The sequence below is a fragment of the Apostichopus japonicus genome, chromosome 2 (genome assembly GCF_037975245.1).
Source record: "Apostichopus japonicus isolate 1M-3 chromosome 2, ASM3797524v1, whole genome shotgun sequence".
NCBI lineage: Eukaryota > Metazoa > Echinodermata > Holothuroidea > Aspidochirotida > Stichopodidae > Apostichopus > Apostichopus japonicus.
Genome location: NC_092562.1, coordinates 1,953,152 through 2,019,206, shown reverse-complemented (window position 1 = coordinate 2,019,206; position 66,055 = coordinate 1,953,152). Strand labels below are relative to the sequence as shown.

The 66,055-nt window shown below is 37.0% G+C and overlaps 4 protein-coding genes across 11 annotated transcripts; 2 read left to right on the top strand and 2 right to left on the bottom strand.

Moving 5' to 3' along the window:
• Positions 1-6,291: 6,291 nt before the first annotated feature.
• LOC139973571 (uncharacterized) lies at positions 6,292-29,048 on the bottom strand. Of its 5 annotated transcripts, XM_071980362.1 has the most exons (4): positions 28,868-29,048; positions 24,902-27,107; positions 24,299-24,333; positions 6,292-8,464 (listed from the first exon to the last, which is right to left on the bottom strand). In XM_071980362.1, exons 2-3 carry the CDS (start codon positions 27,086-27,088, stop codon positions 24,322-24,324), a joined length of 2,199 nt encoding a protein of 732 aa, XP_071836463.1. In that variant the 5' UTR covers positions 27,089-27,107; positions 28,868-29,048; the 3' UTR covers positions 6,292-8,464; positions 24,299-24,321. The 5 variants fall into 5 exon arrangements, with proteins under 5 accessions (XP_071836463.1, XP_071836459.1, XP_071836471.1 ...); XM_071980358.1 differs by lacking the exon at positions 6,292-8,464 and having other exon boundaries at positions 21,989-24,333; XM_071980370.1 differs by lacking the exons at positions 6,292-8,464; positions 28,868-29,048 and adding an exon at positions 28,690-28,851 and having other exon boundaries at positions 21,989-24,333.
• LOC139973563 (uncharacterized) lies at positions 8,362-11,891 on the bottom strand. The gene is made up of 3 exons (XM_071980345.1): positions 11,872-11,891; positions 9,053-11,262; positions 8,362-8,500 (listed from the first exon to the last, which is right to left on the bottom strand). Exons 2-3 carry the CDS (start codon positions 11,240-11,242, stop codon positions 8,489-8,491), a joined length of 2,202 nt encoding a protein of 733 aa, XP_071836446.1. The 5' UTR covers positions 11,243-11,262; positions 11,872-11,891; the 3' UTR covers positions 8,362-8,488.
• A 6,333-nt stretch (positions 29,049-35,381) lies between the features above and the next one.
• On the top strand, positions 35,382-59,166 carry LOC139973531 (hydroxymethylglutaryl-CoA synthase 1-like). 4 transcript variants are annotated; one of them, XM_071980275.1, is made up of 12 exons: positions 35,382-35,899; positions 37,515-37,584; positions 44,794-44,960; positions 46,677-46,976; positions 47,776-47,901; positions 48,793-48,957; positions 49,953-50,124; positions 50,803-50,973; positions 51,665-51,771; positions 52,458-52,583; positions 53,594-53,748; positions 54,522-59,166. In XM_071980275.1, the coding sequence occupies exons 2-12, from the start codon at positions 37,544-37,546 to the stop codon at positions 54,591-54,593; spliced, it is 1,602 nt and encodes a 533-aa protein (XP_071836376.1). In that variant the 5' UTR covers positions 35,382-35,899; positions 37,515-37,543; the 3' UTR covers positions 54,594-59,166. The 4 variants fall into 4 exon arrangements, with proteins under 4 accessions (XP_071836376.1, XP_071836392.1, XP_071836400.1 ...); XM_071980291.1 differs by lacking the exon at positions 37,515-37,584 and having other exon boundaries at positions 35,383-35,899; XM_071980299.1 differs by lacking the exon at positions 37,515-37,584 and having other exon boundaries at positions 35,383-35,904.
• A 151-nt stretch (positions 59,167-59,317) lies between these two features.
• Positions 59,318-62,254, top strand: LOC139973548 (uncharacterized). The gene has a single exon (XM_071980313.1). It carries the CDS (start codon positions 60,731-60,733, stop codon positions 61,991-61,993), a length of 1,263 nt encoding a protein of 420 aa, XP_071836414.1. The 5' UTR covers positions 59,318-60,730; the 3' UTR covers positions 61,994-62,254.
• Positions 62,255-66,055: the final 3,801 nt, after the last annotated feature.

Genomic DNA, 66,055 nt, shown 5'->3' with positions numbered 1-66,055 from the left:
CATGCATGAAAAGTATTCATGATTTCAAGTATAAGAAATCTTGTTTTAAAGGTTGTCAGTGCCTCGACACTGAAATATTTTAAAGTACTAGCTATTTGGCGACCGCAACTAAAAATGCGCCCGCCAAAACGCAAAATTCACTCTCCACTATGACTGCTGTTCAAATCTCCATAGTACGTATCTACAACATCAATACTTTCTATGAACAAAATGTTACGCACTTAGGCAAATACACGGTGCCACGCAATTGCACAATGGAAACTTATGTTCCTGTGCAGTATGAACTTTAACCCTTTTTTTTCACCGAAAGTAAGTGATGAACAAAGTAAAACATGTCGCAGAATCATACATAAGCAACAAGGCCTACTGAAGTGTCTCAAACAATTATAAATCAAACATCTGCAAAAATACCTACGAAGATAGCTTGGCTTCTGTTACATAAGGGCTCCTCTAGTACATAGGCATACACTATCCAGTAGCTTTAGGTGTGCGCGAGTCCTTAACCTATATACAGTACATCAGTCCTACTTTGAACCGCTACTCGATTAGCGCAATTTCGTACATTTTCCCAATTATCTATCTTGTCTTGTCTTTTAGCTGCAGATGAGTACGCAACAAAATATCGCTTTTACTCTATTACACTGCCTAAATCAAAGCGACTTTTTCTCTCAGTTTAAATGTTTTTAGACTGCACCTTAACCGTTGTAGAAGTCAGAGATCAATTTCTGGAAGCTTTACCCGTAATTCCGGACAATTTGGTAAAATTGAATATTTTGAGTCAAATTAACACTTTTGAAAGGCTATGCATAATACTGTGATATTATTCATTTTTCTAAAGATATAGCCTTGCGGTTTTAGCCATTTCGATGTAAATTAACAACATATTCAAATTTGGGACAACTACAAATGTACGTGTAAAGTGATGTTGTAAAACATCAATGAATGAGTCATTTTCATAACATAGGTTCTACCTCAAAACACGCTATCATTATAACAAAGATCAGACCTGACTTTTTCTCACAGTTTAAATGTTTTTAGACTCCACCGTAGACGTCTAGAAGTCAGAAATCAGAGGATGGAAGCTTATATGTAGTTCTAAACAATTTGGTAAAACTGAATATTGTGGCTAAAATTAACACCTTTGAAAGGCTATGGTATTGTGGTATTATTGATTTTTCGATGTAAATTAAAAACTATTCAGATTCGAGAAAACTAAAAATGTACGTGTAAAATGATGTTGTAAAACATCAATGAATAAGATATTTCATAGCATAGGTCCCAACTCATAACAAGCTATTATTATTACAAAGATCAGACCTGACCTTTTCTCACCGTTTAAAAGTTTTTCGACTCCACCGTAGCCGTCTAGAAGTCAGAAATCAAGGTATGGAAGCTTATATGTAGTTCTAAACAATTTAGTAAAACTGAATATTGTGGCTAAAATTAACACCTTTGAAAGGCTATAGTATTGTGGTTTTATTGAATTCTTCGATGGAAATTAAAAACTATTCAAATTCGAGAAAACTACAAATGTAGGTATCAAGTGATGCTGTAAATACATCAATAGATAATGTATTGTCATAACATAGGTTCCTTCTTGAAACAAGCTATTTTCATTAAAAAGATCACACTTTACCTTTTTCTCTCAATTTAATTGTTTGTAGAATCCATCGTAGTCGTTTAGAAGTTAGAGATAAACGTCTGGAACCCTTATTTGTAATCAGGAACAATTTCGTGAAACTGAATCTTTTGTCTCAAATGAACAATTTTGTGTTTTATTCATTTTCCATGAAAATTATTAACATTTTCAAATTAGTTTAAAAATACAAATCTAGGGTAAAGTGATGTTGTTAATACATCAACGAGTAATTTATTTTCATGTCATTTTTTCCTCCTCAAAACAAGATTTCATTATTACAACGATCAGATCTAAATTTTTCTGTCAGTTTTTAAGTATTTTATGCTACACCGTAGTCGCTTATTAAGTCAGCGATAAACGTCGGAAAGCTCTATTTGAAATCCGGAACAATGTGGTAAAACTTAATATTTTGCCTCAAATTAGCAAACTTGATAGGCTATATATAGCCATGTGGTTTTATTGATTTCAATGTAAATTACCAAAATTGTGAAATCGCAATAAACATTACAAATCAAGGGTAAGGTGATGTTGTAAATACATCCATGATAGGAAAATTGTCCTAACGGTTCCTTCCTATGAAACGAGGTATTTTTTACAAAGTATTCAGTGTTTTTGACCAACTGATCGGCGAGTCGTCCGCTGTTGTCCATAACATGGCTATTTAATCGACAGCCCGATACCTACGTAACTAGGCTACATCTTATTTTAGATATCCAAAGCGTTTCCCCTGCTATTTATGTGTGGTGACGAACATGCACTTATATATCAGACATGAGTCATTTCAATAGATACAGTTAGGTGGCGAGATATACAGCTCATACCAGTCAACATTATGGGTGAGTTAATTTACGTAGTAAATTCACCCTCCCGGGAATATGATGGTGAGGAACTAACATTTGTTTTGACTTCTTACACCAACATATTTGAACCTATTTCAAATAATCTCATAGAGATTTTTAGAATACTGAGGAACGGTATGATTGTAGCTGAAAGTTGCACAATTCTTTTCACTAGTGATTTCTTTTGACTGAGAGAGTAAGGGTTACCAAAAGTAAGAAAAAGATAAGGATGAGGGGCGTACATTCGATGATGTGATTGCCCCCACCACCTTTCCTCCACCCCCATAGTGGTTGAAGGTGGAGGGGCGATTTACATTGCGTGCTGTTTGGACTTTTGGTTTGAGAAAATGGATAATATGTCGTTCAATGTTGTCAAATGTCGAGCATTGGCGTCCAATCGTACACAGAACTAAGAAGGAATGACTTTTGTTCTTAGTATTATGATAACAAATGATTTAATTGGAAGCAAACAATTTGTGATAGAAATAAATTGTTCACTTGAGATTAACTCCTTTTATAAATGGAGCATCTCTTCTTGCAATTTAAAATCCTTCGTGTCTTGCAAGAATCAATAATGACATCCTAGGTTAAGCCTGTTCTTCATCTAATCTATTAAGAATCTCGCATTATCTGATCACTTAGGACGAACTTAAATGCTTTCTGCTTTCATTGCAACCAGTAAGGTATTTGTACCGTATCTTTCCAAGCTCAATATCAGTTGGATAATGTTTCAGTGTCGTCCGTTATCTCAGTGGGTTGAGCAGAAGACTAAGAAGCTGATATCTCGAGTAAGTTCGAAACCCACCAAAAGTCTATTTTGAATTTTCCCTCTTTTTTTCACTCTCATCTTTAAGTATTAGTTCTGAAGTTAGTTTTCTAGCTGATGTGTTGGTTAGCGCGACGGTGTAAGCGAAAGACCTTGCATTGCTAATCGAGTAAACCGTGGCTAGGGTTCGAGACATGCTGGAGGCGATAATACCTCCGGCTGTAGGTATGGTGCTTTTTGTGGCCTAGGATCCCGTGTCATGTCTCCTTTGTTGTCGTAAACGAACCAGGGAGGATGCGAGGAGGGTCGGTTAGTCAGAGGTCGACCAGAAGTGTCCTATATGTGGCATTGGTGAATCCTTGCTTTTGGCCAGAGGGCGAGACACTCTCTGCGACCGGCATGTGTGCAGCCCATGTTCCCTGAATACGTGGCCCAAAAAGGCACTATCCTCCAAATAATGTACCTACGGAAGCTTACAAAAGCCATCTTAATATTTAATATATTGGCAAAACTATAACTTAACTAGCGTCATCTCTTTAACCCACTCAAAGAAAGAAAAATCTGTTAAAATCTTGATTGGTAATATCATTTTCTTTCCCAAACAGTGAAGAGTGCATATAGGTATTATGTCGTAATATTACATACCTTTCTCAAGTTATAATTCGCAAAACTGATCAGTAGTAATATTTTGTGTATTTTTCGTGGTTGGAAAGTCTTTCTTTAGGTTACATTGACGTGCGTGTATGTTATTGCGCAGTGTTGATAAACGATAATTACATCTGGCTTTGTTTCAACTGAACTGCATAAACACTGTTTATTGTAACAAATATTTACGAAACTATTACTTAACTATCGTCATCTCTTTCACTTATATAAATATTTATATATATATATATATATATATATATATATATATATATATATATACATATATATATATAAACTATTGTTTACTGTTGTATATATATATATATATATATATATATATATATATATAAATATTTATAGGTATTTATAAGTAAAAGAGATGACGATAGTTAAGTAATAGTTTCGTAAATATTTGTTACAATAAACAGTGTTTATGCAGTTCATATATATATATATAAATATATATAAATATATATATATATATATATATATATATATATATATATATATATACATATTCATATACATATATACATACACACATATTATATATATATATATATATATATATATATATATATATATATATATATATATACAGTGTTCGATTTTTCCGGTATCGCATCGCAAAATGCGATCCAAAACGACAAACTTGCGAGACGTTTTCAAATCAGCATCGCACTTTCTGCCGATTTGTGCGATACAAATTCCTAGTCAGATTTGGGAGCAAACACTCAAACCTTAACTTACGAACTGTCGATCACAATGTAGAAGTTATAATTTATTGAGTTTATACTCAATGTACAACTTATTGACTTGACCGTATAGCGAAAAAAAACCTGAAAAAATAATATCCTACCATACTTAAGTGTAAAGCAAATAGCCTAACCACCTCGGCGGTTACGGATCTCACGTAACTAAAAGGTTCCCTGGCAACGTGCCAAAAAATGTTAACAAACAGGTGTTATACAGGGGATGAGCTCACAGTTGTTGGGAAGGTACCTGGGCAAATTCGCAGCACATGTACCGTGGTACAGTAGTTGGGTATAGGGTTAAACACTGCAGTTGTAAAAATGTACGCATAGTGCACGCTATTCATTGTTAGGCAGTCTAGAAACGGGGCTTTGCTGAACGTTGTTTGTTTCATAATATCGGAAGTTTTGTAAGTTGCACTTTTTAAAGATTGAAAGACAGATTAAATCTCTTTTCATTTTATAACATAATACAGCTACTTTAACTTGTCATTTTAAAATTTTCATCAGTTTCGTGACAATTTAAATAAAAAAAGTTGTCAGTATTTTGCATCCTCAACTGCGAATTTTTTCATCGCCAGTCATCCCAAAAAATGACAACAATTTTCGGGTGCTTTCGCCCCAAGGATCCCCACGAGGGGTTCTACCCCGCGACCCCACCATAGCCCTAAGACGGGCCCCTGGACACCACGCCTTTATGCTCGCACGTTACGCGTGCTAGGCAGGCGAACACCGGCGGGAAATCGGCAGTGTGTTCGCGGGAAATTGAACAAGGTTTTCCAACACTGCTGAACTGTGCAGTTACTGTATGCATCATGTTCAAGGTTTTCACGGAGGCCTTTGAGGAAATGAATGGTTAGTACAGTGTATATATGCTACACTAATGCTGTGTGTAGGCCAAGGTTCACGAAGGTCAATGGTTATATTCGCGCGCCGTAGACGTGTATTTAGATGTTACGGAGAGTCAGGTTTCCATGGATATTAATCGAAAATGAATCTGAGTTTAACAGACGCTAAAGAAATGGATCGTCTTGGGCAGATTAACAAATCATTGCAAGTATAAATAAGTACAGGTAGCTCTGCTGTTATCGGCAATTAGGCAAAATTTTACCGATACCGATATGCTGCCGATATTGCAAATATCGGCCGATACCGATATTGAAAACGATTATCGTAGCAACACTAGTATAAATAATAATAATAATAAACAAACATTTTCTAGTTAATACATTGATCGCCAACATTTGGTCCGTTTTGTGGTAATTTCAAAACTGCTATTCAATATTGGGGAACTGCTATGCAACAAAAATATTGTATAGCAATTGTCAAAATTTGTTGCTATGCAATTTTTTGGCCATAAGTCGAACACTGTATATATATATATATATATATATATATGACGAAACCAACGAAATGAGTAACGAGATTGAAACATATAGGCTATAGCATATGCTCTGTATACGTAATGCGTGTTATACAATATGGTGATAGAATTTCGCAGAAAATATAACAACATTGCTGCTGCTTGTTGTCAACTTCTAACTCGTTCATTGTTGCATGCATGCATCGTCGCAAACAAACTGTATGCTATCTTGAAGTATAGACCTAAATTCTCTGAACAAACAACAACAACAAAAAAAGAGATAGAAGAGAAGCTTATTCATAAAAGAAAAATCTGATTTATATTCATAATCGCTGTGTACTTTATTTACCTGCATTTCACCTAGCTTCACTTGTCGTCACGTTTTATCATAATTTTCACCCAGTACGTCCTCTTTCAAAGAACAAATATATTCAATCGACACCAAAACAACCATCAAGTATATTACCATATATAATATCGAGGTTATTGCTCCCTGAAATCTCTCCACGGCTAAAGCAGTTTTATTTACCTTCGTGAGATTATGACACATGTTGTACGAAAATCGATGAGATTTCAAGCATTTTAAAGAATTGTTGACTTCCGTGTTGAATTTGAATAAGTATGTTAACGAAGAGCAGAAAATGTTCGTTATTCCATTATAATTATCTACATTAAAAATAGTAATACCCGTCCATTGTTGCAGATACCGAGAGATATATGAACTTTGTACAAAAGTGGATTACAAAATTCCAAAACATGTTACAAGAAGAAATAAACACTTATATGAAGGAAATGAAACAATTTACAAGAAGAGAACTTTGTTTTTCGTTTTCAACTTCAACCCTAATACATATATTTGTTTGAAAAATAAATAAATATTGAACAGACCTACTTCCCAGTTATTGAACAGATGAACAGATGTGACGTTAATCATTATAAGCCTATAAGCTCTAAACAAAACCGTTCCTTGAAAAAAGAAAAGTAAAATCTTTTAATGCACGGATGATCGTAATTCTATATGTTTTTGATCAGTGCCGGTAATATTTGAACTCGGCTCCTTTTTGGCAAGTTACATGGGGTCGTTGAATAAAACGGATGAATTGTGTAGTATAGTATAAAACGAGGAGTATAGTGTACAAAGGAAGCATAACACAATTTCAGAGTAATTAATACATTCATTTTAAAAGTAGTTACCAGTGTCTTGAAAGGGAGCACCTGACCCGGGCGGGGAGTTGCTAGGGTTCCTGCTTCCAGCCGATACTCATAGCTAGTACAGTAACTACTGGTGTCACCTGTAAAACGTGTTACGAACTCAGAGTAGTAATTACTAATGCACGGTTGTGGGGAAATGAACGGTATTCCCTAAAACGACAAAATACGACTTCATTTAGAAATCGCGTATTATAAAGAACTCGCACTAAATGGTTGGTACAGCAGCTATACTGTAAATGTCATACAACCGTGCATCAGTTATTACTGCGTTTTGTTCGTAACACGTGTAACATGTGTTACAGGACATAAACAATAGTTACTGTACGAGCCATGAGTATCGGGTGCTCCGGCTTCACAAGGTTTGTGAGCTCTTCATCTCCTCCCTATAACAACTGTCTGATCTGACTCAGTATATTCTTTTCACGAAATATGAGATTGTTCCCTACTTGAGATATCGTGTTTACAAGGTTTCACAATTTGACCCCTAGTGACCCCAACGAACTTTGACCGCCACTCTGAACAATAGGCGGCTTCTAATCAATGTGGTACTCCTGCACTCTATATATGAGTATGTACAAGCTTTTCTTCTTGAGATATCGTGTTTACAGGGTCTCACTATTTGACCCCTAGTGACCCCAAATGACCTTTGACGTCCACAACAAACAAAAGGCTTCTTCTACTGATTGCGGTTCTCCTATACACGAAATATGAGATTGTCCAAGCTTCCCTTCTTGAGATATCGTATTTACAAGCAAGGCGTCGCACACACACACGTGCGCACCACACGCACAAATACAAAATAAACATGGTTTTGCAAAGAAAATAATAATAATTGTGATACTTTCAAGAAATTCAGTTTCCAATTTTGGATATAATCATTAACTTTTATGGGATTGATCTCCGATGAGAGTACTACAGTCCTAATATTTACATATACATTTATTGAATAAATAAAATTACAATAACATGAAGAACGTCACTTTGTAGTGGCATTATGACATCACAATTGGTTATAGTGGAATTATGACATCAGAAAATCACAATATGACCACCATCTGACATAAGCAGACTTATTTCTTCTTACTATTGTTGGCCGGGGCTGTTGATAATCATCAGGAACTGTATCGTCATTTCATAAGATAAAGATAAAGGATCCACTTCATCTTAAAGTTTCTCTAGTTGTACCTCATCGGCTGCCCTTGATATTCGATTAAGTGTGGTGTATGCTCTGGATATTCGTTTCTTTCATGTATGTTTTCACGGTTGACTTTATTCTGGCATCTGTTGGACAGAACATTTATAAAGTTAAAAACGCTAAACCAGTTCTCTAAACGTTTGAAGTACATTTATAATAATCAAACAAATCATGTTAGATATAGATTGTTAGTGTTATGTTTTTCTGCAAACAAATACCTTTTTTTCTTGTATTTTCTTTTGCCTATTCTGTACACTTTTCTGCTTTTTGTTCTGGTTTTATTACTTTTAAATCAAGTTGGCATTGCGATGTCTTGTCAATAACAATACCATGATCTCATTTTATAAGTCTTTAATCTTTCTTTTACGATTCCCTATAGGAAATAGTGAACAACTTGTGCTCTTTAGTTTCATGAACTTTGCCAGGGGTTTGGGAAATAACTTCTACAATTACTTGAGCTAAATCTAATCGAAAACTATCTTTAAAGTTATTGATATAACATACTATTTGGTCATACAAAAAGTCAGTACATTAAGATAATATCCTTGGCGATATTGTCCCAGTTTAATGTACCGTTACATCAGAGTATCCTGTAATATCTATTAATATTAAAATAAGAAACACTGAGATAAACTCACCAGACCATAACAAAGCATCTTTCCTGACCGTGATGTAGCTACCAATAGCTTCTCTCCCTCCTCTGTCATCATTGTTGTCATACACCCTGGTGTATCTTCTGTACGTTTGGTTGTCAACAACTGCTGACCATCTTGACTGTACTGTGTGATGATAGCTTTTCCAGCACTACGCCACAAGATGTATACAAAACCTGCACTGTCTTTACATATACTCAAAGGATACCAAGTCAGTCCGTCAATATCTGGTTTCGGAAACTCGTATAGTAACTCTGCTTCTGTTTTAGATGTATCCATGGTTACAGCGTATGCACATCTACTCTCTGACTCGCATATCAGCAGAACGCCTTCATGATAAAGGATATCTCTTGACCATTTTATAACCTCTGGCAGCTTCAGAGCTCGAATGAAATTCAATTCTTCATCAAATATAAATAGCAATCCAATCTTTCGTGATGTACCTACAATGATGTGGCCACGTATAGTATCAGTAGTTATAGAACTCGCATGCTTCTTATCCACCGTTTTGATGTCATCAAAGAGGAACGTGATGTTATTTTGAGTCAAGGACCCATCATGAATATTATAAACACCAATCTGATTGGATGTACAAACCGAAGCTATCTTATCACGTGATAAAGCAGCGCAGTAACGACTATGAGAAAGAGGGCCCCCTTTGACTGTATCTATCTTGTTATGACGAATCTGACGTTCTTGTCTATTTATGACAGTGATAAATGAATGGTCATGTGATGTTCTCCCAGAGACGATGATGTAACCAGAGGCAGTAGTTGTTATACTACTTAAAAAAAACTTATTAGTTTTAGTTACATCAACATCAACAACAGATTCTACATTTTCCGATATATTTACCTTATCAATACACAATATTGGTAAATCATCCATTGTTATATCAGATAAAGATTCAATTTCTGGAAAATCTTTCATTATGTCCTCAACTAGAGGTTCACTCGCTGCTCTTATATCAGGAATACACTGTGCGTCTGTCCAGTGGTTGTATGATTCAAGGACACTCGAAGATATAGTAGACAAATTTTCAAACTTTTTGACCCATTGATTACAATGATCTGATAAGTTTTGTGTTTCTCTAAGTTTGCGTTGCTGTTGTTCGTCTATTGTTTTATTTCTATCATTCATTACCGCATCAAGTCGGTTCAATGTTTCGTCAATTTTTAATTTTCTGCTTTCAATTTCATTGCGTTTGGTGTCCTCTTCCTCTTTTGATTCCCTAATTTTGATTTCCTTCATTCTGTCGTACTCGTCTCTTATTTTTCTAATTTTCTCTTCCATTTCTGTTTCTAATTCTTTTATTTTGTTTCGAGTACTTTCTTCAAAAACTGTTTTGAGTCTGTTGAATTCTCTCATTTCTTTCTCTTTCTCATTTTGTAACTTCCTGGTCTGATCTTCGTACTGTGATTTCCATTTTGCTTTAGTTTCAGCGACAATGGACAGAACGTCATTATTCACTCTGTTGATTTTATCAGCAATGTTGAATACAGTATCTTTACGTTTTACAAGTTCTTCCAATATCTCCTTCAAGTATTCCCTTTCGTCGTTCGCCACTTTCCCGACGTCACGAAGTTCATGACCTTTGTGTTCACCATACGTACATGTCATACAAACGGGGAGGTTTCCGCATGTACAACAACACAACTGAGCCATGTGTTCCGGGTGAATACGGCACCTAGGAGCTTCCACCAATGATGCAAGTTTTTCTTGTGTGAGACTTTTCCCCTCAAGATCATTCAGAGCTAATAAGTGTTTCTGATGTTTGATAAACATCTTATTGGTCAAATGAAATTGATAACACTGAACACAAAAAAATCCTTTACATATAAAACAGTACGCTGTAACCTTTAACTTCTCTTCACAGCTAATACATTCTCTCTCTTCTTTGTTTTCAAATGTTTTCTGTAGCTGAATAAACTGCAGCATACTTTGCATATGGAAGTCAGTCTTGAATCCATCGATTCTATTGTTTGGTATTTTACAGACATCTTTACAAAGAGGACATTCAAATCTCCCAACATGTCTATCTAGCATAGGTTCCAGACATTGTTTACAGAATCTATGCAGGCATGGTAATAGTTTCGGTTCTTTAAACAGATCCAAACAAATTGAACATTCGAAGAATGTATCTGCGATGTCTTTCCAAGGCGATGGGCAGGCCATTTTTGTCTCGGAAATTGAAGCTGTAAAGAAAGATATTAAGATAAGTGTTTATGCATATCATAATCTGGATTCACAAATTGAGAGTAGGTAAATTAAATGGAAAGACCTGTAATGAACTGAATAAACAAAACTGTTCTTTGTAATTTACGGTATGACGGGTATTCCTTGCATGCCCTATAAACACAGAATTCTAGATATTGGTGCAACTCGATCACTGGCATAATGGAACTGTTCAGGCGTAGCTGATGACCAATACGACCTCATACACGTTTACGTATGTATTGTTAGAGCCTCCTGCAACAGGAACTCGCGAAGAAGCCATCATTGGCTCATCAAAGTCAAAACCAGTTGACTTGTAATGACAAATACATGATGATTTGAAGTTCACTCAAACAGTCAGTAACTTCAAGGTTTAGAGAATACGGCATCATGGCAATAATCTCGATATCTGTTCTGTGTGGAATTTTTTAGCCCTAGTACTACCGATGGCAATAGATATACAAAATAACGATAATACTAACCACCATTGTAATTTGGTTATATTATTTCCCATTTAATGGTAAATCAAAATATAGATGAACTAAGGAAACATGTTTGAAATTATCACCGTTTTACATTTCAAGACTTACCTAAATATAATGTTTACCTTTAACTTTAGTCTTGTATCAACCTAGCCGAATTTTTTCTTCCTACACTGTTACGAATCGGACCAAGATGAAAACACATGAGAAAATACGCAGTACATTGTACGTATATATACAATGGATATAACGCACGGATCTTATACAATTGAGTTTGGACTTTGATATCACGAGAACACCCACGCTGAACTGATAAGGTTGGTATTTTATAAAGTAAACATTACGTAAACTATTTATATATATATATATATATATATATATATATATATATATATATATATATATATATATATATATATATATATATATATATATATATATATATATATATGGAGGTAAACGACAAAGGCAAATGAATATAGCCTATACAATTGAAAACGTAATGAGTTATATATATGAGAGAAAGCATACGTTGAGTCTCTACAGGACTATTTAGGGGAACTAATAAGTACCAAGTAATTGGTATCAATTGAACAAAATTCAAGTATTCTCACCTAAAGCATGTATATGATACCATATGTGTGCATGTTGTATACATCTAAATAACACGGTGATTTTATTCTTGCGTGCAAAGAATGTTTCCGTATTGGTTTCAGTCACAATTTTATTACTCACGATAAAGGCCCTAAGTAACACCTTGATGTTAAATAGATAAGACATTCTTAATTTATGTCTTATCACTTGTCAGATATAACGTGGGTTAAAGTCTATTTATGACTGACTTATCAATTCAGGAACCAAATAGAAGTGCACTTGAAGATATATAGGTGTGACTCCGCCCCCTTGACCCCGTCGGGGCTTCGCTCTTGGACCCCATCAGTGGCCTAAGGTGGGCACCTAGACCCCAGCAGTCTTTGCGCAAAGATGTTAACTCCTTGAGTTTTATCCATTTTCAGTCATTTATGTCCCCCACCCCACAACCCCCACACCCCACCCCACACCACCCCACTTTTCAAGTGGGATTGAAACCCCTGTGTTAAAAGAGCTATGAACACAAAATTGTGCTCATTACATTACTCAGACATTACCCCAACTGATTTAGGTAGTGAATCTTTTGGGAGGGCCAGATGTGAATGAAGTATAATATGAAAGAGGGGTGCTGTCGTTGGGTCAATGAAGCTAATTGTATGGGAGGGGAATGGCTGCCGGTCCTAGTAAGAAAAATGAAGAAGACATATGGTGCATTCTCAGGCATGTTGAGACTATAGTATCTGTAAACGGAAGGGTGTGCTAATAATATTCCAAGAAGCTTGATGCCCCTACATAAAACAGGGCAGATAGTTATAGTCATTCCATCTTTATCTTCATGTGGCAGCTCTTAAACATATGGTATCAAATGTCATTTGATCTCGCTTTCATTAGGAAGGTACGTCTTATGCATTAGTACTATCAACGACAGGAGCGATACACACAGTTAATATTATAGTATAATCCCTACTGTGATTTTGTGTTTATTATCATGGAAATCCCCTGTTGCTGATTTGGGTGTTAATGTATTGCGCAGTTACCTTACACCCTCCTGTAACTTGATTAATGGTAGATTAGTGCAGAGCCACTGACATTCCGTGCGTACACACACACACACATGCACACATAATTCAATACAAGGTATGGGAGTTAGCATGGTAACGATGTAAGGAATAATAATAATAATAATAATAATAATAATAATAATAATAACCAGATTGCAATATGCATTGAGGTTTCGATGACTTTATTGCACCAGAAATAGCTGTCACAATATAAATTACTGTACGTGGCAATACATACCTCCACCAAAACACCAATAGGGTTCTTGTACTCAATGTGATGCATCCACACACCAAGTATGAGAAGTATCCACGATTCCCATCGTTATATATTATGAAAAATGGTTGTCAAAGTTTGACCTCTGGTGACCTCAAATGAGATTTGACCTCACAGGCAACAGCATTCTTGTACTCAATATTGCAAATACATACCATGTATGAAACGTATCCATGATTTCTACTATGAGAAATCATGTTTTAAAGGTTGTCAGGCCTCGACACTGAAATATGTTAAAGTAGGCCTACTAGCTTTTTGGCGACCGCAACTAAAAATATTCTCGTCAAAACACAAAATTCACTCACCACTATGACTGCTGTTCAAATCTCCATAGAACAGATCGAAAATATCGTTACTTTATATGAACCAATGTTACTCACTTAGGCAAAACACATGGTGCTACGTAATTGCATATTGGAAAAATTATGTTTCTGTGCAGTATGAACTTAACCTTTTTTTCACCAAAAGTAAGTGATGAACAAAGTAAAACATGTCGCAGAATCATAAATAAGTAGCTAGGCCTACTGAAGTTTCTCAAACAATTAAATATCAAACATTTGCAAATATACCTACGAAGATAGCTTGGCTTCTGTTACATTAGGGCTTCTCCAGTACTAGGCATATACTATCCAGTAGATAGGTGTGCGCGAGTCCTTAGCCTTTATACAGTACCTCAGTCCTACTTTGAAACGCTACTCGATTAGCGCAATTTCGTACATTTTCCGAATTATTTATCTTGCCTTGTCTTTTAGCTGCGGATTAGTGCGCAACAAAATATTGCTTTTACTCCATTACAATGCTAAAACCAAAGCGACTTTTTCTCTCAGTTTAAATGTTTTTAGACTGCAACTTCACCGTATAGAAGTCAAAGATCAATGTCTGGAAGCTTTATTTGTAATTCGGAACAATTTGGTAAAACTGAATATTTTGACTCAAATTTTTTTGAAAGGCTGTAGCATTGTGATATTATTCATTTTTCTAAAGATATAGCCTTGCGGTTTTATCCATTTCGATGTATTAACAACATATTCGAATTCGAGACAACTACAAATGTATGTGTAAAGTGATGTTGTAAAACATCGATGAAAAAGTCATTGTCATAGCATAGGTCCCAACTCAAAACAAGCAATTATTATTATCATTACAAAGATCAGACCTGACCTTTTCTCTCAGTTTAAATGTTTTTCGACTCCACCGTAGCCGTCTAGAAGTCAGAAATCAGGGGATGGAAGCTTATATGTAGTTCTAAACAATTTTTTAAAACTGAATATTGTGGCTAAAATTAACACAATTGAAAGGCTATAGCATTGTGGTATAATTGAATTTTTCGATGTAAATTAAAAACTATTCAAATTCGAGAAAACTATAAATGTAGGTATCAAGTGATGCTGTAAATACATCAATGGATAATGTATTGTCATAACATAGGTTCCCTCTTGAAACAAGCTATTTTCATTAAAAAGATCAGACTTTACCCTTTTCCCTCAATTTAATTGTTTGTAGAATCCATCGTAGTCGTTTAGAAGTTAGAGATAAACGTCTGGAACCCTTATTTGTACTCCGGAACAATTTCGTGAAACTGAATCTTTTGTCTCAAATGAACAATTTTGTGTTTTATTCATTTTCCATGAAAATTATTAACATTTTCAAATTAGCTTAAAAATACAAATCTAGGGTAAAGTGATGTTGTTAATACATCCACGAGTAATTTATTTTCATGGCATTTGTTCCTCCTTAAAACAAGATTCTATTATAACAAAGATCAGATCTGACCTTTTTTCTCAGTTTTGAAGTATTTTATGCTACACGGTAGCACGCTTATATAATTCGGCGATAAACGTCGGGAAGCTCTATTTGAAATCGGGAAAAATTTGGTAAAACTGAATATTTTGCCTCAAATTAACACACTTGATAGGCTATATATAGCCTTGTGGTTTTATCGATTTCAATGTAAGTTACCTAAATTGTGAAATCGCAATAAACATTACAAATCAAGGGTAAGGTGATGTTGTAAATACATCCATGATAGGAAAATTGTCCTAACGGTTCCTTCCTATAAAACGAGGTATTTTTTACAAAGTATTCAGTGTTTTTGACCAACTGATCGGCGAGTCGTCCGCTGTTGTCCATCACATGGCTACTTAATCGACAGCCCGATACCTACGTAACTAGGCTATATCTTATTTTAGATATCCAAGGCGTTTCCCTACTATTTATGTGTGGTGACGAACATGCACTTATATATCAGACATGAGTAATTTCAATAGATACATTTAGGTGACGAGATATACAGCTCATACCAGTCAACATTATGGGTGAGTTAATTAACGTAGTAAATTCACCCTCCCAGGAATATGATGGTGAGGAACTAACATTTGTTTTAACTTCTAACACCAACATATTTGAGCCTATTATAACTGATTTCATCGAGATTTTAGAATACTGAGGAACGGTATGATTGTAGATGAAAGTTGCACAATTACTTTTTCCGGTGATTTCTTCTAGCGTTTTGTTCGTATTCACAAAACCAATAGATGACTGAGAGAGTAAGGATTATCAAAAGTAAAAAAAGGATGAGGGGCGTACATTCGATGATGTGATTGCCCCCACCACCTTCCCTCCACACCCATAGTGGTTGAAGGTGGAGGGTCGATTTACATTGTGTGCTGTTTAGACTTTTGGTTTGAGAAAATGGATGATCTGTCGTTCAATTTTGTCAAATGTCGAGCATTGGCGTCCAATCGTACACAGACCTAAGAAGGAATGACCTTTGTTCTTATATTATGATAACAAATGATTTAATCGGAAGCAATCAATTTGTGAAATTTTTCACTTGAGATTAACTCCTTTTATAAATGGAGCATCTCTTCTTGCAATTTAAAATCCTTCGTGTCTTGAAAGAATCAAAAGTGACATCGTATGGGATAAGCCTATTGTTCATCTAAACTACCAAGAATCTCGCATTATCTGATCATTTATAGGACGAACTAATAAAAAGAAAAGCATTGCTTTCTGCTTTCATTGCAACTAGTAAGGTATTTTTACCGTATCTCTCCAAGCTCAATATCAGTTGGATAATGTTTCAGTGTCGTGCGTTATCTCAGTGGGTTGAGTAGAAGACTAAGAAGCTGATATCTCGAGTAAGTTCGAAACCCACCAAAAGTCTCTTTTGAATTTTCCCTCTTTTTTTCAGTCTCGTCTTTAAGTATTAGTTCTGAAGTTAGTTTTCTAGTTGATGTGTTGGTTAGCGCGACGGTGTAAGCGAAAGACCTTGCACTGCTAATCGAGTAAACCGTGGCTAGGGTTCGAAAAAGGCTGGAGGCGATAATACCTCCGGCTGTGGGTATGGTGCTTTTTGTGGCCTAGGATCCCGTGTCATGTCTCCTTTGTTGTCGTAAACGAACCCGGAGGATGCGAGGAGGGTCGGTTGGTCAGAGGTCGACCAGAAGCGTCCTATATGTGGCATCGGTGAATCCTTGCCTTTGGCCAGAGGGCGAGACACTCTCTGCGACCGGCATGTGTGCAGCCCATGTCCACTGAATACGTGGCCTAAAGACGCGCTATCCTCCAAAAAATGTACCTACGGAAGCTTACAAGGACCATCTTAATATTTAATATATTGACAAAACTAGTATTACTTAACTAGCGTCATCTCTTACCAGCACAAAGAAAGAAAAATCTGTTAAAATCTTGATTGGTAATATTATTTTCTTTCCCAAACAGTGAAGAGTGTATATAGGTAAAGTATGTCGTAATGTTACATACCTTTCTTAAGTTATAATTCGCAAAACTGATATATAGTAATATTTTGTGTATTTCACGTGGTTGTTAAGTCTACAGTGACGTGCGTGTATGTTATTGCGCAGTATCGATAAACAATTCCATCTGGTTTTGTTTCCACTGAACTGCATATAACACTTTTTATTGTAACAAATATTTACGAAACTATTACTTGCCTATCGTCATCTCTTTTACTTCCGCAAAGAATAGAAATTCTTCCTGATTGGTAATATTGTTTTTTTTTTCAAACAGTGAAGGGTTGACATTGTTGACATTGTTAAACTATTGGGGGGTTCAGCTTGACACTAACTTTAATCTGAGAAAAAACATTCTGAGAAATGCAGGATTGCTACTTCCTTGATTGTAAAAGTTGTAAATCTGTGGTCTTGGGTCTCGTAATATCTCATCTTGATTATTGTAATACTTTACTGATCGGTTTACCTGCCTCTACCCTACTTTCCTTACAGTCTATACAAAACCAAGCTGCAAAATTGATTCTGTGCAGAAGAAAATATGACAGTACCAGGGACTGTCTTATCACTTTACATTGGCTCCCCATTGAGCAACGCATTACATTCATTGGCGTAGGAGGCGGGCGGGCTGGTGAGGGCCCCCCAACCAATTATTTTTGTGAAAATTCGGGCAATATGCTGAGAATTTTTCGGGCAACTACCGAAAGAAAAATTTATTGAAATGATATACCTAAAGGAAATCAATAGTTTAAGAAATAACCTCATTTGTAATTAACATAAAGTTCTAAGCTTGCCCGACTACTTCGCCATTACTAAATTGTAAAAAAAGAGTTTTGACATAATTGGCCCTCCATGCTTTTTCTCTATCTACATATGACATTTCGTTGTTTACATTAGCCTCCTGCGGTTGATGCGATGTAATAACCGATGCATGCCTACATGATATGTACATTGACATGTTGAACGCGCGAAAAATGTTGGTTGTATTTTTCGGGCAAGTCGTTACAGCCCCCACCCCCCCCCCCCTCCACCAATAAAATTGGGCTCCTACGCCTATGATTACATTCAAGGTTCTTTGGTTGATTTATATATGTATTAATAAACAGGCCCCCGATTATATGTGCAAGATGTTTACTAAGCGTGTTTCGTCATACCGTAATAAGAAGTATATCTGATACTACTTTAAACGTTCCCGCCACCCGTACAAAACAGTCTAGCAACCCGTGATTAACAATGTAGAGAGAATATCACCAGTTGCGGTAATAGCCCGAGTTATCCCTACAATGAAATGAATACATTCGGCAACAATAGCTAAACTCGATAAAGATAAGACGACACAGCATGAAGTTACATTGACTTCCTATATTACAAAGGTGCACGGTATAGGCCCATGCTGAAATTTAGTAATTAGCCATTTGTTGTATCCAAGGCATATTTCCCCCCCAAAAATCAGACTATTATTAAGGCGGGTTCTATGTTTGTAAAGTATGCTACGTCACCGAGACCATACAGGGTTTCCAGGCTTCCTATAGTATACAGGCGAATAACCATTCTTCATTGTATGGGGGGGGGGGTGGGGAATAACATTTATTGTTTCCATTTAAGAGTAAGAGACTTTAAATTTACTTCACGCTTGTTACGATATGACATTTCATGAAAAAATATATGATCTATAGGGTATACCCTTTTTACGACTTTTCTTGTTGACGGGTGGGGCGGGGTGGGGGAGGAGTTGTACAAAATATTCTGACGTCAGTTCTGAGAAGGAAAAGGGGTGTAGTATTCCTATACCCTTTGAGAAATGTTGTGTCGGTTTAGACGGTTTAGATGCAAAATGGAAAGGCAATTTCCATTGTTTTAGCATTGGTATACTACATGAGATAAAGTGTAAGCCATTTGGGAGAAATTTGGAGGAGGGGAGGAGGCACGTGTTCCATTGCTCCCGTAGACTACTACGGTTCCTTATATATGTAACGATATAAAATATATACAGATACAGAATAGTGTGTGTGGATGGATATACGCAGATATCTCATATCTTAGTGGTGTAAAATGGAGATGTTATGTGTTAATAAAGACGACAATCAAGTTACATATGATTAGAAGTGCCAATCCCTGAATCAAATTTAACTCGTTCAGAGAAATTTCGTTCCCTATGCTTAGAGTGGCTAATGAGGAAACGTTTTCCGCGAAACAGAGCACATAGTGCTGTTACAGGAAATGGCTTATCCATGTAGTATCATACGTTTCATAGTTATTTATTTTCTATTTGCCCATTAATTTTTTTCGTCGTCGTTTCTTCCGGAAAAATCTGCTTTTTGTTTACGCGTGAAGGGGAGGGCACTTTGCAACCGTTAAAGAACGTTTGTGTATATATCTATAAATCTGCGTGACGCCATATGAGCAAAATGATTATTACTGGTTAAGTCAATCTCTATTTATGATAGATTGGTCGATTTGTAGATAGGTTTGACAGACTAACCTTTTATTTTATAGCCTTGGAACGACAAAAATTGTCAAGCTACACACTTAATGTATACAATAATGATGTTATTAACATATAACAATGATGATGATGTAGCGACTCGTCGGAATTTCGACTGCATTTTGTGCTTGTTACAATTTTGACTTTTATACTTTACGCAAAGAGTATTCATGTTTTGTTTTGTCAAATGGCAATATCCCCATATGTATAAAGTAACTGACTTCAACAGTACGTATTTAGCAAAAAAATCGTAATAACCATTATTATTATACCGGCGATTTAAATAGAAAATTAAAGGCGTAATTACGATAGCTGAAGCAGAGATGAATTATTACGTAGTCTGTAGTTAATATATGTAGCAAATATATCGGTATATTATGCTTGAATTTTTACTTGAATTAGACATGTAGAGATGGGAAGGATTAACCATGGATACGATGAAGCGAGCATGTGCAATAGGTTTTCCGTAATGAGTCACTGGATACGGTCAATAGATTAAATGTTTATAACAGATCATTTTAGATCTTATAACAAACCCTGTCGCAATAAATATGGTTACCGTACAGATGCCTGTAAAGAAACTACTCCTTATACTACAACAATTACTATAACATTATTGGAAGAGGTGGAGGGTTGGGGAAGGGGCGGGGCAGTCTCGGTGAGTCTATGATCGTTTGCTTGTTGTAGTAAGTTTTTGCTCTCACCGAATGGTTTTTCTAGTATGTCTCGTTCCCGATTGGTTGCTTCATCGTTCACATACAGCCGACCAATTCGTTACGAGTCCAATTCTTGCTGAATTTAGAGTTTCATAGCTTTCTATACAGAAATTGATGAGTATACTGTAATAGTGCATTGAAAATGATCGAGTGGCTTCCTGAAAATAACACGAAAATTGCAGTTGTGACGCGGGTTTTACTTTATAATTAAGCATATTTATCTGTGGTTCAAATATAATGTAACATGGGATTGGGGGCAATGTTGTCATCAAAATAAAGTGGGACTCAATGAAAAATGTTTATATCTCAGCCACGTGACAAGTTATCAAGTTAAGTCTGGAACTACTGAGAAATCATGATTTTGGTCATTGGTACTAACTTGATTTATATATTAAAAACATATCATTCCCATTCTTTGCTCAAATAATTTCAAAGCAGGAAATTCTTTTTTCTCTTTTTATAGGTCATCGTCTACCTAGATGGCCTAGTTTTCATGGACGGGATGTTGGTGGAGGGATCTTCCGGTCTCTCTCCTGTGCCTTCTAACAACAACAACCACTCCATTCCTCTGCCTTCGACCAACACTTTGGAGGACCAACCAACCGACCAGAAACAACAACTGATAGAGAGTCAGCAATGGTGAGAGGAAATATATCCATTTAGGAGAAAGAAGTGGTCCCATCTACTTATAATCCATCAATGGTGATTTGTGGTTGTCTGTCATATATACTTATTTTTCTCAATTACGACTTAAAGTAATTCTGGTATCAATCTCAAAACGTAATTAATCAGTTTAGTCTGGTAGTTTACCAGTAATGCTAAGGTTGCAATCGTGCTGGATGAAATAAATTTGAAGTAAATGGCGACACAATTGTATAAGGAAATTACTGTTTATCAAGATGCTACTATTCTTTTCATCCTCTTTCCCTCTATATGGTAAACAGCTCACCTACCGAAGAATTGCGTGCAACAGTCGCTCTCTGCAACCAAATCATCGCCGACCTCGTAGAAAAGAAACTTTTAAAGTTTGAAAAGGTTCAGCGTGGAGTATTTAGAAACCGATCGGTCAGCCATCACCGAGAGCGGGATGACGTCATACCCGTCCTAAGTCGGCTTAGCGAAGAAAGCCGTCAAGTGGTAAAGATCCATCACGATATGGCATGTCAGCTGAAAATCAAACAACGGGATCAGAAGATCCTTGAGAAAGCTGTGACCAGTTTCGGCAAAGAGATAAAAGCCAATATTGCCGTGCATCACGTAATGAAGGATGACCTCGGGTCAATGACCGTACAATGTCGAGAGCTGGAGAACCATCTCAAGGAGACCAATATTAGGTAGGTGATGAATAAGTTTTATTGTTATTAACACTTTTATTTCGATACCACTGAGAAAGGAAGACAATAACCGAAACACAAAAAATATTGTAATTTTAATGTTTGATAATATAAACACACCATAACAATGTACACACTTTATGTCATTAAATTGGATGAAATGAAATACAGCATTTAATTGAGATCTTCTGAGAGTAAAAGTTATTTCAATTCGTTTAAATAGAGTACTTAGGGAAAGGCTCGTAAGCAGCGACGTAAAGAAATAAAAAGGGCTAAAAGAACTATGAAAGGAAAAGAACTAAGGCTAAGTAATGAATGGGAAAGTTTCATCTTTTTCTTGAGGGGGGGGGGGGCGGTGGGTATGGTGGGGTTACATTATTATAAACCACTTACGTATAGCAGCCCATGCTGAGAACCAAAACATAGTCGGCTACACCTACAGTTATAAAATAAATCATACAACAAAGTGAGAAATATATCATGGGCTATATTTCACATAACAATTTTTAACAGATTTTACATAACAAAATGTTAACACCCGTCCATTGTTGCAGATACCGAGGGATAATAAACACTTTGTACAAAAGTGGATTACAAAATTCCAAAACATGTTACAAGAAGAAAAAAAGTTATATGAAGGAAATGAAACAATTTACAAAAAGAGAACTTTTTTTTTCGTTTTCAACTTGAACCCTAATACATATATTTGTTTGAAAAATAAATAAATATTGAACAGGCCTACTTCCTAGTAATTGAACAGATGAACAGATGTAACGTTAATTATTATAAGCCTATAAGCTCTGAACAAAACCGTTCCTTTAAAAACTAAAGTAAAATATTTTAATGCACGGATGATCGTAATTCTAATTGTTTTGATCAGTGCCGGTTAAATTTGAACTCGTCTCCTTTTTGGGAAGTTACATGGGGTCGTTGCATAAAACGGATGAATTGTCTAGTATAGAATAAAACAAGGAGTAAAGTGAGGCAAAGGAAGCATAACACAATTTCAGAGTAATTAAGACATTCATTTTGAAAGTAGTTACCAGTGTCGTGAAAGGAAGCACCTGACCCGGGCGGGGAGTTGCTAGGGTCCCTGCTTCCAGCCGATACTCATAGCTAGTCCAGTAACTACTGGTGCCACCTGTAACACTTGTTACGAACACAAAGTAGTAACTATTAATGCACGGAAAATGAACGGTATTCCCTAAAACGACTAAATACGACTTCATTTTAGAAATCGCGTATTATAAAGAACTCGCACTAAATGGTTGGTACAGCAACTATACTGTTAATGTCATACAACCGTGCATCAGTTATTACTGCGTTTTGTTCGTAACATGTGTTACATGTGTTACAGGACATTAACAATAGTTACTATACGAGCCATGAGTATCGGGTGCTGCTTCACAAGGTTTGTGAGCTCTTCATCTCCTCCCTATAACAACTGTCTGATCTGACCATCCTCAATGATCTGACTCAGTAAATTCTTTTCACGAAATATGAGATTGTTCCCTTCTTGAGATATCGTGTTTACATGTTTTCACAATTTGGCCCCTAGTGACCCCAACGAACTTTGACCGTCACTCTAAACAATAGGCGACTTCTAATCAATGTGGTACGTATGCACTCTATATATGAGTATGTACAAGCTTTTCTTCTTAAGATATCGTGTTAAAGGGTCTCACTATTTGACCCCTATGGACCCCAAATTACCCGTTTGACGTCCACAACAAACAAAAGGCTTCTTCTACTGATTGTGGTTCTCCTATATACGAAATATGAGATTGTCCAAGCTTCCCTTCTTGAGATATCGTATTTACAAGCAAGGCGTCGCACACACACGTGCGCACACACGCACAAATACAAAATAAACATGGTTTTGCAAAGAAAATAACAATAATCGTGATACTTTCAATAAATTCATTTTACAATTTTGGATAGAATCATTTGAGTTTCATGGAATTGAGCTCCGATGAGAGTACTACAGTCCTAATATTTACATATACATTTATTGAATAAATAAAAATACAATAACATGAAGAACGTCACTTTGTAGTGGCATTATGACATCACAATTGGTTATAGTGGAATTATGACATTTGAAAATCACAATATGAACACCATCTGACCAAAGCATACATATTTCTTCTTACTATTGTTCGTCAGGCTGTAGATATTCATCAGGAACTGTATCTCAATCTCATCAGATCCGTTTCATCTTAAAGTTTCTAGTTGTTTCTGAAAATATTGATTACTCTCTCTTCATCGGCTGCCCTTAATATTCGATTCAGTGTGGTGTATGCTCTGGATGTTCGTTTCTTTCATGTATGTTTTCGCGGTTGACTTCATTCTGGCATCTGTTGGAAAGAACATTTATAAAGTTACAAACGTGGATCCAGTTCTCTTAACGTTTGAAGCACATTTATAATACTCAAACAAGTCATGTTAGATATAGATTGTTTTTGTTATGTTTTTCAGCAAACAAATTATTTTTTTCTGTTCTTTTCTGCTCTTTTCTTCTTTTCTTTTTGCCTATTCTGTTCACTTTTCTGTTTTTGTTGTTGTTTATTTCTTTTAAATCAACTTAAGTTGGCATTGCGATGTCTTGTCAACAACAATACCATGATCTCGTTAGAATTCTTTAAACTTTCTTTTACGATTCCCTATAGGAAATAGTGAACAACTTGTGCACTTTAGTTTCATACAAATTGGGTTTGGGAAATAACTTCTAATATTATTTGAGCTAAATTCAATCGAAAACTATCTTTAAAGTTGTTAATATAGCACACTATTTGGTCATGCATAAAGTCAATGCAGGCAGATAATATCCTTGGCGATGTTGTGCATGCGCTTTCAATGTCGTTACATCAGAGTATCCTGTTATATCTAGTAATATTAAAATAAGAAACACTGAGATATACTCACCAGACTATAACAAAGCATCTTTCTTGACTGTAATGTAGCTACAAGTAGCTTCTCTCCCTTCTCTGTCATCAATGTTGTCATACACCGTACTCTATCTCCTGTCCATTTGGTTGTCAACAACTGCTGACCATCTTGACTGTACTGTGTGATGATACATTTATCAGAACCATACCACGATATGTATACAAAACCTGCCCTGTCTTTACATATACTCCTAGGATTCCAAGTCAGTCCGTCAATATCTGGTTTTGGAAGCTCGTATAGTAACTCTGCTTCTGTTTTAGATGTATCCATGGTTACAGCGCATGCACATCTACTCTCTGCATCGCATATCAGCAGAACGCCTTCATGATAAAGGATATCTCTTGACCATTTTATAACCTCTGGCAGCTTCAGAGCTCGAATGAAATTCAATTCTTCATCAAATATGAATAGCAATCCAGTATTTCGTGTACCTACAATGATGTGGCCACGTATAGTATCAGTAGTTATACAAGTCGCATACTTCGTATCCACCGTTTTGATGTCATCAAAGAGGAACGTGATGTTATTTTGAGTAAAGGACCCATCATGAATATTATAAACACCAACCTGATTGGATCCACAAACCGAAGCTATCTTATCACGTGATAAAGCAGCACTATGACGATTGGGATCAAGAGAGCTTCCTTTGACTCTATCTATCTTGTTATGACGAATCTGACATCCTTGTCTGTTGATGACAGTGATAAATGAATGGTCATCTGATAACCTCCCAGAGACGACGATGTTACCAGAGCCGGTACTTGTTATACTAGTTAAAAAGAAATTATTACCTTTGATCACATCAATATCAACAACAGATTCTACATTATCCGATATATTTACCTTATCAATACACAATATTGGTAAATCATCCATTGTTATATCAGATAAAGATTCAATTTCTGGAAAATCTTTCATTATATCCTCAACTAGAGGTTCACTCGCTGCTCTTATATCAGGAATACACTGTGCGTCAGTCCAGTGGTTATATGATTCAAGGACACTCGAAGATATCGTAGACAAATTTTCAAACTTATTGATCCATTGATTACAAAGATCTGATAAGTTTTGTGTGTCTCTAAGCTTGCGTTGCTGTTGTTCGTCTATTGTTTTATTTCTCTCATTCATTACCGCATCAAGTCGGCTCATTGTTTCGTCAATCTTTAATTCTCTTTTTTCCTTTTCATTTCGTTTGGTGTCCTCTTTCTCTTTTGATTCCCTAGTTTTGATTTTAATCATTCTGTCGTACTCGTCTCTTATTTTTCTAATTTTCTCTTCCATTTCTGTTTCTAATTCTTTCATTTTTTTCCGAGTACTTTCTTCAAGAGCTGTTTTGAATCTGTTGAATTCTCTCTTTTCTTTCTCTTTTTCATTCTGTAACTCCCTGGTCTGATCTTCGTACTGCGTTTTCCATTTTGCTTTAGTTTCAACGACAATGGACAGAACGTCATTATTAACTCTGTTGATTTTATCAGCAATGTCGAATACAGTATCTTTACGTTTTACAAGTTCTTCCAATATCTCCTTTAAGTGTTCCCTTTCGTCTTTCGCCACTTTCCTGACGTCACGAAGTTCATGACCTTTGTGTTCATCATACGTACATGTCATACAAACGGGGAGGTTTCCGCATGTACAACAACACAACTTAGCCTTGTGTTCCGGGTGAATATGGCACCTAGGAGCTTCCATCAATGATGCAAGTTTTTCTTGTGTGAGACTTTTCCCCTCAAGATCATTCAGAGCTAATAAGTGTTTCTGATGTTTGACAAACATCTTATTGGCCAAATGATATTGATAACACTGAACACAAAGAAACCCTTTACATATAAAACAGTACGCTGTAACCTTTGACTTCTTTTCACAGCCAATACATTCTCTCTCTTCTTTGTTTTCAAATGTTTTCTGTAGCTGAATAAACTGCAGCATACTTTTCATATGGAAGTCAGTCTTGAATCCATCGATTCTATTGTTTGGTATATTACAGACATCTTTACAAAGAGGACATTCAAATGTCCCAGCCTGTCCTTCTAGTATAGCTTCCAGACATTGTTTACAGAATCTATGCAGACATGGTAGTAGTTTCGGTTCTTTAAACAGATCCAAACAAATTGAACATTCGAAGAATGTATCTGCGATGTCTTTCCAAGGCGATGGGCAGGCCATTTTTGTCTCGAACTTTAAGCTGTAAAGAAATTTATTAAGATCAATGTGTATGATTGTCATAATCTGGAGTAACAAATTGAGAGTAAGTAAATTAAATGGAAAGACCTGTAATGAACTGAATTAAAAAAAAACTGCTCTTTGTAATTTACGGTATGACGGGTATTCCTTGCCCTACAAACACAGAAATCGAGATATTGGTGCAACTCGATCACTGGCATATTGGAACTGTTCAGGCGTAGCTGATGACCAATACGACCTCATACACGTTTACGTATGTATTTTTAGATCCTCCTGCAAGCAGGAACTCGCGAAGAAGCCATCATTGGCTTATCAAAGTCAAAACCAGTTCATCATTGGCTTATCAAAGTCAAAACTAGTTGACTTGTAATGACATGATGATTTGAAGTTCACTCAAACAGTAACTTCAAGGTTTAGAGAATTCGGTCTCATGGCAATGATCTCGATATCTGTTCTGTTAGGAATTTTTTAGCCCTAGTACTACCGATGGCAATAGTTATACAAAATTAACGATAATACTAATCACCATTGTAATTTGGTTATACTATTTCCCACTTAATGGTATATCAAAATACAGATGAACTAAGGAAACATGTTTGAAATTATCACCGTTTTACATTTCAAGACTTACCTTAATAGAATGTTTACCTTTTACCTTAGTCTTGTATCAACCTTGCCGAATTTTATCTTCCTACGTTGTTACGAATCGGACCAAGATGGAAATACATGAGAATGTACGCAGTACATTGTACGCATATGTACAATGGATCTAACGCACGGAACTTATACAATTGAGTTAGCACTTTGATATCACGAGAACACCTACGCTGAAACTGATATGGTAGGTATTTTATATCAAAAGTAAACATTGCGTTAACTATTAATATATATATATATATATATATATATATATATATATATCTATATATATATATATATATATATATATATCAATGAGAGAAAGCAAACATGAGTCTCTACAGGACTATTTAGGGGAACTTATAAGTGACAATTAAACAAAATTCAAGTATTCTGTGTGAAAGGAGCTCTGAACACAATAGTGTGCTCATAACATAACTTTAAAAGTACCCCAACTGATTTGGGTAGTGAATCTTTTTCGAAGGGCCAGATGTGAATGAAGTATTATATAAAAGAGGGGTGCTGTCGTTGGGTCAATGAAGCTAACTGTATGGGAGATGGTAGGCTGGCGGTCCTAGTAAGAAAAATGAAGAAGTCATATGGTGCATTCTCAGGCATGTTGCGACTTTAATTTATTATATTATAAGTATCTCTAAACGGAAGGTTGTGCTAATAATATTCCAAGAAGCTTGATGCTCCTACCTAAAACAGGGCAGATAGATATAGTCACTACCTTCATGTGGCAGCTCTTAAACATATGGTATCATATGTCATTTGATCTCGCTTTCATTAGGAAGGTCTTATGCATTAGTGCTATCAACGACAGGAGCGATACACACAGTTAATATTATAGTATAACTCCCTACTGTAATATGGTGATTATTATCATGGAAATAGTGTTGCCTGTACTTCTAAACTATTCCATTAAGTCGTTCAATACCTACCTTAGAACATTTAGTGTACAACATCCAAAGCTCGCTGGGTTAACACCGTTATTATCTACTGTACTTCAGTTGTATAACCAATCATGTACCATTCAATACTTCCTGGTTAAAATGGCCGTGCACCTTCCTTGAAACATTTAACACAGAGACCTATCGCGGAACAGAAGTAGTTACTAACCTTGTGCTTTTTGCTTTTAGTCGATGGAGTATTAAGGCCTCTTTCAGGTTGAAATATCAGAATTACTTGAATCCTACTTTATCCAGTTTTTTAAAATACAACAGACGAGACGCAAAGTACCTAGTATGCACGTCTAAAACCACGCGATAATCATGGAAATCCCCTGTTGCCGATTTGGGTGTCAATGTATTGAGCAATTACCTTACACCCTCCCGTAACTTGTTTAATGATAGATTAGTGCTGAGCCACTGACATTCCGTGCGTACACCCACACACACATGCACACATAATTCAATACAAGGTATGGGAGTTAGCATGGTAACGATGTAAGTTGGATAATGATAATAATAATAATAATAATAATAATAATAATAATAATAATAGGCCTAATAATAATAATAGGCCTAATAATAATAATAATAATAATAATAATGATGATGATGATGATGATGATGATGATGATGATGATGATGATGATGATGATGATGACGACGACGACGACGACGACGACGATGACGACGACGACGACGACGATGATGATGATGATGACGACGATCATCATCATCATAATAATAATAATAATAATAATAATAATCAAAATAATCAAAATCATAATCATAATCATATTCATAATAACCAGAATGCAAAATGCATTGAGGTTTCGATGCCTTTTAATGAACAATTACACTATTGCATGGTAAACACAGGTCAGTCTATACTGTACGTATCAATACATACCTCCACCAAAACACCAATAGGGTTCTTGTACTCAATGTGATGCATCCACACACCAAGTATGGGAAGTATCCTCGATTCCCATCGTTAGATATCATGTAAAATGGTTGTCAAAGTTTGACCTCTGGTGACCTCCAATGAGATTTGACCTCACAGGCAACAAAATTCTCGTACTCAATATGGCAAATACATATACCATGCATGCATGAAAAGTATTCATGATTTCAAGTATAAGAAATCATGTTTTAAAGGTTGTCAGTGCCTCGACACTGAAATATTTTAAAGTACTAGCTATTTGGCAACAGCAACTAAAAATCTTCTCGCCAAAACGCAAAATTCACTCGCCACTATGACTGCTGTTCAAATCTCCATAGTACATATCTACAACATCAATACTTTCTATGAACAAAATGTTACGCACTTAAGCTAATACACGGTGCTACGCAATTGCACAATGGAAACTTATGTTCCTGTGCAGTATGAACTTTAACCCTTTTTTTCACAGAAAGTAAGTGATGAACAAAGTAAAACATGTCGCAGAATCATACATAAGCAACAAGGCCTACTGAAGTGTCTCAAACAATTCAAAATCAAACATCTGCAAAAATACCTACGAAGATAGCTTGGCTTCTGTTACATTAGGGCTCCTCTAGTACATAGGCATACACTATCCAGTAGCTTTAGGTGTGCGCGAGTCCTTAACCAATATACAGTACATCAGTCCTACTTTGAACCGCTACTCGATTAGCGCAATTTCGTACATTTTCCCAATTATTTATCTTGTCTTGTCTTTTAGCTGCAGATGAGTGCACAACAAAATATCGCTTTTACTCTATTACACTGCCTAAATCAAAGCGACTTTTTCTCTCAGTTTAAATGTTTTTAGACTGCACCTTAATCATATAGAAGTCAGAGATCAATTTCTGGAAGCTTTATTTGTAATTCGGAACAATTTGGTAAAACTGAATATTTTGACTCAAATTAACACTTTTGAAAGGCTATAGAATAATATTGTGGTAGTATTCATTTTTCTAAAGATATAGCTTTGCGGTTTTATTCATTTTCGATGGAAGTTAACAAAATATTCAAATTCCAGAAAAAATACAAATGTACGTGTAAAGTGATGTTGTAAAACATTTTTATTTTCATAGCACAGATTCCACCTTAAAACAAGCTATTATTATTACAAAGATAAGACCTGACCTTTTCTCTCAGTTTAAATGTTTTTCGACTCCACCGTAGCCGTCTAAAAGTCAGAAATCAAGGTATGGAAGCTTTATTTGTAGTTCTAAACAATTTGGTAAAACTGAATATTTTGGCTTTAATTAACACCTTTGGAAGGCTATAGCATTGTGGTATTATTGAATTTTTCGATGTAAATTAACAAACTATTAAAATTTGAGAAAACTAGAAATGTAGGTATCAAGTGATTCTGTAAATACATCAATGGATGATCTATTGTCATAACATAGATTCGTCCTTTAAACAAACTATTTTCATTAGAAAGATCAGACCATACCTTTTTCTCTCAGTTTAAATGTTTGTAGAATCCATCGTAGCCGTTTAGAAGTTAGAGATAAACGTCTGGAACCCTTATTTGTAATCCGGAACAATTTCGTGAAACTGAATCTTTTGTCTCAAATGAACAAGTTTGTGGTTTTATTCATTTTCGATGAAACTTATTAACATTTTCAAATGAAATACCAATCTAGGGTAAAGTGATGTTGTTAATACATCCATGAGTAAGTTTAATGACATTTGTTCCTCCTTAAAACAAGATTTCATTATTACAAAGATCAGATCTGACTTTTTCTCTCAGTTTTGAAGTATTTTATGCTACACCGTAGTCGCTTATAAGTCAGCGATAAACGTCAGGAAGCTCTTTTGGAATCCGGAACAATTTGGTAAAACTGAATATTTTGCCTCAAATTAACACACTTGATAGGCTATATATATAGCTTTGTGGTTCTATTGATTTCGATTTGAATTAACAAAATTGTGAAACAGCAATAAAAAAAAAATACAAACTTATGTACTAATTTTGCTATTGGGTGGGTTGACCCTGTTCGCTAACTTCAAGTAAGTTTAGGATATATATTGTATCGGGCCTTCCTACTGGTTTAGCAGTATGTCACAATGCTTCTCGCAACCTTTGCTGGAGCGTCCTCCCTTTTTCTGCAAAATGTTTAATTGACAACTTATCGTATCTCGTCAACTCAACATTTTTCTGCAAAATGTTTGATTGTTCACTTCATTCCAAATGCTCATTTGGAATGAAGTGAACAATTGAATAAAAAAACATTCATGTGAGAGATAAATAGCCCCGCCCCCCCCCCCCCCCATTGAAAACTCACTATGCCGTCGAATATAATTTGTTGAAAAATAAAAGTTTTTCCCTTTGTTACATTAACATAGCTTTTGTAGTAAATAGTTTATGTAGCCTTCTAGCAGATAACTTATACTCAGTTGCTTACTTGCTAATTAACCAGAGCCTCAGTGATTAATACGTTTGTGAAGTGAGGGCCAGTAGTACAAATGTATCAAACAAGTTGTAAAGTGCAGTCGCGAAAGCTGAGGTGTCTGACTGACACTGACCGTATCGTTGACGGGTAGCGCGGGGGGGGGGGGGAGGGTACAAGACAGCAGTAGGAATTTTCTGGATTCAAACCCATCCAGTTGGAATTTCAGCCACTACACCACCCCCCAAGGCCTTAGCTACGTCCCTGTGTATAGTATATATGTTCTTTTCAAGGGACGCGTGATACAAACTTGCACAAATCATCGTTTTGATCATATGGCTATAGTAGTCTTGAGGTAAAGAGATTTGGGGCTGAGAAATGTAGTTTGGTTGTTGTGTCCTGGCTGTAATTGGATGCCTTTTTATTTTATATTGTTAAACAATTTTGCCAAACCCCAATATTTGTCGAGTTTTTAATGTCAAATGAAGTTCTTGAGAGCTTATAAACATCTTCCGATACAAAAATACCATGGCACGATCAATCGCAGCATGTAAATTAACTTAGTAGTTGGTGGGTGCGGTTTGGCAATAGTTGAACCGAAGTGCCAGTATAATGTTTGCTTTTCACTTGCTAAATTATATTTTAGAATGAATTTATATAGAGTATCACACATATCACATGACCTTAATATCTGATAAAGACCAAACTAAATTATGTTACCCCATTATAACGCACAGATATATTTCTTAAATTATTGAAGAACACCAAACGCAACATAATATTCAAATAAACCTCCATTTTGTTCTCAAACATATTCAAACGACATTATACCGACCATCGCTAACTCTTACTTGTATTCTATAAGCCGGGTTGTGGGGGGGGGGGGGGGGTAGGAGTTACTTGTTTCCTTGCTTATTATATATCATCCGATTTATATATCTATATCTCTGCTTTTATGATTGATGAAGGCGCAAGTTTGGAACGCTTTGCTATTTTACAGGAAATGCTGCAATGGCTTTTAAAAACATCCGTACATTTCTTCTTAGGAGAATAACGCCTCACGCACTCAGTAGACGGGTGGCTTTAAGTTCCATAACAACTCCCTGCTTCAAGCTTGCCGATCGATCGCAGAGAGTGTTTCTACCCTCTTGCCAAAGGCAAAAGTTCACGCACGCCACCTAACCCGCTTCTGGTCGATTTGACAGACCCTCTTCGCATCCTCCCTGGTGGTTCTATTGCGTCACAAAGGGAGACATGACAAGGATCCTAGGCCACAAATTGAGAGCGTTATGAAACCTCCAGTGTGACTTGAGCCCTAACACGATTACCGAACCGTCTGAGAACGAGTCTTTCATCTGCCCCTTACTTGAATCGGCAATCATATCAACTAAAAATATAATATTATATAGGACGGCATAAAAAGCCTCTAAAAGTCAAGTTTATATTTCACTGGGTTTGGTCCGTACCAGCTATAAAGGCTTTACACCCTATATTGCGAATTCGAAGTTTAGGAGTGGGGGGTGGGGCGATACTTCGAGGGTCAAGGAATTTAAGTTTAATTCACGCTTGTATTGATATAATTTTACATCACACCGTATAGGATCTACCCTCTATTGCGAATTCGAATTTCGGAGTGGGCTGGGCGGAATTTTCTGGGTCAGCGAATTTAAGTTAAAATAACGCTTGTAATAATATGATTTTCATGACACAAAATATAGCTCTAACCTCTGTTGCGAATTGAGATCTTTCCTGCGCGATGTGTAGGGGAAGGGAGGGGGTCACTCGAGCCTCTGCGGTTTATAGGCCTCTCGCAGTCTCCTAATTCCTACATATATAGTGATACATTCCTGGTAGGACATTGCTTTATTGTATGTATGTTTGTATGTATGTATTTTAGATCCTCCTGCAAGCAGGAACTCGCGAAGAAGCCGCATTGGCTTATCAAAGCCGCAACTTGCTGACCGAAGTCAGCCTCTTACATTCATATTTAACGTCCATGATTATGAATTGTCAACAACTCTAGTAACTGGACGACATATATTAATCTTGGAGTGACTCGAACCGGGGACCTTATAATGATTGGAAGGCACCGGCGTTAACCTCTGAGCTAACACTCCAATAAACAGTTATTAGAAACAGTGTACCAAATGTTGGTGGTTTTGAGAAGCACTGAAATTCGCAATAAATAATTTTGGGACTAAACTAACATACAGACACAAACACGCACATTAATACTCATACATACATACAAATACATACATACACACTTAAATACACCCACCCGCCTGCATGACTACGTAGGTTTACGATTATAATCGAAACAAAAAAGGGCGACCTCTACCAGGTTCTATTTTGGCCTTGCCATAAAATGGTCCGCTCATATAGAGCTAAGCCTAAACTCTCGGTTTAATGTTAACCAGGTATTTGCGGTAATTGCTCTAACAGTTTTGACCTTTAAGCCTTGCCATCAAATTCCATTTGCTTCTGAAAATTAAAAGGCTCTCAATCCAGATAAGCCATCCTCTTGAGACTAATAGGCCTACAACTAGTGATGCAAAAAGTAGAATCATCCACAATGACTGATGATATGTTTGACAGTTTTAACACGAACTCATCCTCCTACTATACTTTTAAAAATTCAAATATTTGTGATCAAATAAGAGACCCGCGTAATTATCTTTTTTACGCGTTAGAAACGTGAAGAACCCAATCCACCCCCCCCCCGGCCCCTCTCCCCCTTCGCTTTATCCGGGAAATAATTTATAAAACCAATGTAATTGTCTTGTGCGGGGATACCAAGGTTAGCGTGACAATTACTTTTGCATACATCCTGCAGGATACCTTTTTGCAGAGGTGACGTGTAGGCCAACCGTATAAAACCCAAACATTTTACTTCATATTTTGCCGTGGCTTGTTTTTTGTTGGATTTTGCCCAATTCCCCCTATTTGTTTCTCTTTCGGTTGTTGAGATGGCCGGAAACATACCTAATAAAAAATAAACCTAATAATATAACATAATAAAATATACATAATAATATAAAATAATGCTCGTTTTGTGGTTTTATAAGAGGAGAATAAACAATGAAATAAGGCCTATAGGAACGATCATCGTATACCGCAATTTTCCCATCAAACTAAGGCTAGCCGACATCCTGCGTAACCTTTTCATGAAATGGAATTCCAATTTTAGTCGATGACATAATTACTAGCCGTTATACTGCAATTAAACGATATTGACCTTCAACTTCACAACTGCACATGTTAGTAAACAATCAAAATTGACACTATGGAACACGTGAGTACAAAATAGGGTATATCGTACGATCGGCAGACCAATTCGATGTACGGTCAGGTGATTCGGGAAGTAAATTTGAATGCTTTATTTCTAGTTTGCGTATGAATTAATGTATAACCGAAGGGCTTTGGGTACTAATTTAGAATCCGTACCATTCGACTACCCGACAGGCTAAAATTCATTCCAGCGAATCCTTCACGCGACGCACCTATTCACTGACTGTTATTCTATTGATTTGGGAGCACACATGCACGTTCAGCCGGATTATAACAGTTGTTATTCTGCCGATTCGAAATTAAGCTTTCCCATTCATATGGTACGGATTCTTAAGTTAGGCCGGGCAGGGTAATCCGAACTGAATTGGAGGACCATTGATGAATGAATAATAATTCCTATCATAGGGAAGTACGTTATTGAGGAGTTTCATTGAAGGCCTAAGTAACCTCTGTGAAAGACACGGTCTCGAAGGTCAACACACATTCCACCACAATACAACGATACAAACAGCCCAGAGTTAGTCGTGGCCTGACGAGTAGTTTCAAAGTACGGTTGGTTCTCTTTCTTTTCTTTTTTTTTAAGTTTAAAGTTAAAATTTTGTTTTATCAGGAAGTCATGGTTCCTATATCAGGCTGGACCCTGCTGGAAATTGGAATTGATTGTTTCCCGAAGCCTAATGTTAAGTATGGTGACTGTTATTTACACTGAAACTATATGTAACTTGCACAGTACAAGCTGTATGATAACGCTAGGCCTAGTTCTGCGAAATATGTTGTCATGAAAAAAGTGTTTGGAGGCCAACTTAAATGTACGCCGTACTGTCACTAGGATTTTAAAAGTTGTTTCCACAACACGCAAAGTCTTAAAAAGGTTTTCGTCCTCTTAGAAAAACTTGCATTATGTAGTCCTCGATGAAAACATGCACTTTAAAATACCTCTACGGGCACACAATACTTAGGCCTAGAAGTAATAATGACCCGACAACCCATTGGCTTGTGCGCAACAGTTTGAAGATTTTTAGTCCCAGGCTAAACAAATGGATTGCTTCCTATACCAAAGATATAATCAAACTGAACTCCAAATGGAGAGCTTTGTTAAGTTTGCTTAAATTCAGTGTACTTTTGACTAAAATGTGTAGAAACTGCCAGATTATTATTATCATTATTATTGTAATATCTAACCAAGAAATATGATGACTGGTTACATCTGTCAGCAGTTCAGCTTCTCCTACATGTAACATCAGTTTATACTATTCAGTTTTGTTTCCGCGGGCATTGGGTCAGATAGTCAATCTTTCTGATATTTATAGTAGGAATCAGTGTAGTATTTTGGACCTGTAAGCCATTACGAAATTGACGTGAAGGAATCACACATTACCGTTAATTCCTTATCAAGTCATTAAGATGACTCCCTTCCACTGAATTATGAAAAGCGCATCATAATGTTTTCAAATCATGCAAACTTATTGGCTCCTCTGTTTAGTAATCAATGAATAGTCACAACCGAATTCAGAAAGAGGGTCAGACACAAAGGTTAACTATCCCGAAGTACTGTGTACTCGCACCACAACTTCATCAAGATGTTTCATTTCCCAAGACATATATAAAGCTGAGATCTTTCAATGTTGGATGTGTTGCATTTTGAACAATACTGCAGTACAGTGTTTGTGCTACCCTTTATCCTGTACTGTAACAGTTGGTATGTACAGACTTAGTTTATGAAATAGCCCTGATGAAATGAACTGTTGTGCACTCGTAAACAATGACTTGTATGATCATATTGTAGTAAACTTTATGAGAAATGGCTTGATTTTCAAACAAATCGTAATTTAAAAAAAATTGGAGGCATATATCTGGCATTCAGTTTTCACCCCCATCAGCCTAACTAAGTAAGCAATTCTCCTCAATTTTATGTTCCTGAATGAAACTGGATCCTTGTGTACTATATACAGAAATTGGCATGCTTTCACTCTGAGGGGATTTGCTTCAATTGCCAGATTCAGTTTATGCTGTATAAATGTAAAAAACAAGCATTGATATTTGCAGTGAACATATGAAAATGTTTGTCGGTATACATGTGTAACGTGAGATTTTGCTTAAATCCAAATCTTTCTCCTCTTTCTTTACTCCTTGTTATGCCTTCTTTTAATTCATGGAAAAAGTCTGATGTGTGTTCAAGTGAGTCTTGAGAATGGTCAGTATGCCTCGGAAACATATGAAGAGAAAACTCTCGTAAGTACATGTTCCTTCATGGCTGGTCTTGTGAATCTGTCTTAGTCGGTGTTGTGACTCTTTTTCGAGGGAGACCTGCGGCGTACCAAGTAGGCTACTGTTCATTAGACCCTACGCACTGCACGCATTGGTCTCAAGACTAAGTATCGTAAAACATGTGTCACTTTTGGCACTCATCTTGCATACCCTGCCCTAACATTACGTGTAATCACACTATGACCGAGCTTGTACAACCCCTGTTTTGTTGTTACATTCTAACCCATGTGCAATGTACTGTACACATTGTTACATTAATGTTCTCAATAATTTCTGATATGTACAAATGTGACATCTTTGATAATTGTCCATTACTTTGGCGAATCTTGGACTCTATCATTTAGACATTGTGGATTTGAGGTCACCGTATGTCAGTATACATGTATGTATGTCAGTATATACTTAAATGTCAGTGTATGTGAACATATCGTTGGCCGTGGGTTAAACTTGATACGTCTGTTTGTAACTTCCGACCTGCCTGGATAAAAGTTTGTTTGCTTAAATGTGGTGTCTTTCTGATCTTTCAACTTACTTTACAAAGAAGAAACTTTAAAACCACAGAAAATCAGGAAAAAATTGATCTTGTGGCTGTACATGTATGCAAAATGGTCAAGTTTGAAGTATCCTGAATATATTCATTAAATCCTCCTGTATTGGACATGAATATTCAAATCCATCCAACCATGACCATCTTTGAACTTCATTGTCCAGACAACAAAGGAGCATTCAAACAAAATCAGGATGTTGAGAAATTTTCAAGACTTCCTCAAAATTGTTTGACTTTAATCAGGTCCTAAGTAGTACCTGATTGAAACTCTAAGACATTGTGCTATAAAGAAGTCACAATTTTAGCCCTTTGTTAATCACAATTTAATGAAGCCAGCATGCAAAAACATCATTAAGTAATTCATTGTCAAGCATGAAGCATGGATGTGGCAGGTACCATGTGTTAGTGTACCCTGTATTACTTAAACTTCCTTTCAAAAATTTGTTAAAGCTGGAATAATCTGTACTGGTACTATGTATGTAGGTCTATTCTAGGCTTTGCAGTAACAACAGCATGCTACACTTGTATGTGGCCCTTCCGCCCTACCCACGGCCACTTACTTTGTGCCGGACACGATGGTCGCTAGTGGACCTCCTGTTCCTGACAGGGAGGTCCACTCGATCGGGGTTGACAGGGAGTTGGGAACTCTGCTCCCTCGTGGGAAAAGGGGGAATGCTGCTGGGGGCTTGAAAAGGCCCGTGTTGGGAAAACTTCGCAGGTAATGCGCAAGCCTGTCGTCTGCTATCGGGACGGCGTACCCCGGATGAATTTTGGAGTTAGTTAGTTGTTATGTGTGGTGTGGGGGGTTTGTGTGGTCGTTACATAATATGGGTTGGGGGGGTTTCTGTTTGTGGTTTGGAGTTGGCTTTTTGGGGCTGGTTTGTGGAGCTTTATTGTTTTGGTTCTGTTAGCCTTTGGGTCCGTGTCCTTTTCACGTCACATTAAAAGCTACATTTTATACATTTGTGGGTTAGTGAGAGATTTCTGTTTGTGGGTTTTCAGTTGGGTTTTTGGTGGTTGTTAAACGGACTGGGATTGTTTTTGATTTTGTTGACCTTTGGTCCGTGTCCGTTTCTTTGCACGTAAAAAGCACACTTGTATGTACAGTTTGATCAAGTTGTATTACCATACTACAGTATGTAGGCTGCACATATAAGGGAAACCTTCAGTAGCAAATATTTTTTATAGGGAATTTATCTGTATGTAATGTCAGGGAACAGATAAGGAAGGGGAAATGGGATTGCATGATTGCCTGTATAGGTACAGTAAACTGAGGCTCACTGAATTGCTATACATTTTAAGCTGAACTTAACCTGGATTTGCTGTAATCAAATATTTCCTATAATTGGGATGGGATGGGGGGGGGGGGCATTGATAAAGTTACTCATGGCTGTGGTTCAGTGAGTTCATTAGAACCATGATATAAATTCAGTGGAAATGATAACCAGGTTTTCAGAGATCTACAATGCTATAGTATCAGCCAAAATAGTATGCCCAAACAGAATATGATGATGATAATAATTATAGTAATAATAATAAATTATATTAATATCAAAAATAATGATAATAATAATTTAATCATAATGATAATCATAATATATAATGATGATAATAATAATAATAATGATAATAATAATAATAACATTTGATAATAAAAATTTGAATAATAATTTGAATAATAAAAATAATAATAATATTATTATTATTAATGGCATTTCTATGGCTCTCACTTCTATAGAAACTAAATGCAGCACTTGGCAATTTCCAAAACAACCACACCCTAAAACATTGCAACATGTATATATGTAGTTTTTAATCATGTTAATGACACTGCTGTGTATACCTCTTCCCTTCCTCAACCCACCAACTTGACAAGATTATGTTCGTAGTGGTTAAATAAATTGGTATCGAATATGTGATTTTAGTAAGTCTAGTTAGATAATTGTAATATCCAAACCGTAATCAAAACCTGACTCAACAAGCTGCTTTTCAGAGTAAAATTATGGTTTTACTCATTCCACATATCTCAATGCATGATGTTTGCTGGAACTCTTTCAAACTTTAATTGCTATTGTTTAGTGAAAGACATCAAGTATATACTAGCTTTTGTTTGTTACACTAGCAAGACAATAACATCCAACTCTGGGCATTATAATTTATTTGCAACCAGAGTTTACGGTCAACAAATTTTGGGATGTGTGCTAAAACATTTTTTTTAAGTTTACAAAATATTTATTCCTGCAGCTTTCAGAGGATCTAAATTTATTTGGGGCCACACAATTTTTGAAATGTTGAATTCAATGTCTGTGTATATTCAGCAAAGTTTAATGGTGACAATGAATTACAAATTTATATCAGAATATCCCCAAGTGGCCATTATTTCAATTCCCAGCCTGTGTGCTGGAAATAATATTGAATGTCTTTAACCTAAATATGTGTTACACAATTAAGAGAAATTAGAAGGAGAAAAAACTGTTAGAGGCACTGTCTAAATATGAGGGTTGCTTTGAACATACAAGTATTGTTATAAAGAGTCTTAATTACTTCCTGAATAATGCACTTGTTACCCTCCTCGATTCGCTTGAGTGGGTCAGTATACAGTTTCCGATTGGTATCGACCAATCAGCTCTCATTCTGGTCTCATTGGGTAGGGTACCTGTAGATTTGAGGGTCTACCCACCAGCAGCTTTTAAGCTGTTACCTCTTTCTTACAACCTCTTAAATTGGATTCTGAGCCTCAGTTTAAGTTCTGACAGTTGAGTGATTCACATCTCTGAATTTATAAGCCTCTGAGAGTTCTTAGTTATATACCTTACATTTGCTGAACATTGAAAAGACCCAATTTAGTTCACCATGGAGTCAAGGTAAGATTGAAGCTTTAAGTTTTCGGTACCTTCAGTACAGAGTATAAATATAGTTAATTTTATACTTTATTCAGTACTTAGACTACTAAGTACAGTATTCAGGCCAAGTACAGTACGAATTTTGTGAATTTTGTACTCACGATACAAATATAGTGATTTTTTGTTTCTTATTGTATCACGTACAAGTAGATCTTGCTTTACAACTGCATGTAGCTGTATCTAAAGCAAACCGATGTACTTGTACTGTTTTTGCTTCACACCTGCATGTAGTCATATCTAAAGCAGACCCCATGTACTACAAGTACTCTATTTGCTTTATGCCTGCATGCAGTACTTTGTATCTAAAGCAAACCCATGTACTTGTACTCTTTTTGCTTCACACCTGCATGTAGTCATATCTAAAGCAGACCCATGTACTACAAGTACTCTATTTGCTTTATGCCTGCATGCAGTACTTTGTATCTAAAGCAAACCCATGTACTTGTACTCTTTTTGGTTCACACCTGCATGTAGTCATATCTAAAGCAGACCCCATGTACTACAAGTACTCTATTTGCTTTATGCCTGCATGTAACTACTTTGTATCAAAAGCAAACCCATGTTCTTGTACTCTAAAATTTGCTATACGCCTGCATGTACCTGTACTGTACATAGTCTACATCTAAAGCAAACCTATGTAGTTGAACTGGATATACGCCTGCATGTACATAGTCATATCTAAAGCATGTACTTTTACTCTAAAATTTGCTTTATGCCCGCATGTAGTCGTATCTTGAGGAAACCCATGTACTTTTACTCTAAAATTTGCTTTACGCTCGCATGTAGTCGTATCTTGAGGAAACCCATGTACTGTACTATAAAATTTGCTTTATGCCTGCATGTAGTCATATCTTAAGCAAACCCATGTACTTGTACTCTAAATTTTGCTTTACGTCTGCCTGTAGTAGTATCTAAAGCTTGGTACTCTATTTGTACAGTTCTTGCTACAAATCTGAGATGACATTGTACTCCATATTGTAATAATTACATACTATGCGAGGGAGCGTTAGGTCAAGTGGTTTCTAGGCAGTGGACTGGCAAACTAAGGTGTGCAGGTTCGAACCCTTATTGAAGGGTTCTCGGAGAAGAAAAGTTGATTTACTATGTATACCAATAGGACCATGTATTCCAGATGGGAATATTATTTATGTTATGAAGGGCATAATAAAGTTTTCAAAGTTTGTGCAGCAGTAAGCAGTTTTGAAGACCGTGGTCAATGTTTTGTCTCTTCCTGGCTATAAATAAACTGCTGGACTCGTGTAGCAATTTGAATATTTGATGTCTCGCAGGCCTGTTTGTGATGCGATTCGTGATAAATAATTCCCTGGGTCACTCTTTGAGATCTATACTTTATTTCTTACGAACAGCCCATCCCCAATTCTCATATATAAAAATTGTTATTCCGTAGTTTTAAGCAATATTTATATTATTAAGTACAAAGAGGGCGCAATGAACAAAAGGCAGATTGACTCGAACTGACAGTGTTTTTGTTGTGTGCAATATCTTTGAGATAAATTATAATGAAAAATATTAATATGCAAATCATCTTTTAAATATACACATACTGTACTTTACCAAATGTTGCCATTACATTATCAGACATTGAGGTTTGTTAGGTAAGACTGATATAGAAGAGTTTGCGGAAGAGTATTGTGAGGGTCAGAAGGGGGGGGGGGGGAGGAGGAGGAGGAAGAGGAGGAGGAGAAGGCTCAAACTGTCTTGAAGCTGGCCGTAAATTGTTCAACTTTTAAGGTTCATACAGCATGCACTGTACCTAAGAACAAGTTTACCAAATGTAATACTTTGTAAGGTTCATAGTTTAGTTGGGTGTTGTTCCTAGATTTCAAGGGGCGGATTCAGCATTTAGATTGGATAATGTAGGGGTGTGGTCCTGGGATAGTTGAAGCCATATCTAATGTAGGGGGTTCTGGAGTCTTTTGGTATCTTTAAAGATGTGAAATTGGGTGCATTTTGTGGCATATTTAGGCGCAAAATTGGGTCTTCTAAGGTCTACTGTGTATGCAAGGTTATATATATGCTAATCACTACTTGTTTGGGATTGAAAAGGGGAAGGGAGGTGGGAAATGGGAGGGGGTGTATACTTCTGAAACTACCCTGCCATGGATCTGTGCACGGAAGTATCTAAGTTAGGTTTCAAATGGCTAATATTATTTTTGTGGGACTATGTTTGGATCTGAGCACTCAAGTTCTGTCCTGCAGCCTATATGGTATCAATGTGTTTCATGTACAGTACAGTACAATACAGTGCAGTATAATACAGTGCAGTACAGTGCAGTACAATACAGTGCAGTATAATACAGTGCAGTAAGCACAGTGCAGTACAATACAGTGCAGTGCAGTAAGTTCAGAGCAGTGCAGTACAGCACAGTACAATACAGTGCAGTACAGTATAAAACAGTGTAGTTCAGCGCAGTACAATACAGTGCAGTACAGTGCAGCTCAGTACAGTGCAAGTACAGTACAGTGCAGCACAGTGCAGTACAGTGCAGCTCAGTATGTAGTGCAAGTACAATACAGTACAGTGCAGCGCAGTACAGTGCAGCTCAGTACAGTGCAGTACAATACAGTGCAATACAGTGCAGCACAGTGCAGTACAATACAGTGCAGTAAGTTCAGAGTAGTTCAGTGCAGCACAGTACAATACAGTGCAGTAAGGGCAGTGCAGCACAGTGCAGTACAATACAGTGCAGTACAGTATAATACAGTGTAGTTCAGCGTAGTACAGTGCAGCACAGTGCAGCGCAGTACAGTGCAGCTCAGTACAGTGCAGCACAGTGCAGTACAATACAGTGCAGTACAGTATAATACAGTGTAGTTCAGCATAGTACAGTGCAGTACAGTATAATACAGTGTATTTCAGTGCAGTACAGTGCAGCACAGTGCAGCTCAGTACAGTGCAGCACAGTGCAGTACAATACAGTGCAGTACAGAACACAGTACAAAACAATGCAGTACAGTACAATAAAATACAGTATGCAGTGCTGGTATACGTGTACAGTATCATACTGTAGCCTTGAGTGTTGGCTTTAGCTATATAATGAGAATTATTGAAAAATTACAGAGAGTAATTTTGGAATTAACATACAATACCTAAAGCCAGAACAATACCCGGTCTGAGCGAAGAAGGGCTAGGTAGGAAATTTAGTGAACCTGTGAATATTTCACTTTACGTGAATTGACACATGTATTAACAGATTGAAATGTCAAGGCTGTGGGGAAAGCCCATTGTGTCTGTTGATGGAGATATGTTAACTGTGTGTATATATATGGCGATCCGTTTCATAATGGTTTTATTTTCATTTTGGTCTTATATCAACGACCAACGTTCTTGAAAAAACAAACTGTGTACCTTTTTTTTGTACATTAATAAGAACTATTAGTTGCCACTTGCCAAATTGGTGGAGAAATACTGTAAATTGTACAGTTGAATAATTTGCTTCAAAACTATTGTGCTCTCTCTAACTCTCTTACCCTACAGTTTTCACTTGTTCTGAAACATTCACACCCGGCTACTCTTGACCACATTTTATGGGAAAAGGAAAAAAGAAACAGATATTAATAGTTTATTATTTTATCAAGGTTACTGTATCTATATGGAACTTGCAAAAAATCGGTGTATCCAATAGAGTGCAAAAATATTGTGAATAGTGACATATTTTCAATTAATAACTTCTTCCCTTGGTTCTCTCTCTCTCTTCTCAGACATACCAGTATGCCTTCGAGTATCAACGGGGCCAGTAGTGGTGACGTTCACCACTGGCCCAACGACGTGGGCATCATCGCCATGGAGATCTACTTCCCGTCGCAATACGTCGACCAAGAAGAACTTGAAAAATTTGATGACGTCTCTTCTGGAAAATATACCATAGGTACAGTTCTTTTCTTGACCTTTTTTCCAGAGGGTATGAACAAAAAATGTTGAAAAGCACTAGAGCATAGTCCAGGAAGCAAGAATTGCCGATAATTTTAAAAGTTGCACTTTTGAAAATTTGAAGGATTCACTTCACTAGTTCTCTTTAATACCTGTCACTCATCTCTAGATATACTCTTTCCTATCTACCTAGACCACATGGCTGCAAAGGTTTTAGCATTGCGCCCTCACTTCTGGGGTGCCTTCCATTTTACCCATCCTTCTGAAGATACTATTCCAAAGATCAGCTAAGCGATTTTGGCTGCGGATTTTTCTTAACTGTTTTGTTTGTATTTTGATCAATGGTCTTTTTGAACATCAAAACAAAGTAGGGCAGTGTTAATGTTTGTTTTGCAATTGAAATGATAGTCAATAGGAAAGTATACTTTTGATCGATGAAAGAGAAACATATATTCATTCTAGACACGGTAGAACGAGAGTGCTGTGGTTGTGGGGAGACAGGTAAGCTTGTCACTCGTCAATATCCAAGCCAGTAAGTTTTGGAATATTCTCAGCAGCCTGGTGAAATTTGCATAATTTACATATTGTTAACGAGATATTGATAATTGAAATTGTCACAGATTTGACCCAAAGTGACCTTGAAGCAAACAGGTGTGATGTCGTACTGAATATACTTTGCTGTCTTTGCACATTGGCAACAAAATATTTTGTTTTTCATTATTTTCACTAAATTTTTGTTTCACCCTTGGTTTGAATATCTAGTTTACAAGGTTTACTGAGGGGGGGTGTAAAGTTAAAAATTTATAGGACTGTACTGTACGTGTGTATATATTGAGATGTATCCCAAATTTCGGAGAAATTTTATAGAAACCGATATATGCTTCTACAGTATGACATCACATCTGTTTGCTTCTAGTTCACTTTGGGTTACAAAACACATGGGTCAACTTCAGATGCTGTTATCTCGGAAAACGGTACATGTAGGAGTATGCATATTTCACCAGAATGCTTAGAATTGTTGGTCCTCTTTCATCTGTCAAAATATATTTTCCTCTGGAAAATCCTGTGAAGGGGCCTCTCCCTTTGGTATTTAATATATTTTTGTGACTTCTTCAAGCTCAAATGTAGAATTTATAGCAATTGCTGGAAATAATACATGCATTTTGTGTTAATGTTTAATGTGTTAATGCATGTTTAATAGATTTTATTGCAGTCTAAACTTCTTAAATGCACACTCTTATTTCCTCCTCAAATTTCTGTCTCGCTTTTCTCTACCTGTAATGTTTATTTTGCCTGTTTCCCCAACAAAGTCATCGCCATTTTGTCATTTAAATATCTCCGTGTCTACGTATATCTAGTCATTTCCATCATGATTTTTGTTCTGTAATAAACTGTGTAAAAGTAAGTTAGCCTGAAGTTTCGATGCTAGCAGGATCTTCTTTAGCCTCTGAAGAAGATCCTGCTACCATCGAAACGACAGGCCAACTTACTTTTACACATTCTCTTACACAGGCTCTCCAGTGGATAAGCAGTTTGCTACAGTATAATTTTATTTTTACTGTAATAAACTGTTTAATAGTTTCAATTAAAATGTCCATGAAAATTCCAAATGATAGCAGACTAAACGGGTAAAAAATGAAAAGAAAAATGTAAAACTGGCAACTCTCTCAAGGATAGGTTTAATTTTACTTTGGTTTTAATCCATTTTGAAAAGGTCTCGGTCAAACCAAGATGGGCTTCTGTACGGACTGCGAAGATATAAACTCGCTGTGCATGACAGCCGTACAGAACCTGATGGAGAGGAACGGGATCCCGGCCGAGTCGATCGGGCGGCTAGAGGTCGGCACGGAGACCATCATCGATAAATCCAAGAGCGTGAAGACCGTCCTGATGCAGCTGTTTGAAGAGTCGGGAAATACCGACATAGAGGGCATCGACACCACCAATGCCTGCTACGGGGGCACAGCCGCCCTCTTTAACGCCGTCAATTGGGTGGAATCGAGTTCCTGGGATGGTAAGGATTTCAGACCTCCTTATAGTAATTTTACCCGACAAAGTATTACGTCTTTCGTCAACAGGTCACCGAACGTCATTGTACAATATGTTTGGGGTAACATTTTTAACCAAGTTTGGGGGATAAATATATCAATTTTGCTGATAGCTTTTGCACTGAAAGAGGAAATTTATGTCATAAATAATCCCTTCTACAGTAGGTGGTATTTTGTAAATCCTGATAAATGTCTGCAAAGTGACGTCTGGGTGACACGATAATCTGCAGATAAAAGTTCCCGCTTGAAGTTTAACTCTAGAATGTGTGAAATGAAAACTGTGCAAGGCTGGTTGTATGTAACCATTACTAAATTAGTACCTGCTGGAAATGTGATTTGGAACATACTTTTGTCATTTAGTACATTTTTGAGACAGTTGTATAATTGAGGACAGGGGGGTGGGGGTGGAGGTGTGAGGAAGAGGGCATGAGGAGTTACATACATGGTACTGGATAGAGATCTTCCTTTTTGTCGGCTAGCCTTACTGTGAATCTTTAAACTCTTATTATCACCATCCTTGCTTTTCTTGTTAGCTACATTTTTTTTTCATTTATTATTTATATAATTTTATCCATCTTGATCTATGTTGATCTTGATCTATGAAATACAGTTTTCCAATAGAGCATTAGCAGAGAGACTAACAACTTGGTCAAACTTGACCATGATGTGATGATCAATGCAGGCAGGTCCTTTTAAAGTGATATGGATCTAATTCATCGTGTAAGTCAGTAGTTTGCATTCTCTAACTTTGTTTGTTTCCGACAGGCCGATATGCTTTAGTGGTAGCGGGCGACATAGCCGTCTATGCTACCGGCAATGCCCGGCCAACGGGTGGAGCAGGTGCTGTCGCTATGCTGGTTGGTCCGAATGCATCATTGGTGATGGAGAGAGGTGAGTATCATTCCATCTTGGCAAGAGGAGGAAGGAGGGAGGAGGGGGAAGCCATGATTGTTATCTTGAAATTGGCAACAAGCAACTGCTCAAAGTGTGGGTAATTGAACAAGTAAAAAAAAACTTTGCAAGGTGCTGTACTGTATGTCTTCCAGGGAAGTTCTGTGATTAAAGTTAGATTCTATAATGCACTGTGTTCAACGTCTAAGCATTCAATTCCCTAGCAATGTCTCTCATTTCTAGCTGTTAGACAGAATCCATTAGAGGTAGGGTCAATCAGAATTGCGACAAGGGTTAATTGGAAAGAATTATGAGTCCTGTTGTCTCAAGGGCGCAGTGACAGTTAGGGCATGCCCCACCAACAACTTGGTCAGTCAGGTTTTGGTTAGGCTCCTTATAAACCTAGAAATATTTTTTCTGGGAACATAAATGGAGTTGCAAAAAGTGGCAAAATATAGCTCCATATCATATTCAAATTTCTAAAAGAGGGAAGGGGACACCCCGCCACTTAGACCCCTCCCCCTGGGAACACACTGATTGGTAAGTGTTATTCTGACCCCACCCAAAGGACAACCCTGAACCCGACAAGTGTCCGCCAATCAGAAACTCCTTCCGACATATTTGATGCTAGATCTACAGATATATCCAAAGCGATACATGGCTCTTACAAGTTAGACACGTCCTCTCGGTGACTCCTCGTTGGCTGGACGATTAGTATACGATTTGGTCAAGCTATGTACAGTTAATGTATGACATGATAACTTGGTATTACGTGGTATGTGCAAAAATGAACCATTTGCAAGGCGAAGGGGTAAAGTTGGTTTCAGGGAAATATTTTGTTTCTGTCAAAATGGTTCAAGCAGACTTTTATTTTGCTCTATCTCATAACAGGTTTACGAGGTACCCACATGCAACATGCGTACGACTTTTACAAGCCAGACATGTCCTCCGAGTACCCCTGTGTCGATGGGAAACTTTCCATCCAGTGCTACCTTGGGGCTCTAGACAAGTGCTATGAAAGGTATCGACAAAAGGCTGAAGCTGCTGCTGGTAGAGGTAAGAGGCTATAAGTTTATGGTTCTTAGGGGGAAGAGATAAGAGAGAGGGGTTTATGGTGCATAGCGGGTAGAGGTAAGAGGCAATATGTTTATGGTTCTCAGGGGGTAGAGGTAAGATGCTATAGGTTTATGGTTCTTAGTGGGTAGAGGTAAGATGCTATAGGTTTATGGTTCTTAGTGGGTAGAGGTAAGATGCTATAGGTTTATGGTTCTTAGTGGGTAGAGGTAAGAGGCTATAGGTTTATGGTGCTTAGGGGGTAGAGGTAAGAGGCTATAGGTTTATGGTGCTTAGGGGGTAGAGGTAAGAGGCTACAGGTTTATGTTTCTTAGGCGGTAGAGGTAAGAGAGAGGGGTTTATGGTTCTTAAGGGGTAGAGGTAAGAGAGAGGGGCATATGGTTCTTAGGCGGTAGAGGTAAGAGGCTATAGGATTATGGTTCTTAGTGGGTAGAGGTAAGAGGCTGCGGGTTTATGGTTCTTAGCGCCATGAATATAATATATTACTAAGAGCAATTTTAGGTTCGTTTCTTGGTTTCTGGACTAAAAGTGTCAGTTGAGTAAAATCAGAAGGCAGTTCCACATTTATCGCTTGTTTCTCATAGCTGCTCTGTCTTATTTCTTGATTTATATAATTACATATTTGTGTCCCTGGGGTGCTAGGTCTTGATGCTGGGTTCGCTGGTCTGTGAATTGAATATAGGTGTCGTTTTGGGGTAGGAACAGCCCAAAGTTTGAACCTAGTTACCTTGAGGTGTTAAACCTTGCTGCTCGGTTCAGTAAATGTTTCCCAAAGATTGCAGATCTTGGTGGGAGGTTCACTGCTTCTTATCTTGAACAAAGGTTTCATCTTTATGAAGTGGCAGTGCTTCATTCATCGGGTGTTACCAGAGGGTATTAGGTCCTGGATCAATCGCCCTCTCTCTGGGCTTTTCATAAATTTTATAACTTTGTTCACTTCTGTTGATTTTCATTCCCTCTTGTCCTCTTGTCCACAGATGGTGAAAGCAAACAAATAAGCTTGGGCGACTTCAAAGCCATTTGTTTCCACACACCTTACTGCAAGCTGGTACAGAAGTCATTCGGAAGATTAGCTTTCAACGATTTCTTATTCGATCCATCACCGGACACTAGTGAAGGGGGAAAATATCCAGGGTTAGAAGGATACCGGTAAAGATACACGTCAGCAATATGAAACCAGATTTGATGATCTACTCTAAATCCCATTAGTGGTCATGTATGTAAAGGAGTTTGCATTAGCCCATTCGATCTACGGTCATGTCGTTAAAGGAGTTACCATTAGAAACAATTAACTGCAGCATCCAGGAGGTTGATGGTTCAAACCCTGGACGTTCAAAAGTAAAGTGGGTCTTTCAACCACCAGGGATGCCATTGGTTCCCAATTTAAACATCCATAATGAGCTAAAATGTGATTCTTAATGTCAAACCCTGATTTCTGCTTTACATTAAAACTGTAAGCCTACCTACGGTTCTTCTATATTTCTCATGTGCAATGGTGCGATTGTAATTTTGGCAAACAGTCAATGTATACTGTGAAGGAATTGAGATCAAATATTCTGATGACACAGCCCAATGTGGAACACTGGTTACACCATAAAAATATTGTGAAATATTGTCTACTTGGTATGAGGTTCTCATGCCTTTTTGTCCGGTTAATTTCTGGAATTTTTCATTTCTGGATTTTTTCTTCATAATTTAAAGGAAAAATAGTGTGGAACAACAGTGTAGCACAATGGACAATTTGATAAAAGTGCCTTGCTTGAAATTGTCTGAAATATGTTATCAAATTGTACTGGTAGTATCTTTGCTGTTTTTCTCCATGCACAGGGATGCGAAACGGGAAGAAACATTCTTTGATAAAAATATAGAGAAAGCTTTCATGCAATGCAGTAAAGGAGAATTTGATAGGAAAACGAAACCTTCTTTACACGTAGCGACAAACGTAGGAAATATGTACACGCCCTCATTATACGGTGGATTGGCTTCACTCATAGCAAGGTATGGTATCACAACACTTATTCTATCATTTTTGAAAAGTAGCATTTTAAATTGTCCATGGCAAATGGATCGCTTGAAATTTCAATTTTTTTTTTTTTTTTTTAACTCTCCCATTTTAACCTCAAATTTGTTGCTACATACAGTATCTCTGCTTGTTCATGGAAATATATCCCCTGAAGACAAAATATATTAACATATATTTATTGCTTTGTGAAATTCAACGACTTACCAACAGTAGTCTGGTAATATCAGCCCTTGAGCCAATTTCTGTTTAATAAGCCTTTTAGGCCATATTTATGTTTCTTAGCCTAGCCTACTTTGCATATGAGAAAACAGGGCTCTAATTGTTGATCGTCATTTATGTGGCTTGGCTCTGTACATCTTTCTGGCGAAGAAGAATTGTTTTGATACCATTTGAATGGGACCTTGTTGTATGAAAAGGATGATTGAAGAGGTTCCAGCCGGAAGTCGAACGCGAGGAGAACGGAAATTGTGACCAATTTACACTGGAATTAAACATTTATTTACCAGTTTTAGAATCTGTCTATTGTATAATCGTACGTTGATATGTAGGAACCCAGTCATCGTGACAAACGAGAGTCTCTCCTTGTGGCCAAAACATGTTTATAATATTGCCCCGTTGTTACCGCATATGTTGATTTATTTCCCGTTGGGTCTTGTTTCCTTCCAGTTCTAAACTAGAGGATCTTATCGACACAAGGATAGGGATGTTTTCGTATGGGTCCGGCTTTGCAGCAACGTTCTTCTCCTTGAGAGTGTCCAGAGATGCCACTCCAGGTAATTGCCCAATTATTTTTCTTCCTTTTTAAAGGAAAAGAGCAAATGAAAATTCATGGCTTGAACGGAATTCAAACTTGTGACCTTCGAGTTGATACAAGCCCAGTGCTCTTCCGAATGAGCTATCTAGCCCCAGAGTCGATTGCGTGGTGAACTGGCGATCCCTGTATATGTTAATTTCTTTTGGGGGCGCCAGAGTGTCGGGGCTTGTAATCTAGAGGTCTTTGGCTGCGGATTCCATCCTAGCCATGAAGGTCTTTGCCCTTTTTTTGTTGTTTATAATTTCCCAGTCAGATATCCATTGTTCATTCACATATAGTTTTGTTTTCATTTTCAAAGCCAAACTCGTCAGGAATTAATCAATTCTTGTAGACTTTCATTTTATTTCATGGTATAAATTTCCGTGGACTGAAGTAAAATCTAACCAATTATATTTCTATCTCTTTTGTTTCTTATGTTAGGAAATGTTAATATTATTTGAAAATTTTGGTTGTATGATTATACTTTTGGAAAAGATCGTAGAAATGGAAAGACAGTCAGACAAAATGTTAGAAGAGCGTCTGGCGATGGAGAACACCGAAAAGAGAGAGAAATTGGAAAAGTAATTTTTGTGAAACAGATGTCATCGTCTGGGATAATAATAAAGAAAATGCAGTCTAATATGAGTTCATTCTTTTCTGTTAAAGGGTCTCAGTTATGCAAACTTCACCATAGTTTATCAGATTTGGAAGAGAGGCTGGACAGTAGAAACAAGGTCCCTCCTGCAGTGTTTGCTCAAGCAATGAAACTGAGAGAGGATACCCACCATTTAGGTAAGTTGGCCCATTAAATCGTCTTCATCACTGGCAGAGAGATGGGGGGGGTGGGAGAATAAAGATCTAAACGTTACTTTCCGCTAAGTAATGCACCGCCCTTACCCTTCAATTCATCTTCTCCAGTTTGACATTGTAGTTTATGGCAAGTAACACCAAAACACAAAACATGGCAGGTGATCAAACTTAGACACCATTATTGTTGTTTTTTGCTCATGGATTTCAAATCAGAGATCAATCAACAATTCTAGATTCTTTGATTCTGGCAAACTTTGAACTTGCCAGATTCTTTTACAAGTTACAACTTCAGTATTTATGATAAATTCAACTAGTGACAAAGTTTGCTTTATCCTTTGTTGGAAACGAAAACTTGAACAGATAAAGAGAAATTTCAGTGGCCCACCTTGTAAGGACCATTCTTAAAAAAAAAAAACCTTACAACTGTGTAAAATTAAAGTCAATATCATGTCCCCCATGTCAATATTTTGTCCCTGACTATAAATATTACCTGTGAAGTACAAACAACAGAGTTTAAACTCTAGTCTGTATACTCTCACCAACACCAAACACTGATTGCTTCCAAAAAGTACCAACAACAAGCAAATATTCCTCATTGGTGAATATTTTATATGTATGTATTTTATACTATATACCCCATACAGGCTTTAGTATGAAGGAAACACTGACAAGTATGAAACTAAACACATTGTTCACAGTTTTCTACATCTGACTGTCGTCAACTTTTTTGACAAGCAAACAAGCTTCAAATTAATTCCCAGGTGATTATTAAGAACGTCTTAAATTCTATTTGAATTTTGACTTTTCCAAATATGCTTTAACGTCATTTAAAAAAAATTAACAAGCCAAACAGATTGATAAGAAGTTTTCCAAGAATGCTTCCTTGGAGATTCTCACTCTTGATGTAAATCAAAGTTAAAATAAATACATCGAAGTTAAAATAATCGAAGTTAAAATAAATTGTGTTTCTGATTATTGTTTAAATCCTACAGCCAAATATTCTCCCATTGGCTCTACGGAGGAGCTATTCCCTGGTACTTGGTATCTCTCGTACGTGGACGAGATGCACAGACGCAAGTACAGTAGAACGGACGGTAGCATCTTGTCAAATTCGAACAAGGTGCAACAAGTTTCAAATCATTCCCAGGTGAGAATTAAGGACAGCTTAAAATTCCGTTGGAATTTGGTCTTTTTCCAAATGTTTTGATGTCACTTATAATAATTAGCATGTCCGAAAAAATTGATGAGAATTTTCAAAAAATGCTCCCTTAAAGATTCGGACTAAGTATGTTACTCCTAGGCACTGAGGATTCTTATAATAACCGATTAAATCTCTCTGTCTGGGTGACTACGTTGAGATGAATATGGTAAAATGATTTGTACAGTTTGAGTATGCGTGACCATTTTCAGACTCTCTAGCATATTTCTGAGTTACTGGCTGATGGGTTCAATGTTTAATATTTCATCGAAGATTTAATAGTTTTCTTAGAAAGTAATTTCGTTCCCCTTTTGGCTGAAGATTGAAAAAACAGCGCAAAATGTTGGGATTCCGATCTGACCCCGATCTGATATACAACGGTGAGTTTTAATCCTAATCTCATATACTGGATGGTAGAGGGCAGTATTCAATTGTTAGTGTTATACATTTGATGTCTATTGGCGAAACAATCCGCTACTATAGACTAGCGGTTTCGTTGATATCGCACCCCAAGGCTTCTGGCAAATTTGTACTCGTTTGCTAATAAATTTCCTTGAATTCCTGCATATCTAGCTCTTTTGCTATGTTTTGACAACAATGGACACATATATCTAGATCTTCTTATCATGAGAACGAGCTATGGGTCCTGAGTTTTGACTAGCTAGCGTCTTAAACGAACATCTTGATGGATAGGTGGTCATATTTTCCCTTTTATATTTCAGACTAAGGTGCCACCTGCAAAGAAACTGCCCCAGCCTTGCTTAGAAATCTCCAATTCCGAAGCCCTCCATTGACGACAGTGTAATTGCTTGACAATTTACGCAGCTAATTTTGGATAGTGTCTTTAACCACCGATGGAATGGGCAGTTCTACTGCCCACCTCTCTAACCTGTCTCTACACTACTATCGCACTTGTCCCATCTACCTAGCCTATAGACATACAACAGATGAAATAGGGTAAACTGAGCCCTTTCTTTGAGATGCTTCTCCTTAGAGTCTAGCAGTTCTTTGAAGCTGTCCATGTGTGCTTATTTCGCTACCTAATCGGTTTATTGGAAAGGGTGAGTTCTTCTGTAGAAAAGCAAAAAGAAATTGCATAATGGGCACTAAAACCAGCTGTTTGTGCAACTCCGTTGGCTCACCCAAAAAGCTACGAATGAAAGCTACTTCTCTTATTTCATTGAAAGTCGTAACTGATCGTTCAACAATCTTGAGAAAGTCTGTTTTTTGTATCGAACGCAAACATCATCGTACCCTTATCCTACACCTGCCAGGTCTGGTTAATTCATACTATAAGAAGGCGTTACCTTTTATGGGACACAGAATATTTGGAATTGGATTTGAATAAACATGATGTGGCTCACAACTACGGAGTAACAGAACCGTTGCAGCCACACGGATTTTTAAATTTGAGTTGGGTGTTTTTGCCCATTATATGCAAACTTCTACGGTGCATGGCTTTTGAAAATGGTGATAAGAATCGTTAAAAAAGTTTGAAAACTGCGACTGCCAAGCTATTATTACAGGACGAAAAAAAAATTTCCCCCTCGGTCCTCTCGAGATCAAAGCAATTGTAAGTACTTTGTAATAAATTCTGTCCTATCCATAAATTTTGTAAGAGATATTCCATTTGCTCGTTCCTTGTTTTCCATGTGGGTCTTGTCTCACATGTTAATTTATGCAGTAAGAATATGCAAATTGGTTAATGGTACTATGGGTTTATGCCAGCATGTAGGTCAAATATGGTGCCGGTGAGGGGGGTTAATAACGTTGCTCGTTAATTTGCTCCATTGTTTTATTTCCCTTATACCTTGTAGTTGTAAAAAACAAAAAAATCATATCAGTAGTTTTTCTTCAACATTGGCAGCGCTCTTCCAATGATGGTAGTCGTAAATTATAGAAACCAGACTATTCTATAAAAAATTACACTAGTCTTTTAGATTACGATATGAAAAAAAAGTTGCAAACATCTGTGGCTTAAAGTGATACCTTGGAATATTTTTGCATGTGAAAATATCATAAATGAATGGCTGATAAGGATTTCTAGTTTTTGTGCTAATTTATTCATGCGTCCTTCCCGTAGATAGTAAAAACAAATGCACATGACTAATTGTCTGTCAGTTGCTATCATTCTGCTGAATAAATTTGGGCTTGACAACATTTCCGTTCCACGTGGTTTGAATTTGTGGAAATTGTAAGTTATAGCTCTAATACTTTTATGATTGAGTTATGGGTTAGAAATAGTCTTGACAGATTTGAATTATGAAATATGCAAAGTTGTATTTATTGTGACTTTAACTTGATTGTTTCACTTGGTTCAAACGTCAAACACTCAAAAAGTAAGTCCTCTTTTCTTACCTGAAAAATTTCAAAAGCAATTCTTATTGAAAAATAGTGCAAAATATGACTTCTTCAATTTTGTTTTATATTTGTCCTGGCTGAAGTTCCTTGAAGGTCAAAGGTTATTTGAGGTCGAGATAAAGTATAGAAACCTTGTAGACAGTTCCAAATGAATGTGCAATCCTTCCCGATCGATCGCGTTAGCCTTCCTGGCGGTGTTAATTCAATACTTGACATCTTGTTTGTAGTGTTACATTAATATACTCTGATGAATATGTGGCTAGGCAATCACTAAGGGTAGTAGACAATTCTGGTTCTCTAACTCCATCCGTCTTGCTTTCAGTTTTGTGTTTCTGTTGGGGGGGGGGGGGGGTGGGGAGTATGTAAGTTTGCTTCATATATAGGAGTGCTTTTTTTTGTGCAATTTGCTAAGTTTGAACTTCCTATTATAGTTTATTATGAGTTTATTATTAAGTTTATCAATCAGTGAAAATATTTTATACATTGTTTTTTTTGGCTTTGGCTTTGATTTTTGCAAAATTAACCAAATTTTGTGTTTATATGACAAGGAAAAGTGTATAAATCATTTTGTTGCCAAGGAAAGTTGCCTATGGGTCCTCAGAATTTGGATCGTTTAGTGCCCAGGGTCCATGCATGCTTGTTGCTGGGACCCTGATCCTTCAAACATTCCTCATAGTGCAGTTATTAATCCTTTCTTTTCCTTTTTTCTTTATGTATCAAAAAAGTATTGGTTATATTACTATAAAATAGTGATAAATACTGTTTGATTTTCAAGTCAATATTTTTGTTTCCCCTTTCTCTTATATTTATGTTTTCTTTGGAGGGGGGAGACGAGGGAGGGGTGGAGCTGGGAGTCGGGCAATTTATAGGAAAGAAAAAATATGAAAAACTTTGCTAGTAGGAAAAAACTACCATATTGCAATTAAAGCATTGAAAGTTTGAGTCCGGACGACAAGATCTTTGAGATGTGTCATGTGACAAGGTATCTCCATTACCTGTGGGGTGGGGGGGGGGAAGGGGCGAATGTTTGAGTTGTGTGGGTGTGACAAGTTACCAATGACCATTAGTTAAGTTGTTGTGAAGTGATGTGGGAAGGCCTCGAAATCGATAAATGGCTCGACTGTAAACATTCAACTTTTAACTGAGCCAAAATCTGCTACAGTTTTCCTCATAACTTTTATTGGTGGTGTGTAGGTTTACTGCATTAAATAAAACATTGTGAAATCAACAATTCATGTTGTAAAGTAGTACATCAACTACGTTGTATGAACATTTTCTAAAGCACTTACATATATTAATTTAAACTGAAATTATGGTAATTAGTCACCAAGACAAAAGAAATTGCATTGCTTTAAATTCATGATTTTGGATTTTTATAGCAGTTTGGTTTTGTTGGGTATTGATTTAATTGATATTTCACAACAATGCAGTTCATTGGCTCCAGTAGTCAAGTCTCAGAAAAATTACAAGACATCCAAATATTTTAAGATATCTTACTTAGCATTTAAGTAATTCAAAATTAACAGAAGGTTTTAATAAATTTCTCAAAAGACTATTAAAGTTAATGATAGTCCCCAAAAACCCATAACAAGCGTTTTTCCCAAATGAAACACTCGTGATTTATCAATTACTTGGAAAGATGAAGGTAGCTTGAAAGTTTGGCATCCTTATTAAAATATGGCGTTATATTCTTTTTCAGAGTTCATGCCTACTCTACCCCCTCCCCATTCCTGCTCGTGCCCCATCAGACCCCCATGTCAGTTTGCTTGTTTGAGTATTTGGGCTGGTGGAATTGTAAACCACCTCTGTAAATTGTTTAGCAGATATTGTTTTTATCATGTCCAAAAAGTTCTTGCCTGAGTTTGTAACTGCAACAATTTCTGGAATCTTCTTGTTATTCTGCCCCCCCCCCCTTTACCTGCTTATGCTACATCCATTAACATGGTGACGCTTAAGCTGGAGTAAGATGTGCATTTTTTAATACTTAAGGTGTGATGGCAGCCTGCAAAATCCATCGTGATTTACCATAGTTCTACCAATTTAAATAATTGGAAAATATAAACATCACTCTCTCCCCCTTCCCCCTCCCTTCTACCTTTCTTCATTTTTTTCTTCTGGATTCTTGACCTAGCACAAAAAACGACGTTCTGTCATATAAAATCAACGTTTAGTTGATCTATTATAATATTAAAAATTAACAGCATTCAGGTTTCTTTGAAATACTATTATTATATTGTAGGTGAGTGGTTTATTTCATTTTACACAAGTCTTCTTATAAACTGGGTGTTTGGTATCAATGGCAAGCATTTCATGTATACAACAATTGTCATTTTTTTCCCCCTCAAAGTTATGTATCATGTTGAAATCTATCGTTAAAGGTGTAGAAGGATCCTATCATTAGTTTAACCCTTAAATGAAATAAATGTTTGTGATGGGCAAACTTTTCCAAAAAAAAACCTAGATAGAATCTCATTATGTGAGACATTTCATAGGATCAGCCTACCATGCATGTTAGTTCAATGTGCGATGTCATTGTAACAACTAGGTGGTGAAAGATTGACTCTCCCTAATTATGTCTTTTCATATTTTCATGGGTAATGTAACCATTTTTTGGGGGTAGTGAAAGCAATGCTGTTATATGGAGAAACGTTATTTTCGTTGAATATTCATAAATGGGCATGAATGAAAATTCCTTTCACTATACTTTGGGACAAAAGTATGAATGTATATTTACTTTTAAATGCTACCGACACAGAGGTTATATATACTTTTTCTCGTAATTTTGTTTAAACATTTGGAAAGTTTTGCACGGATTTGGTGGCATGATATTATACCGCTTATTATATGGAAAGTTGTCGAGCGATATTTTGTATGTATTTAACTGAAAAATTGGTATGAGCTTATATTGCGATGACGTTAGTGCTGTTAACACGTGGTCTTCCTGGAAAATCCAGCGATCAAGCCAGTTAATTTTATGAATACCAATAAAAATGAAAAATAAAAGAATTGTTTAGATATAATGGTCTTCCGTTTTTGGCAATGTTTCAACGTCCCTCTGTCAGGCTAAATACAAACGGGCGCAAATGTCCACGCTATGAATAGACGTCTATATACGAAATTGCTGTGTTGACGTAACACTACCACCTGTGTAATTTCGATTTGATATGTTCTGCTCAATAGTTTTGCATCAGTCACTTTTGGGACCTCATAGAATCAAGCAGAGACAGGTTGGTTGGTTTCAATGTCAGTCTCTGTAGAAAATCATGTTAGAAATGGAAACATCAGGCCCTATTTTTTGTAGTATTCTTTATATATAATTTACCTTTTTGGTATTGCAGCCTGCTAACCTCCCCCTCTCCCCCTAAATAGCCCTCCTTGTACCCTCGACAATCACTTAATGACTTCACTGGTGTGTACGTGTTTATTGCACAATGGTCCATATATTCCACTGTCTGAAAGAAAGAAAAACCTCCGTTGCTATGTGACGCTGGGTATAACCTAGCCTTAGCAACCGACCAATTCTCGTACATGCTGGGATCTCGTATTGAGTGCACGTATTGTTTAAGCGAGGACACCCCGTTCGATGCTAATGCCACGCATCGATACAAAACCGTTGACTCCTGGGTTCATTCTTGAAAGGACCTCTGCCCCTTCTCCTCTGCGGGGTACAATGAAAAGGAAAACATACGTAACGAGGATTATATACCAGGCGATCTTTGATGCTTTGTTGTTCTAGTGCTTTTGTCTGTGGCTGGCTTTTCGAAATGTTATAAAAGCGGAAGATTAAAGAGATATGTGACTTATTGTTCTTTCATCGACCATGTCGGCTAATGAAATTGATTCATTTCACGTCCTCTCGTGTCGGTTGAAGAGGATAATAGTAAGTAAACAAATCAAGTGTTTCTGTGTCGCTCTGTCAAATGAGAGGAGCGGTTCAGTTGGTTGCTAGGTAAAGACAAAACTCTTTCATCGGTAACTTTTTATTGCCGTGTGCGTTTGAGAAGACCGACTATCACGCTGGCCTATACAAATAACAAGGGAGAGGTATATAAACAGTTTAAATATTCTGTCGCGAAAAGAACCATCGGAACAAAGACAACAGCGATTAATTTGCTTACTGTCATTCTTCATCGCAACTACATGGATACTTGTTAAGGTCGTAAGGTCCAGCATTGCTTTCCTATTGTTAACATATAGGCATGTATTGTGGCTGGTTATGGTGGAAATTTATATTCGATAGGAACTTGGAATTATACCGAAGTTTGAAATAGTTTAATGTTACTGATTGGCATGACAGAGCAATAAAAACGTCTTCCATTCCAAGTCAATTTTCCATGTCTGTGTAATTAAGAAATTTTAAGTTACAGGCTAATCACCTTGGAGACGGAAGAAGATTAACATTTCTTTATATTTTTTTTTGTGAAGGATTATATATATTACCTCTTTGCCGGTATAGGACGTATTTTGAGTAGAGTTTTTACGTGCAGCCTATGCGACTAAGTAAAACAAAACAGAGAGCAGTTTAGTCGTATACATTTTGTAAAAGTGAAAACAGATTGTAATCTATGAAATGGCGACAGAATTGTTAAACTATCCAGAAAATTACGTCGGATCGTCGGGGAAGCCTTTTCATAAATTGCCTCGAATTCGTTCAAAAACGTGGGATGGAACAGTACCGATGCAAACCGACAGCTGTGGTATTCCATTTGGTTCTGGTCTTCACCGAGCTGTTTTAGAGAACCGGGCACATCAGGTTAGACTCCTTATTTCATTCGGAATGAATATTGATAAACGGGACTCGGCGGGCAGGACGCCCGCCATGTTGACGGCTTGGCTTGAGAGCGACACCCTTTCCGTCAGGATCCTACGCATGTTAATTAAAGGCAACGCCGATCTGAATATGAAAGACTACAATGGGAGGTCTTTATTATCCCATGCTTGTCTCCAAGGGAGAACTTCATTGGTCCATAGGCTGCTTCGAGAAGATACATTGGAGAAGAATTGTCCAGACGTCAACGGAGACAGTCCGTTGAACCTTGCCGCGACGACCGGCCACGCAGAGATAGTGGCGATGCTGGTCATGGCGTTGAAACGGGACGGACTTAACGCTGACATGCGAAATCGCCAGGGATGTACTGCTCTGTTACTAGCGACGCAGAATGGTCATTATCGATGCGCGCAGATATTGCTTGACGACGGTAGAGCGTCGTTAAGTTCGCGCGACAATAAACATTTCATGAACCCGACCGATTGGGCGAGGCATAGTCACCATGAACATCAACAACAAATCAAACAAAGACTGTCGTTGGTTTTTGGGAGAGGTGATATTCAACAATTGAACGTACCGGGAAAACTACCACAATTGGGTAACTTACCCAGGAAGTATATCCCACCGTACCATTCCATTGCGCAAGAAATGAACACTATTTCTGAACTGAGGGAACAACAGAGTTCCCTTATGCAGTTGATTGATTCATTTGAAACCAAGGAAAGCGACGACCCGGATGTATCCAATGGGACTCTTTCGCGTACTTTATCAGCGTCGAGTACCGTCCACACGTCCGACGACATGGAGACCTGTTTGCTCGAGGACCCCAAGATGAGTACCACTCCAATAACGTCGAATTTGGCTAATATCTTCAAGCTCTACGAGCAACAGATGTTTATAAGAAGAGCGCAGCCTATACCGGAAGCGGAAGAGCCGGATATGCAGGAAGAGACCAAGAAAGCGCCACGCGCAGCAGCGATCATGCGCAGACAGAGTACCATTAATCTTATGAGTCTGGTAATGGGTAAGAAAAAAAATATGTTACAAATGATGGCTGATAAATAATTAAAACGTCTAAATCGTAAGTATTTTTTTGTAGTAAAAATAGTAAAGTCACAGGACAATCGATAGCATATTCATATCAGAATGGGGGTTGATTACAAAATCCTGTGAATGAGTCTTAGTAGTCCAAAAATCAAAGGTAATGTAAGCTCAATGTGGATGTTGATATTTTGAACATAAAACATTTATTTTCAAATGCACTTCGATGGACCTCGATGTAAATGTCAACATACTCCAACGAGAAGGTGACGTTTGAACTGGAGGGCGGGGTTGGGGAGGGGGAAGTGGGGGGGGCGGGGTGAGACACATTCGGGGTAATGGATACTTGCTTCAGGGATTAATTTTGAATATTACTTGAATATATTAAGATGAACTTTTATAATGTGACAATGTTTCTTAGTATTCTTGTATTTGTAGAAGCAAAAAAAATTGAAATGGATGTGCCGGTGTTAGGCAATGTTAAACTTTACGGAATAGCTCAAAACTTTACACCGTAAGTTGGAATTCCATCTCAATATCTTGTTCCAAAATATGGATTGTTTGGATATAAACCAGATAAACCCATCCTGATCATTGATAGAAGGTGGTCTGTGACGTCATCACCACTCCTTCCAAAAAGCCTTATACTCTTATTTTATAATGTTATTCTGTATTTGTCCTTACAATGTGATACATTTAGAATTTTCTTCAATTATTGTCAACGTTTCATTTCAGAATTGTAGAATTTGAAACACTATGAAAACTTGAACACTATGAAAGAAAACAAAATATCATTTTTCATGAGTGGATAAATGAATTGTGGCTATAAGGGAGACAAAAGAACATAGACTCTTACAGGTCAAATTGTGGTGATGACGTCACCCACCGTGGTGTTGCCAGATGCAGTCATAAAATTGCAAGATACTTTTCTTTCTTTTTTATCACCATGATACGAACAGTGGCGGAGCTAGGGGTATTGGTCGGGGGGGGGGGCGAGAATGGTCTGTAGGGGCGCTTTCGACCCTATCTAAACAGGTTGGCGCGGAGCGTACAGAAATTTTTTGAGTAAAGATACTCCCTAGATCGTCGGAAATGACCCTTTCCGGCCTTGCTAATTTGCAGAAAAACGAAGAATAAATAGGTGTCACCGCCATTTTGTCAGGAAATTACACCAACAAAATGTGACAAATGTCAATAGGTATTTGAGAGGGCAATAAAAAAGTCAATAATCGCGAATAAGTAAAAAGTGGTAAAGAGCTGAAAAGGGCGCCAGCAGTCCATTTGAGTCCGTCGGGGGGGGGGGGGGCATCCGCCCCCTCTGACGCTCCGCCACTGGATGCGAAATGAATAGCAGGATAACCTAACGCTGCAGAAAGTTCCCAAGTGAACTTCAGCCCACCAGTATATTAAATTATGATCTAATTTTGTTAATATAGATTGTCAAATTTATATTGCTTCGATCTGAAGATTTGAAGAAAAGAAAAACGTCACAAATATTTTTACGGTGGGGAAGTGGTGGGGTTTAGTAAGGAAGAGCTGCTAGAGGCTCTTGTTCAACGTAAGTGTCTATTTAATAATTTGTATAGATCTTATATGATATTTCTAAAATCACAAAGTTTCGTTTTACCGAACGGATTGTACAGAAAATATTTGTGTGTGTATTTGCTCTACGCAACTTTTGCACAATATGTATATAGAATCTTCTGTGCCATATTACTTATAAATCATTGTATGAATACAAGTCACAAAGGAAATCAGCCTTTTGTGCAATGTGTTATAAATGTATCGATGAAATAGCTACAGGTATTACAAGCAATAGTGTGCGTGTGTGGTTAGCAGGGGTCGGGAGGAGGTCGGTGCAAGGGTGGAGGGAAATTAATGTTGGTGGGTGTATGGGGTATATCTTACGTTCATCTTTTCATTTAACATAGTAATTTATGTATTTATATATATCTTTCTTCCTTTTTTTATTGACATCATCTTATAGGTCTCGATTCACATTTCCAAATCCATCAGATGTTATAAAGGTACATCCTTTTCTATTTTGTGAAACAATCATAAAGAAAACTGATTAACTGGTCTACGCAAAATTTTTGCACAGTAATATATTTATTGCCTATTGTATTATTACGATCATTTAATAAGCCTTATACATTTTGAATGTAAAACTGAAAGTATACAACTTGATCCATCCATACAATGCCGTCTCTTTGTGGGGATTTCTCATATTTCGAATATCTTAATTTTATTTTAAATCTTCAACAAATATTCGTCACTGCATGTACACGCAAGTATTACCTACCCAACCCCCCACCCCCCACACACACACCCTCCCTCCCCCTCCCAACCCATCAACACACCCCATACTACCAAATTAAATATTGCTATATAGACAAATACATTTACTTCATTACACAGTGTATTTTGAGCTGTGAAATGTTCATAAAGACTTCACACCCTACCCAGGATATGCCTACTAACCGACTTGATTGTAACGCTGAAAGTAAAACGAGCGGTTTTTAGAGGGCGCTAGTCAAAATATCCTTCCTCTTCTTTTCCGTTTGAATTCTAAGGACACGACGAAGCTATGCAGAATCAATATTATATTACGGAAGGAAAATATCAAAACAGTATGCGACGAATTTCCCTTAGAGATTTAAAAATACCCGCGCATCGATAAACATGTTTTTATTTCTTCGGGTGTTTTATGCGACGCACGTTAACTGTCTGTCCCAGGAGTGTCCGCGCAGTGAAACAAGAACCTCTTGGATGTGAGGATGCAAGTAATTTTAAATTGTATTGGTGACATAAGTTGGTTTTAAAGGCTTGAAAACCGTATAAATATTATATTTATAGCAGCTACGTAGATCAATAAAAGTATGGAAGTTTGAAGATGAAGGCAACAAGGCGTCATGGTTTCAATTATATAACGGTAACATACGTAAAGAGATGTTGCTAAATATTTTGACTTATTCATATTCCTTTGCCCAAAATCGTTTTTTCATATTTTGGCCTAAAACCGCGACTTTTTCAGTTCTTCTCAAAATGATACAAACGGAGTAGGGCGCTCTTCTGTGTATATATCAGGCATAATAATGTTCTTATTCATTCCCATTTGAATGAAAATGGCCTTTTTTCTACACAAGTTTATATATCAGTTTACTATTAATAAATAGGACAATATGAACCTTAAAATTCCCAGAAACTCTCTTTGAAGTCGATCAAAATACATATTTTAACATCAAGAATCCACAGGAGCATCTTTAAATCTGAGAAATTTCATTATTTTCTGGAAATTTTTTTAAGGCTACACCCTTATCCATAACCCTAACCCTAACCCCCTAACCCTAATCCCAATCCTAACCCTAACCCTAACCCACCCTTTTGATTCCTTTCCAGGTGATAAGAGTAGTAAAAACACTCATATTTTGGTGGAAAAATGAAATTTAATAATCTTGACGTCATTTCATATCGGATTTAAATGACTAAAACTTCGTCGAATTCCACTTTTGTTCTCGTGAGAAGCGTGTACTGGGTGCTGGGAGTCTGTTAGACGTATCCTGACAGGAATTTGAGAACTTTCATTTTTGGCCCAAAATCGACAATTTTGTAAGGCTATACCCTTATGATTTTGTTCGATTTTGGCCAAAATCACGACTTTTTTAATTCTTCCCAAAATTGTACCTGCGGTGTGTGGCGCCCTTTTCATTCCATTCCAGGTGATAAGAGTAAAAAAAACACTGATATTTTGGTGGAAAAATGAAATTTAATAACCATATCTTGACGTCATTTCATATCGGATTTAAATGACTAAAACTTCGTCGAATGCCACTTTTGTTCTCGGGAGAAGCGTGTACTGGGTGCTGGGAGTCTGTTAGACGTATCCTGACAGGAATTTGAGAACTTTCATTTTTGGCCCAAAATCGACAATTTTGTAAGGCTATACCCTTATGATTTTCTTTGATTTTGGCCAAAATCACAACTTTTTTAATTCTTCCCAAAATTGTACCTGCGGTGTGTGGCGCCCTTTTGATTCCTTTCCAGGTGATCAGAGTATTAAAAACACTGATATTTTGGTGGAAAAAT

Coding starts and splice junctions, on each gene's coding strand:
- LOC139973563 (XM_071980345.1), bottom strand. CDS start 11,242: ATGGCCTGCCCATCGCCTTGGAAAGACATCGCAGATACATTCTTCGAA.
- LOC139973571 (XM_071980362.1), bottom strand. CDS start 27,088: ATGGCCTGCCCATCGCCTTGGAAAGACATCGCAGATACATTCTTCGAA.
- LOC139973531 (XM_071980275.1), top strand. CDS start 37,544: ATGGTCAGTATGCCTCGGAAACATATGAAGAGAAAACTCTC. Junction 44,961..46,676: donor TTCTGGAAAATATACCATAG/GTACAGTTCTTT, acceptor CATTTTGAAAAG/GTCTCGGTCAAACCAAGATG. Junction 50,125..50,802: donor CCAGGGTTAGAAGGATACCG/GTAAAGATACAC, acceptor CTCCATGCACAG/GGATGCGAAACGGGAAGAAA.
- LOC139973548 (XM_071980313.1), top strand. CDS start 60,731: ATGGCGACAGAATTGTTAAACTATCCAGAAAATTACGTCGGATCGTCG.